This window comes from Silene latifolia, chromosome Y (genome assembly GCF_048544455.1).
Source record: "Silene latifolia isolate original U9 population chromosome Y, ASM4854445v1, whole genome shotgun sequence".
NCBI lineage: Eukaryota > Viridiplantae > Streptophyta > Magnoliopsida > Caryophyllales > Caryophyllaceae > Silene > Silene latifolia.
The window spans coordinates 184,425,018-184,497,106 of NC_133538.1; the positions used below are offsets into that span (position 1 = coordinate 184,425,018).

Sequence of the window (72,089 nt, forward strand, 5' to 3'; positions counted from 1 at the left end):
ACAATGCCTTAACATTCTTTTCTATACCAATATTGTTTAAAGAAGCTTGATTAATGAACTTAGTCGGTTTCATACCTTTGTTGCGTAAGATGACCCAATTATCCCACTATTTTTTGCAATTAAAGATCACTCCGGGAAATTGCGGATCATGCCATTCTGGTACATCTTCCATTTGAACATCCTCCGCAGCCCAGGAGGATTCCGCATCACCTCTTCTCCTCTTTGAAGCACCTTGGGTAGGAGCTCTTCTTGGTGCCATTTTTCTGAAATTTTAAGACAAAAATTCATTTTAAGGCAAACCAAAATCCATCCAAATAGACATAATAGAACAAATTAGTGAACTAATTCATCTTATAAACATTAATAGAACATAATACAATCAATTTCTAGTACAAATAAGACAAAATCAATTTCCCCCAATTTGAGTTAGGGTTTGATACACTTGATTAAAATGGATGAAATTAAAGAGATAAGAGAGGAATACTTACTTGATGATGATAAATGATGAATGAATCTTGCAAAATGATGAAGAAAGTAATGTTTTGTTGTGATTTTGAGTGAAGAAAATGAAGAAAAATGGAGGAAGAAGATAGTAGTACCGTCGGGATTGAATAAACAATATAGAATGATTTCCTTTCTTACCCGTGCTCCAAATAACGCCAAAAAAACATGAAACCACGTCCCCGATCGGGGCGGTCAACCCCGACCAGTCCATCGCCTTTTTGCCTTTGCTTCCGTATTTCACTAATTCCGTCCCGTTTTTTGAAAGTTACGTCCCCAAACGGGGTTTTTGCATGGGGAAGCGTGAATTTTCTCCTTTAAGCCTCTTTTTCTTCATTTTTCACCTATAAATCACAAAACAAAACATCGTCAAGTCTGGTAATTTTTCTAATTCTACGAAAAACAATAAATTGCCGAAAATTAAAAACAAAAATAAATAAAAGCAAATAAAAAGCTTGGGTTGCCTCCTAAGAAGCGCTGGTTTAACGTCCCGCACGACGTAAGAAGCTTCTGTCGGTTTAAGCTTTCTTAAGTAGAGGATGAACGGTTACTTCCTCTATCACTCCAACGATCACATTCTCATGGTAGACCTTCAAACGATGGCCAATTACTTTGAATTTTTCGCCCTTGGTAGTCATCACTTCAACGGAACCGAATGTGATACCCAGGATATTTAAGGACTCTGTTGACCGACCCTGTTGACCAAGAAAGACCTTAGGGAGGAATGGGTGAGGGACTAAGATTGGAACATGAATCTTATAGGATTGATTACTCGACCTAACAGAGGCTACTTGGCCGAGTATCGTCTATACTCGACCGAGTAGAGCCTACTCGGCCGAGTACTCCAGTACTCGACCGAGTATGGCTGATGTTGATGTGTTAATATAAAACACAAGTTCGCAAGATTCATTTCATTTCTCATTTTCTCGACAGTTCTTCTTTCTCTAACCTTAGTCTGCCACTCTCTCCTATCACCCCTATCTCCATACTGTCTCATATATATAGCCTACATCTCCACCATGGGAAAGACGGGATTCGCTTAGGAAGGCTGTGTGCGTGGTCGTCGTCCGTGTCATCGTTGATTCGCATTATTAGGTAAGTCTCTGCCTTGTGTCTTCTAGTAGGTTATTGAGGATAGTTGTATAATAGGGGTGGCTATCGTTGTAGGATGCATATTGGAGTCTTGCTTGGCTGTGTGTGGATGTCTTTCATGATTTGTGGCGAGGTAGGGTTTTCCTACTCAGTTTACTGATAATTTATTTAAGACTGTGATTCTATTTGTTTCATAATTGTTGTTAACTACTGATCATTGGAGGATGGGTGTTGTGGTGACGATGTTGTTGTGGTTGTGTTGTGACGGTTGGGGTGTTGTGATAGCTGTGATGTGGTGGTGTGTGTGTTTGTGGTGGAGTCACTTGCGGGAGTGGCTTCACACCCTAGTTTTCCCTCCGTGGAACCCGTCACGGGAGGGGATGTGCACATTAAGGGACAGGGATTGTTAGTCGCTCGTTGAGGAGCTGGACTTGGTGGGGATGGGCTGCGGTCCCCCACTGACGGAGTGGATTACCTGTTGCGATGGGTAATCTGGCAAGGCTACACACTCCGGTGTGTAGTCGGTTACTGTGGAGAATGATCAGCTGGTTACATTGTTTGCTTGTCTTATATTGATTAGTCAGTACTGACCCCGTGTTGCTATTTTTTTGTATCTGCTGTGATCCATTCGGGGATGGTGAGCAAATGGCTGGGCAGGTACTGTTGGTTTGTAGCTGCTGGGCTTGGAGGGGTCGAGTCATCACTCTACCGGTTTAGGAGTGCAGCACCACGAGTTATAGTAGTTTATATCAGTATATGTAATTAGATTTGTATCGAGTTGTAAAGAGTACGGTAATGTGTTGTTAATATTATTAATGTTCTTTTATTGTCTATTTGATCTACTACCTCGGGTAACCGAGATGGTAAAACCTCCATATACTGGGATGGTCCTTGGTAAAGCATCCTAGTGTACGGGGGTGTTACAAAGTGGTATCAAAGCCGACAATTTTGGAACCTGAACCAATGAATCTAATGAATGTAGGGTGTCAACTAAAATGAACCTGGTGTATGTGCGTTGGGAGCCCCAGCGGATGCTAGATTTTGGGTGAGTAGGCGCCCTCATTTCAAAATCATGGCCCCATCGTGCTTAAGCCAGACACGGGAAAAAGGGTAGCTAGTAAGAGTCGTTGCTTGATGATGGTTGTTGTGTGCATCTGTGGTTAGAATAATGTGTATCAATGTGCGTGGAAAAGCCTAGAATCGGTGAAGGGGTTTGCTGAAATGTGTGACAAAGGGTAAGTCAAATAATTTGTTTGACAATGGCTGCGTTATGTGATGATTGTCGTCTTGTAAACGTTTAGTTTAAGTTGAGTACAATATGATCAGTGGAATGTGTAATAATGTGGTATATGAGTTAAACTTTATGGGTGCAGTAGTTAATTGTTATATATGCATAAGGGTGACAAGTAAGTTGTTCTTATAGCAAAGTAAGGAATGTAAGTAGAAATGATGATCGAATTGGTAATGGATGTGCAAAAATTCGTGTTGATGCGTGTTTATGTGGTAGAAGTAAGCTCTAACAGTGACGAGCCGTTTGCACGGAACTCCGAACTATGTTATTTGTTTTGCAGGAACATTAAAATTCAGATTTCATCTCAGCTCTTAGACACTCGACCGAATAGAAATTCGTACTCGACCGAGTAGACCACACTCGGCCGAGTATGAAGGTGCTCAACCGAGTGCTCATTTTGTGGAAATTAAAATCGCTGCTGTTCTTGAAAACTCGACCGAGTATGTAGAATACTCGACCGAGTAGTCGACACTCGGCCGAGTATACCCAGTACTCGGCCGAGTACTGCTTCATCGGGACTCATCCGGGTTATACAAAAACCCTATTTTCGTCCCTTCTTTTCTTATTTACGCCTCCCATCTCTTCTTCTTCTCCTCTCTAAAACTCCATACTTCTCCTTCCTCAAGCTCTTTGGGTAAATTCTTGGTGGTCAACTTGTTCTTACTTGCCACAAATCAATTCAAGGTAAGGTTTTAACTCAAATTCTTCCTTTGTTTTCAAAGTTATGGTATGATTTTGTCAATTTTTCGAAATTCCATCATGAGTTACTGAAATTAAGTCTTCTTCTTGTTTTTCCTTGGATTTAATTGTATATAACCCTCGACTATACCGTTACCAAAGCAATTTCGGGGTTAAAATTGGATTTTTGAGTTTTAGGGTTTGCTAAAATTAAAATACCTTATCTTTTGTTCGATTACCGTTCGGTTTCAAGCTTCTGGATGACGGTAACGATGTTTTAAGTAAAGTATTTGTTTTTTTGATGAGAAAATTTGTAATAAAAGTTCGTCTCAAAATTGTATACAATTGAAAAATAGTCCATCTTTTGCAATATTGTTAGTGTGTCAATTCCCTTGTTAAAGCTTGTCTCTTTGTAGTATGGTGAAAACCAGAGGTCTAACAAACAAGAGGACCCGTCCAAATGTTCAACTTGAGACGGGTTAGTCTAGCAATGAGCCCACGGTTCCACCGGTGGAGGCATATCCATCGGTAGATTTCTCTGATTTCACGCAGCGCAAGGCATTCGTAGCCTTGATGAAAAGTCATTTCCGACCTACTCGGTGTGTGAACCCCGAGATTTTAGAGACCTTGGGGATATATTAAGGGAGACATATTTCATATATTTAAGATTTTGGGAAATGAGGGGTTATATCATTTAAGGAAGAAGTCCTACCCCCACCTGACCTTAGAGTACTTGAGCTCTTACGAGTATGATGCGAAGGGGAAGACCGTCTCCTTCCTCCTCATAAATGAGGATCACGAGTTGAATTTGGATGAGTTTGTAGGCCATCTAGGTTTGGAAGAGGAGGGGATGGGATACCTTAGTGATGTGGCCAAGAACAGTGGTGCCTCTCTCTATCTTTCTTTCTTGACTGATCGACCTGCCCCTAGTGCCAGTGCTATGCTGGTCAATGATGTGCAGCATGTTTCCTTCGTATGTTCCTGAGGATGATGACTTGTTTGTTGTATGCGAGAGATGATGTGAGCAAGCTTAATTCTCATGAGGTCATGTTGCTTATGTCTTACCTTAACCTGCACCGTAGGAAGCCGTTATATTATAGTGCGCCGGGATAGTGTGCTCTAGTCTGGAGCGCATGGCACAGTCTGAGACCCGACATATTGCTTGCGGGGCCATAATGACCCGCCTAGCTCAGCGTCTGGTTGATTTTAAGGCCCCACCTCTAGAGGGGGATGAGTATGTTGAGACCGTTCCTACCATGGACGCTCAGTATTGGCGTCAGAACAGATGGATGACGGGTCTTTTGCCTGGAGGGTGAGGGGATCTATGTGGATGGTACTTCTTGACCTTGCCCATCTCCCTGTTCTCGACCACTTGGCCGAGTGGCAACCTTGCGCTATACCTAGATCTGAGCCCCAGGCCTATCTGATTGATCCTACCATTCTTTTGGATCTACCTGAGCCTGTCATGGTACCTGAGGGACAGCAGGCACCTCCCCCACCGCGTGAGCGCTGTAGAGTTAGGCAGTCTAGGGCAGACCCGGTCGAACCTGAGCTCTCTTACTCTGCCCCTGACTTCTACTCTCACCAGTACTCGCCTTACCCCACGGTGCATGACCCTAGGATGCAGCCGAGTGACTTGACTGAGCGGATCTCTACTACCTTGGTGCTTCGCAACATGCACGAGATGGCCCTTAATCAGGGCATAGGGACTCAGTTGGCACAACCTGTTTGGTGGAGAGGACCTGGAGTGAACACGGGAATCTTCCACAACTACGGAGTTGATCCCGGTTTTTGGAGGCCACCTGAGGTGACCGAGTTTGGCAGTCTCGCGGGACCGTGAGGAGCCAACTACGGCAGCCAGCTAGGAGGGGACTACTCAACTGCAGCAGGTTTTCCGGGAGTAGGTAGCTCGGGTGCAGGTACTTCTGGTGGAGGTGGTGATGAGAATATGGAGGAGGGTCCTAGCTATTGATCCTTTTGTTGTATTTCCTGGATTTGTTTCTTTCGTGTTGGATGTTTATTTTCCGGATTTATTTCTTACTGTTGGATGACTGTACTCGGCCATAAGGCCGTTACTTATTTAGCTTATTGTGTAATGACTCGTTTGATTTGGTTATGTCTAGTAGTGTGGTGGTAAGTTTGGTTGCAGGTGAATTCGAGGATGCATTGTGTTAAAGTGCCTCAGATAGCTCTCTGCCTGTTTAAACTCGACCGAGTAAAGCTTACTCGGCCGAGTATACTATTATACTCGACCGAGTAGCCACCCATACTCGGCCGAATGTTACTATTACAGGAACCTTTTGTGTTTGATATTCCCGAACCATCAGATCTATCTGAATATTGGTGTGCCAAAGTGTGTGGGTGCCTCATAGTGCCACTTAGCGTAACCAATTGTCCAAGAATGGACTACGATCATGTTACATATATGTATGTGCTTAGATAATATGTCAAAATATGAATATTTCGTCACATTGCCATGCTCAACATGAAGGCTCTTATCTTGTTCAAGGTGCTGCAATTCGGTATATAAACATATATATACATGATGTGTGAATGATGACGTAATGGCAAGAAAGTGCCGTAGCTGTCATAAGTCTTATACGTATACATGCTTGGTTATTTAATGCAATCTTCCGTGGTGTCAGTAATTGGTTACAATTATAGTAGGTCCAACTGGATGAGTGAAACTTAATGGTCACACTACTACAAATCCAGGCAACTACAACGCCCCTTTAACAACGCTTATTCACGAAAATCACAATAGACGTTGTAGAATTTATGGCGCGAATTTTACTAAAATTAATTACAACGGGTATGGTTATATAACCATTGTTATAAGTTTTAACAACGGGTCAAACATGCACAACCGTTGTTAATAATTTGGCGCAAAATTGGCGCAAAGTTAGTGAAAAGTAATCACAACGGTTATTTTTGAAACCCCTTGTTAAAACTTATTTAACAACGGTTTTTGTTTTACAACCGTTGTTAAAACGTTTTAACAACAGTTTTTGTTTAACAACCGTTGTCAATTCTTTCCATACTATAAACCACAAAAACACAGATCAGCTACAGCCACAAAACACAAACCTTAACACAAACACAGACAAACACAAACACAAAACACACACTTTCTCATCGTCTCTTTCTCTCTTTCTTATCGTCGCTTTATCATCTCGCCGTCACTGTTGATTTCATCGTCTCTTACTTTCTCTAATTATCAAGTAAATCTCGCTGTCACTGTTGGTTTCATCGTCTTTCATCGTCATTATTTTTTTTTCTAATTATTTCATTTGCATGTATGTGTTTTTATCGATCATTATGTTATTTCTCTAAGTATTATTCGCTTAATTAGCTAGTAAAACAAATTAAATAAAATAAAACAAAGAAGAAGCAAGATGATAGAGAGGAATGCATAATAAACTTAATATATATATATATATATATATATATATATATATATAAATACATAAATTAAAAAAAAAATTACATTAATAAAAATGCAATTCTTATATTTTCATAGAGAGTCTTATTCTCTTCTATGATATCCGTCCTCTCCTCCTTAGCTATTTGGAGGTTCCGTTCGCCATTGCTATATCGTCATATAGCCGCAATCGCTCGCTCTGTCAAGCCATCTTTTTTGGCGTCCTTCAGTACGGATCGAGCATCCACAAGGTAGCTCTTGAAACTGTCCTCAATGTGGAGCAACCGGCAGATGAAAATGTTGTTGTTCTCGATCATAGTAAGAGTCTTAAGGATGATATCATTCATTTTGTTGATGAAGTTTGGAGTTTGTTTGAAAGATTAATTAGGGTTTTTTTGGAGTTTGTTTTAGCAGTTAGGGTTTGGAGATATATAATGAGATAATGGAATGTTGGTTGAGATAATGCATGTATTTATACTAAGTAATGTGTGGTTTGAGTTGTTTTTTAATTAATATATATTTAGGAAGTTGTGCCATAATCATCATCATATCTCTCTCTGCTGCTTCAAATCTTATTATAACCCTTCTCATTCCATATTGTCCATTCATATGCACAGGGATGGCAGTAATAATGCATGCATCGGAATTATAACGGGCCGTAATTATGCATGCATCTAGTAATATTTAATTTTATTTTTATTTTATTTTTTAAAAACAAACAACAACGGTTATTGAGAAACAACCCGTTGTCTTTAGTTATAACAACGGTTTTGTATATTACAACCCGTTGTTATAACTTTCCCCCCAAAATTGAGTCACACTTTCCACAACGGGTTTTATATTTAAAACTGTTGTTAATAGTTTTAACAACGGGTTCCTTTAGAAAACCAACCGTTGTTAAAACCTTTTACAACGGATGCTTTAACTGTGGGAAATAATCTGTATACTTCCCTTAATTTAGAAGGATTATAACGAGTTTAACAATGATGATCAATGGTCATAAACAAAATACATAAACAAAGTATAAAGGATTTAGAATTAACCTTCGGTCCTAGCAAAATTGGCCTAAGAACAATATCAAAATTGAGATTCGCCTATTAGTTGCACCCAAGCCGATATGAGATATGCCCTTTGATTATGCTAGAAATCAATCTAAAATTTTCTGTAAAATTTAGGTGTTTTTGTGTTCTTGTGATGAGAGAGAGGAGGCAAGGTCAGGAAAAAGCATTAGGGTAGAAATAATTCTCTCCCTTTCTTTTTATACAAACCGAAATTTGGAGTCAATCAGGAAAGAAAAATTCTTCCTAATTTTCGGCCAAGCTGACCGAAATAAGGAGTAAATCCTCCTTATTTTTAGTCTTTCCAAAAATATATAATATGCGTTGAATTGTCATCTAGTGAGGATCGAACTCATGACCTCTTGGTATGTGTACCCTCACTATTACCACTATGACACATTCATCTTGTTGATATTAAATATAACTGATTATATTTAATTACGAATTAACAGATTAATTCGTCCAAGCTAACATTATATACATTTAATTAAATATAACTTATTATATTTAATTTACGAATTGTGTGATTAATTCGTCTCAACTAATATTATTTAATTTTCATTAAATAATTATCTCATCAACACATTGACTAACTTTTTAGTCATATTGGGCATCAATGTGATTATATTTCTATAACCACATTTCTCAAACACATCCTATAGGTGTGACCTTTAGAGACCAGTTGATCACCGCCATCTGTATGATAATAACGTCAAACTTTCTACCAAGCCAACCGTTATTAGGTAAACGTTAATCAACTGATTAAATATACGAAGTATACCCTTGTGAACCTGTAAGAGATTTACAAATTTTATCACACTAATTTGTGGAGGACACAAGCTCCAACAAACTCCCACTTGTCCTCACAAGTGTATGTGCGATAACCGATTCTCATATCCTATAAAATTTCTCCCACTCAATGTAAAACAATTTGCAAATCCGAATTCACAAAGGTCGTATTTTACAAGCGATCAATATCAAGAGTGGTTTCCCCGACTAGAGAGTAACTTAACTGATAAACGAATCAACATTCGAGCATGGCCATGCATTTCAGTTACAACTCCTCGAGTGGCCCTGAGAAATAACTATACCTGATAAGGGTTGGATATTTTCCTCAACTCGAATCCTGAGATGTAACACGAGTATGAAATGACCCGAGAAAAAAATCTACTTAGCCTCCGATTCACGGCAGACCGTGAGAAAGAAACCAAAGTCACCCAAAAGCTGCCTTAATCTCAAAGAGACGATCGATAGTCAAAAGAATCGACTCTAGAAACACAATGGATGTCCTATCCACGACCTGGCACCGAATGTTTATTAAACATTTAGGACTCCATTACGTTGTCACAAAAAGTTGACCTACGAGGTATCGTCATAATCTCGTATCTGTGATCGATCAGTCAACCGTTTGACTTATGGCTCGTTGAACCCACCATCAATCGACTGCACAATATAATAGCCGGAGTTATCAGCTCACATTATCGATTACGGACCAAAACAAATTATAATGTAATTTAGTTCACTTTGTGGCGTTCAATGTGTTCAGTACAATCCACATGAAAAACAAAATATTATATATAAAACGATGAAGTTATAAACAGTATATGAAAAAGATAATGTATCAAATCCATAATCAAGTACTACAACTCAGGAACATGTTTAATTCCCATGAAATTTACATGCCCTACATGCTTATCATAATTCAACGGTTTGGTGAGAGGATCCGCGATGTTATCATCCGTCGCAATCTTGTCAATCACTATCTCTTCTTGCTCCACGTAATCACGGATCAGGTGAGCCTTCCGAAGTACATGTCCAGATTTGTTGCTAGACTTTGGCTCCTTAGCCTGGAAGATGGCACCTCTATTGTCACAATAGATGGTGATCGGGTCATTCGAACTAGGAACTACCGAAAGCCCTTGTAAGAATTGACGCATCCATATCGCTTCCTTTTTGCCTCCGAGCGGCATAGTACTCGATTCGAGTAGTAGAATCGCTACAACACTCTGTTTGGAACTCTTCCGGTGACCGCAGCACCATTAAAAGTGAAGACGAACCCGGACTGAGATTTTGAATCATCTCGATCCGTTTGGAAGCTAGCATCTGCGTAACCGGTTGCGCATAGCTTAGTATCGCCTCCATAAGTCAATACCTAATCCTTAGTCCTCCGTAGGTACTTGAGGATATTTTTTACTGCTATCCAGTGTGTTTCACCTGGAGTCTTTTGGTACCGACTCGTCATACTCAATGCATATGCCACGCCCGGGCGTGTGCATATCATGGCATACATGATCGATCCTATTACAGATGCATAAGGAACACGACTCATGCGCTCAATCCCTTCGGGCGGCGTCGTGGGTGATCGAGACTTGCTCAATCGCATCCCGGCCCGTCATAGGAAGGTTCCCTTCTTGGAGTTGGTCATTTGAACCTCTCAAGAACCTTATCCAAATAAGACTCGACTAAGTGATAACGTCCGTCGTTATCTATCTCGGTGAGATACGGATTCCCAAAATACGCCGTGCCTCACCCGGATCTTTTCATCCGGAAATGGTTCTTCAACCATTCTTTAACCGACGATAGGAGAGGAATGTCATTCCCAATCAAGAGTATGTCATCGACATACAATATCAAGAATACAATCTTGCTCCCACTCGACTTGATGTATAAGCATGGTTCTTTGACCGATCGAGTGAAACCATACTCTTTTATCACTTGGTCGAAACGATGATTCCAACTCCGAGAAGCTTGCTTAAGTCCATAAATGGAACGCTTAAGCTTGCATACTTTCTTAGGATGTTTAGGATCTATGAAACCTTCGGGTTGCACCATGTACAACTCTTCCTCCAAATAACCGTTTAAGAAGGCGGTTTTCACATCCATTTGCCAAGTCTCATAATCATGAAATGCGGCAATCGCTAAGATTATCCGAATGGAACGTAACATGACTACAGGTGCAAAAATCTAATCATAATGCAATCCTTGCACTTGAGTGAAACCTTTTGCCACAAGTCGTGCCTTATAGATATCTGGTTGCGCGTCTACAGAACGCTTTATTTTGTAAAGCCATTTGCACTGTAGAGGTTTTACCTTATTAGGTAAATCAACTAGATCCCATACGTTATTCTCACACATGGAGTCCATCTCGGATTGCATGGCTTCGAGCCATAGCTTTGAGTCAGAACAGGCCATAGCACCTTTATAGGTTACGGGTTCATTACTTTCTAGAAGTAAAACATCATTCTCCTCGACCATACCAATGTATCTGTCCGGAGGATGAGAGTCTCTACCCGACCTCCTAGGTTCCTTAGGAATATTAATCGTATCATCAGTTGGAGGTACAGCTTCCTCCATCTGTTCCTCGGTTGTTGGTTCTGGAATCTCCGACAGCTCGAAGGTTCTATTACTCGACTTGTTCTCGAGAAATTCTTTCTCTAAGAATGTCGCACTAGCCGCAACAAAAGCTCGATGTTCGGTAGGCGAATAGAAGTAATGACTAAATGTTCCTTTTGGATAACCTATAAAGTATGTCTTAACCGATCGCGGGCCGAGCTTATCCTCATGTCTCCACTTGACATAAGCCTCGCAACCCCAAACCCGAATAAAGGACAAGTTAGGGACCGTTCCCTTCCACATTTCATATGGAGTCTTGTCGACAGCTTTAGACGGACTTCGGTTAAGTATAAGAGCGGCTGACAAAAGAGCATAACCCCATAATGAATCAGGCACTACCGTGTGACTCATCATGGATCGAACCATATCAAGTAAGGTTCGATTTTTCCGTTCGGACACACCATTCAATTGAGGTGTTCAAGGTGGAGTTAACTGCAAAACGATTCCACAGTCTTTCAGGTGTAGATCAAACTCATTTGAAAGATATTCGCCACCCCGATCTGAACGAAGTGCTTTAATCATTCTACCCAGTTGGTTCTGTACCCTATTTTGGTATTCCTTGAATTTCTCAAAGGACTCACTTTTATGCTTCATTAAGTAGACATATCCGTATCTACTCAAATCGTCCGTGAAAGTGATAAAATATCTATAGCCATCTCTAGCGATAATTGACATAGGTCCACATACATCCGTATGTATGAGTCCTAATAGGTCACTAGCGCGCATTCCAACACCTTTGAAGGAAATTCGAGTCATCTTGCCAATGAGACATGATTCACACGTGCCATATGTAGAAAATCCGAATGCGGGAATAGTCCCATTATCGACGAGTTTCTTCACGCGTTTCTCATTTATGTGTCCCATTCGACAATGCCATAGATAGGTTTGATATTTGTCACCAACCTTTAATTTCTTATTATTCATGTGTAATACTTCCGTGGTTTGATCTAAGATATAAATTCCATTCATGGAAACTGCTTTGCCATAAATCATTTCATTAAAAGAGAAAATACAACTATTATCCTTTATTGAAAATGTAAAACCGTCTTTAGCAAGTACGGAAACAGAAATAATATTCTTAGATAAACTGGGTACATAGTAACAGTTATTTAAAGATAACTCAAAACCACTAGGGAGTTGGATTATATATGTTCCCTTCGAGGCAGCAACAACTCGTGCTCCATTCCCGACTCGCAGGTCCACATCACCTTTTTCGAGAGGTATGATGTTCTTTAGGCCCTGCAAATGATTACACAGATGAGAAACACAACCAGTATCTAGTAACCAAGTTCCGAAACTTGCATGGTTAATCTCAATCATATGAATATAAGATGACATAGCAACAGGAATGACACGGCCTGCCTTGATGTCCTCACGGTAGACGGGACAGTTCCTCCTCCAATGTCCAGTCTTGTGACAATGATGGCACTCTATGTCTCCGCCCTTGCTCTTTGCCTTACCATGTGAGCCACTAGTCTCACCAGGTGCACTCTTACCGTTTCCTGGCTTCTTAAACTTTGGCTTACCTACAGCTAGGTCGCCATGAGCCTTGCCCTTACCTTTACCTTTGTTGTAAATCGTGAGAACATCCTGCTTCACGCTCCCACTCAATTTTATATCCTTCTCGGTCTGTACGAGAAGGGAGTGTAGCTCATGAGGACTCCTTTTCAAGTCATTCATATAGTAGTTTGCCCTGAAAAGGGCAAAACCATCGTGAAGAGAATGAAGCATTCGGTAAATGACAATGCTCTCACTAATTTTACAATTCAGTGCCTCCAGTTTCTCGACATTCTCAATCATGTGAAGAATGTGTGGGCTAACCGGTTGGCCCTTCTGGAGTTTCGCATCAAAGAAGCGACAGGTATGCTCATATGTAACGATTCTCGGTGCCTTTGAGAACTCGTTAGTGAGCGTGGTGAAAATCTTGTTTACACCTTGGGCAATGAAGCGTCTCTGCAAATTGGTTTCCATTGCAAAGATGAGTATGTTCTTTATCGCACTTGCTTCCATAACGAAATCACTATAAGCGAGTGACTCGTTGACTCCTGCATTTGGGCCTGGGTTGACCGGTATTGGCTCAGTTAAATACCTGAGCTTACCGTCAGCAGTGGCAGCATTCCGTAGTGCCGCCTCCCAGTTTGCAAAATTGGACCCATCATTCTTCAGTCGAGTGGACTGATTCATTTGGTCCATGAACAGTTTAAGCCAGGACGAACGATCTAGTGTGGCACTATGCATTTGGGATTGCGTTATTTCCAGCCATTTGTTGTAACAGTATTATTGATAATAAACGTGTTCTACACTGCGAAAGAAGAATAAAATAATAAGCATGTGCATCGTTTTTATTTTAAGTCTAATGAACTAATGTCATAACGCGAAGACTCAAAACATTTATACAATTGACCTCCCTCAAGAATTATATAAATGACCCCAAGACTCAATTCTCTGTAAATTGATAAGCTAACCTTTTAGGTAATTCTACCGTTAGAATTCTTGGTCGATAAATTTCTGTAAATACTATCTTTAGTCCATCATAATCACGAGAAACTCTTCGGACTATGATGTTGAGGTAAACTAAGTCAACACAACTACTTACCCAACGTAGAAGGGGTCATATTAGACCTACCGACGAAGAAGGGATTCATAGATGTTTGCCCTTATAAAGACTAATCTCAATTTCCGTTTTAGAGGAAGATCCCATCAACTTTATTTAAATTCATTTTAAGTGAACTATAATCTAGCATGCGAGAATGATTAAACTAAAGTGATGGCTTAAAGACTGTGACATCTGCATGTCCATGAAAACTAACATACAACCTATATGAGTCAATTTTCATGCATTTTAGTAGTAGGTGGTTTGGTTTTAGGCGGAAAATGATGCAATTACTAACATGTGAATGAAACGCAATAATAATGAAAAACGTAAAAAAAAAACAGTAAAAGTCCTAGTGTGGCCTATCCTATCAAAATGAACAATAAATACAAGTTTGGAATCCATCCTTGGACCCGAGAAGCTTGTCTTGATGTTCCATCTTGATCCATGTAGCGGGAGTGAGCTTGAATCTTCATCTTTAGTCTTCTTAGAAATTACAATAAATAAAATTACATAATTGACCTATTTATTACATTCTAATTTCAAAACCCAAAACTAAAATAAGGGAGATTTGAGATCTCATAATTACATAAGAAATCATGTTTCCTTCATTACGAAAACATAATTTGACTAAGGCCACACTAAATATTACAAATTACAACCGATTGCAAAAATAAATACGTAAATAAAATTCATTCATTCGATTCATTCAACAAAATTAAAAGCATCAACTAAAATAAATTAAACATACATAACACAATTCCTTAATTATGTTGATTAATTTATCCAAACCACCTATTTAAATTAAATTAAGTGACAATTCCGCAATTTAATCACATTAATTTCATTCTCAATCCATATTAAATTTGTAATATGAATTCTATCCATCAAAATTTTAAACCGCTTTAAAATAACTCGGTATCTTTAAATTGTGAACCGATTCACAATAACTAATTGGCCAAAATAAAAAAAAATAAAAACCAATTATAATTTGGTCTCGGCTGAAAAATAAACAAAAAAATTTTTATTTTATAATATCAGCTCCACACGGCCAAAAAAAAAAAAAACCCCCCCCTTTTTTTTATACTCGGCAATTAAGAAAAAAAACTTTTCATATCTTTTTTTTTTCTTTCGGTAATATGGCAAAAAAAAACCAAGAAAACAAAATTTTCCTTTTTTTTTCTCGGCTTACCTAAAAAAACAGCAATTTTTTTTTTTTCACGGCAAACCCTAAAAAAAAACGCCCTCCCTCTTTTTTTCTTTCTTTTGCGGCAATATGCCCTAAAACAAGATTTGATGACTAAATTGTTTACCTTTGCTATTAGAACATGATTAGCATATGAAATAATGAACATGATTAATTTATATGCCAAAAACTATATAGCAAAAACAATCTTTTATCATAAACATGATGATTCCATTTAATTTTTAACTTAATCTGCATTAAATCAAAAACTATCAATTCTTCATATGATAATTTTAACTGATTATAAACTATAATATGAAAAATAAAATGGAAAAATATCATCAAACTAAAAGAAAAATAACGGCAGAGACAAAAAAAAATCGGCACAAAAAAAAAAAAATTGCCGAACCAAAAAAAAATCGAAACCCTAAATTTTTTTTTTCGAAATCCTCATTGTTCATATACAAATTTATGAAAATCATAAAGATTAAAAACGTGGCCTAGTGCTCTGATACCACTTGTGTGAAATAATCTGTATACTTCCCTTAATTTAGAAGGATTATAACGAGTTTAACAATGATGATCAATGGTCATAAACAAAATACATAAACAAAGTATAAAGGATTTAGAATTAACCTTCGGTCCTAGCAAAATTGGCCTAAGAACAATATCAAAATTGATATTCGCCTATTAGTTGCACCCAAGACGATATGAGATATGCCCTTTGATTATGCTAGAAATCAATCTAAAATTTTCTGTAAAATTTAGTTGTTTTTGTGTTCTTGTGATGAGAGAGAGGAGGCAAGGTCAAGAAAAAGCATTAGGGTAGAAATAATTCTCTCCCTTTCTTTTTATACAGACCGAAATTTAGAGTCAATTAGGAAAGAAAGATTCTTCCTAATTTTCGGCCAAGCTGACCGAAATAAGGAGTAAATCCTCCTTATTTTTGGTCTTTCCGAAAATATATAATATGTGTTGAATTGTCATCTAGTGAGGATCGAACCCATGACCTCTTGGTATGTGTACCCTCATTATTACCACTATGACACATTCATCTTGTTGATATTAAATATAACTGATTATATTTAATTACGAATTAACAGATTAATTCGTCCAAGCTAACATTATATACATTTAATTAAATATAACTTATTATATTTAATTTACGAATTGACAGTTAATTCGTCTCAACTAATATTATTTAATTTTCATTAAATAATTATCTCATCAACACATTGACTAACTTTTTAGTCATATTGGGCATCAATGTGATTATATTTCTATAACCACATTTCTCAAACACATCCTATAGGTGTGACCTTTAGGGACCAGTTGATCACCGCCATCTGTATGATAATAACGTCAAACTTTCTAGCAAGCCAACCGTTATTAGGTAAACGTTAATCAACTGATTAAATATACGAAGTATACGCTTGTGAACCTGTAAGAGATTTACAAATGTTATCACACTAATTTGTGGAGGACACAAGCTCCAACATTAACAACGTCCATTTTTATATAACAACGGTTTTTAACCGTTGTTATAGCCTGTATCTGTAGTAGTGTCATTACGTCACTAGATAACGGTTAATTGATAGAGTTCCTATTAATCAGTAACAATATATATATATATATATATATATATATATATATATATATATATATGGATTACTTAATTTCCGTCACATTATATGGCTATGGGTCGTAATTGTGTAACGTCATAAATTAAGTTTCGTAGCATGAATCAATGTTAGTCGCAGTTTGTGTGTAATGTCACTATTAGGATATAGGTGTTGATTTTGGGAACGGGGAAGTTGTTAGTAGTGAACTTCGGGGACGAAGTTCCTTTAAGAGGGGAAGAGTAATGTCGCAAAAGCAAATGTTGAAATTATGTCTACAGTATTTGAAATTACATTTATGTTACATGTTATTAAAGTTGCACTTATGTAACCTTGAAGTTGTATCTATGTTACATTTTAAGTTATATGAACGTGCGTTTGAACAACTCTCTATGGACGTGCGGAACGTGTACTTTTGCAGATGTGTATCGTTGCTGGTCGTTCGGATTTGTATCGTTGTTGGTCGATGTGTTGCTTTTAACAAGATGGTGTATAATGAAAAACATGTAGTATGAGATAGGAACATATTTTGTTGTGAATCTGTGATAGGATTATTGCCCTGTATGTTTTGTGTGTGATAGTTGTTGACCGATAATACATGGGAGAATAGTTGTGGTCGTATGGTCGTTTGTCGGAATAATGTGGTGCAGTGGTGGTATCAAGGATGGCCAGAGTTTGTATGTCTTTATGTATGTGGATTGTGTTCATAATACGTAACCTTGCTGTTGGTGTCATGGGGACTGAACTTCGGGGACGAAGTTCTTTTTAAGGGGGGAAGACTGTAATACCCAGGATATTTAAGGACTCTGTTGACCGACCCTGTTGACCAAGAAAGACCTTAGGGAGGAATGGGTGAGGGACTAAGATTGGAACATGAACCTTATAGGATTGATTACTCGACCTAGCAGAGGCTACTCGGCCGAGTGTCGTCTATACTCGACCAAGTAGAGCCTACTCGGCCGAGTACTCCAGTACTCGACCGAGTATGGCTGCTGTTGACGTGTTAATATAAAATGCAAGTTCGCGAGATTCATTTCATTTCTCATTTTCTCGGCAGTTCCTTTTTCTTTAACCCTAGCCTGCCACTCTCTCTTATCACCCCTATCTCCATACACTCTCATATATATAGCCTACATCTCCACCATGGGAAAGATGGGATTCGCTTAGGAAGGTTGCGTGTGTGATCGTCGTCCGTGTCATCGTTGATTCGCATCATTAAGTAAGTCTCTCCCTTGTGTCTTCTAGTAGGTTATTGAGGATAGTTGTATAATAGGGGATGGCTATCGTTGTAGGATGCATATTGGAGTCTTGCTTGGCTGTGTGTGGATGTCTTTCATGATTTGCGACGAGGTAGGGTTTTCCTACTAAGTTTACTGATAATTTATTTAAGACTGTGATTGTATTTGTTTCATAATTGTTGTTAACTACTGATCATTGGAGGATGGGTGTTGTGGTGACGATGTTGTTGTGGTTGTGTTGTGACGGTTTGGGTGTTGTGACAGCTGTGATGCGGTGGTGTATGTGTTTGTGGTGGAGTCACTTGCGGGAGTGGCTTCACACCCTAGTTCGCCCTCCGTGGAACCCGTCACGGGAGGGGATGTGCACATTAAGGGACAGGGATTGTTAGTCGCTCGTTGAGGAGCTGGACTTGGTGGGGATGGGTTGCAGTCCCCCACTGGCAGAGTGGATTACCTGTTGCGATGGGTAATCTAGCAGGGCTACACACTTCGGTGTGTAGTCGGTTACTGTGGATAATGATCAGTTGGTTACATTGTTTGCTTGTCTTATATTGATTAGTCAGTACTGACCCCGTGTTGCTATTTTGTTGTATCTACTGTGATCCATTCGGGGATGGTGAGCAGCTCGCTAGGCAGGTACTGTTGGTTTTTAGTTGCTGGGCTTGGAGGGGTTAAGTCATCACTCTATCGGTTTAGGAGTGCAGCACCACGAGTTATAGTAGTTTATATCAGTATATGTAATTAGATTTGTATCGAGTTGTAAAGAGTACGATAATGTATTGTTAATATTATTAATGTTCTTTTATTGTCTATTTGATCTACTACCTCGGGTAACCGAGATGGTAACACCTCCATATACTGGGATGGTCCTTGGTAAGGCATCCTGGTGTACGGGGGTGTTACACCGAATTTGTTGACATTTGTGACGGTATATGGACCAAACCACCGTGATCGTAACTTTCCCGGAAATAGCTTGTAGCGGGAATTGAATAACACCTTATCACCGATTTGAAATTCTTTGTTCAAGATCTTCTTGTCATGTCATCTCTTTGTTTTCTACTTGTAAAGACGGGAGCTCTCATAAGCTTATAAGCGGAATTCATCAGGCTCATTTAGTTGCAACAACCGCTTTTTTCCACTCAACTTTGGATCCATGTTAAGATCTTTAACCGCCCAATAAGCTTTTTGTTCCAACTCAACGGGGAGATGACATGCTTTTCCATAGACCAACCTATATGGTGAGGTACCAATAGGTGTCTTAGATGCGGTACGGTAGGCCCACAAGGTATCATCGAGCTTCATACTCCAATCCTTTCATGACTTGGCAACAACTTTCTCAAGTATGGACTTGAGCTCCCGACTAGAAACCTCCACTTGGCCACTAGTTTGTGGATGGTAAGCCAAGCCACTTCTATGATAGACCCCATATTTCTCCAATAAGGCATCAAGTTGTTTCTCGCCAAAATGAGTACCACGATCACTAATGACCGCTCTTGGAACACCAAACCTTGAAAATATGATCTTCTTGAATAATTTGATCACGGCACGGGCATCGTTTGTTGGAGTAGCAATTGCCTCTACCCATTTAGAGACATAATCAACGACAACCAAAATATACTGATTCCCTTTTTATGAAGGAAATGGTCCTTGATAATCAATTCCCCAAACATCGAATACCTCAACTTCCAAGATACCATTTAAAGGCATCTGGTGCCTCCTTGATATAGAACCCGTCCTTTGGCAAGCATCGCATGCCATTACGAAATCTTTAGCATCTTGGAACATAGTTGGCCAATAGAAGCCGGATTGCAACACCTTTGCAACGGTCTTGGATGGTCCATGATGACCACCATAAGGAGAAGAATTACATCCTTCTAGCAACCCCTTCACATCCCAATATGGGATACATCTCCGGAATAGCCCGTCGGAGCAATGTTTGAATAGATATGGATCGTCCCATATGAAAGGTTAGGTGGCAACTTCCTTCCAACTAGATAGTTGGCTATGTCGGCATACCAAAGAGTATTGGCTTCCAACTTCATCAAGACATCATCGGCGAAGGAATCATCAATAGGTAATTCAATACCTCCATCATTAAACTTCAAACGGGATAGGTGGTCGGCAACAGCATTTCCGGCCCCCTTCTTATCTTTAATCTCAAGATCAAATTCTTGCAAGAGAAAGATCCATCGTATCAACCTTGGCTTAGTTTCTTGTTTGGCTATGAGGTGCTTTAGTGCGGCATGATCGGTATGAACAATGACTTTTGAACCAATCAAGTAAGAGCTGAATTTGTCTAAGGCATAGACAATGGCAAGTAGCTCTTTCTCCGTGGTGGCATAGTTGATTTGAGCCGCATCCAAGGTTTTTCTAGCATAGTATATAGCATGGAGAACCTTGTCCTTTCTTTTTCCTAGCACGGCACCTACCGCATAGTCACTTGCATCACACATGAGCTCGAATAGCAAGTTCCAATCCGGTGATTGGATGATAGGTGCGGAAATAAAAGCTTTCTTTATCCTATGAAAAGACTCAAGACAATCGTTAGTAAACACAAAGGGAGCATCTTTTAAAAGAAGCTCCGTAAGGGATTTTGCAATCTTAGAAAAATCTTTAATAAAACGGCGGTAGAATCTCGCATGGCCTAAGAAACTCCTTACACTCTTCACATTTACCGGTGGGGGTAGTTGCTCAATAACTTAGACCTTAGCATGGTCCACTTCAATTCCTCTTTCCGAGACAATATGACCAAGTACCACTCCTTCATTCACCATGAAGTGGCACTTTTCCCAATTTAGCACCAAGTCAACCTCTTCACAACGCTTCAACACTTTAGACAAGTTAGCCAAACATGCATCAAAAGAAGAACCATAGACACTAAAATCATCCATAAATACCTCCATAATAGACTCGATAAAGTCGGAAAAGATGCTTATCATACAACGTTGGAAAGTGGCGGGGGCATTACAAAGACCAAAAGGCATTCTACGGTAAGCAAAAGTACCATAGTGACATGTAAATATGGTCTTCTCTTGGTCATCCGGGTGAATGGGTATTTGAAAGAACCCGGAATAACCATCTAGATAGCAAAAATACTTGTGACATGCTAACCGCTCCAACATTTGGTCAATAAAAGGCAATGGGTAGTGGTCTTTCTTGGTGGCAAAATTTAGCCTCTTATAGTCAATACACATTATCCAACCCGTCACAATTCTAGTTGGAATTAGTTCATTTTTATCATTTTTTACTACGGTGGTTCCTCCTTTCTTAAGAACCACTTGGACCGGACTCACCCATTTAGAATCGGAAATTGCATAAATAATTCCCGCATCCAACAATTTAATCACTTCCTTTTTTTCCACTTCTTGCATATTAGGATTTAGTCGTCTTTGACCTTGGACACATGGTTTATGATCTTCCTCAAGATAGATTCTATGCATTCAAAATTCGGGGCTTATGCCCTTTAAATCATCAAGTTTGTATCCAATGACTTTCTTGTGAGACTTTAAAACATGAAGCAATTTAGACAATTGACTCTCACTCAATTTAGCACTAACAATTACCGGACACATCTCCTCATCATCTAGAAAAGCATACCTCAAATTGGAGGGGAGGGGTTTAAGTTCGGGTTTTTGTACCTCAAGGTCTTGAGGTGTAGAAACCAAACCTATAAAGTGTGAGTTTTCCTCCAATGATAGCTCTTCTCCATCCAATTCATGCTCCAAAGCATCTATCTCCTCAATTCCAATCTCATCATCACCTGCAAATGATTCCAATAGCAAGAGTGCCTCCAAATGATCTTTAGACAAAGATCGAGGTGTAGAGTCTTCCATGACAATGCCAACAATATCCAAAACATCAATAGAATAACAACTCTTCTATCATAGGACTCTTCATGGAACTATTCAAATTGTATGTGACCTTATCGTCACCCACTTCCAATGTGATTTTACCATTCTTAACATCAATTACCGCACCCGCGATTTGTAAAAAGGGTCTTCCCAAAATGATTGGGATTTGGGCATCTTCGGTCATGTTAAGAACAAGAAAATCAACCGGAATGAAAAACTTACCAACCTTCACGGGAACATTCTCCAAAACTCCCAAAGGGCGTTTGATAGAACGATCTGCCATTTGGAATGTGACACTAGTACATTTTAAGACTCCCATATTAAGCTTAGCACAAAGTGTAAGAAATTACACTCACACTAGCGCCTAAATCACATAAAACTTTATCAAATTGATAGGTGCCAATTGTGCATGGAATGGAAAAACTACTAGGATCTTTTAACTTAGGAGGGGACTTGTTTTGCTAAAGAGCACTCACCTCGGCGGTGAAGGCTATTGTTTCAACTTCGTCAAAAGTCCTCTTCTTAGTTAAAATGTCTTTCATGAACTTAGTATAAGACAGAATTTGGGTGATTAATTCGGTAAAAGGAACGGTTACCTGGAGATTCTTCACAACTTCCATGAACTTACCGAATTGAGAATTCTTTTGATGCTTTGCCAATCTATGAGGGAAAGGCACTTTGACTTTTTCCGGCACTTTTGTTTCAATATCCTTCTTTGGAGGAGCATCCTCCACATCTTTCACTTTTTCAACCACAAGTGGATCATCCACCTTCTTTGGCATATCCTCACCTTTCTTACCATTAGGAGAAATCTCCAACTCAACAAGTACCTCCTCATCTTCCTTGTGCATAGGTGGCTCATCATATTTCGTACCACTTCTCAAGGTGATGTCATTGAGGGTAGCATGTGGTTGCTCACCTTGAGGTGGCAATTGACCCGTTTTTCTTTGAGAGCTAGAAGCGGCTAGTTGAGCCATTTGTTGCTCTAGCATCTTGATTGCGGCATTTTGAGCTTGGTCATTCTTTTGGATTTGAGCCAAAAATTCCTTTTGCATTTGTACCATAAAAGCTTCAAGTTTTCCCCCTCCTTGGTTATTTTGTTGGCCATTTTGTGGTGGTGGACATTGATTTTGTTGGTAATTTTGTTGAGGTGGCCTTTGTTGTTGGTTTTGACTTTGATAGCCCGCTGGGGTATTATACTTTTGTTGTTGTGGAACGTAAGAATTTTGTTGTTGTGGTTAGGGTTGAGGTTGAGGTTGAGGGTTAAGCACATTATTACTTTTATAAGACATATTCGGGTGAAATCTTGAATTCGGGTTATAAGTATTTGAAAATGTACCCGGTGGATATGAATTTTGTCTAAAAGTTTGATAAGCGCATACCTCCTCCATAGTAGCTTGGAAATGAGCGGCATAATGACCCGCACCCCCGTAACCTTCATAAACAATGATTTGACTAGTAGAGGACACGACATTGAGTTGTTGAAGAGAATCCCTAGCATCTCGTTCTGCCAATTGTTGTTGGAGTAGGGCAATTTGAGCTAACAGGACGGGATTGTCGGAGGATTCTTCTTTACCTTTGAGTGGCACACTTCGGGAATTGACATATTGCGCGTCATGGATCGCCATAGATTCAATTTTGGCATGAGCAATATCGGTGTCAATTTGATCAAACCACCCATTGTTGGTGGAATCAAGAATCCTTCGGGACTCAGCACAACATCCATTGTAGAATGTTATAGCTAGGAACCAAGAATCCAACCCATGATGTGGGAATTGCCTTTGAAACTCCTTGTACCTCTCCCAAGCTTCATATAAGCTCTCAAGAGCTTGTTGACGGAATCCGGTGATTTGGCTCCTCAAGGTTTGAGTTTTCTCCGGTGGAAAATTTTTTTGATAGAACGCAAGAGCCAATGTCTCCGAATTTGTGATCCCCATGGCGGTGCAATCAAGGCTATTGATCCATAGTTTCGCCTTGTCCTTCAAAGAGAAAGGGAAAAGTATTTCCCTTATTTAGGCTTGAGTGACGCCCGTTTGCCGAATCATGGAGCAATAATCGCAAAAGTTTTTCACATGCAAATTGGGATCCTCCAAAGGACTTCCCCCAAATTGCTTCCCCTCCACAAGGCTAATGAAAGCCGGTTTGATCTCGAATTCCAGCGTGGTAATTTGAGTAGTTGTATTACCGGCCGGAAGCATAGCCGCGGTGGGCTTTGAGTGATCGGAAAATTTCACCATCTTTTTAGTTGGAGATGGTGGTGGTGGTGGTGTAGATGATGAACTAGAAACATCCTCCTCTTCAAGAGCTTTAAGATCATCTAAGTAATACTTTCTTGCACTTTCAACTTGTACGAATGAATCGGCTTCTTTTACTTCTTTCCAAAAACGTCGTCCTCTTCGAAAGGTTTTATCGGGCTCGGAATCCGGTGAAAGCAAATCTCCACTATGAAAAGACCTGGGCATAAGACAACAATCTCTAGAAAGTGATAAGTAACGGTCTCAAGGAACAAGTGTTCCTTAAGACAAAATAAAAAAAAGATCGAAATCGACAAATCTAAACGCAATAAATCCGTGCTCCCCGGCAACGGCGCCAAAATTTGATAGGCTAAGTCGCACACCTAACAAAGATAATTTCCCTAGACACAAATTAATGTAGTAATAGGGGTCGAACATAAGGAGACGGGAATTGCGCTATGAAATGCAATCAAAAGATTTCTATCAAGGTCGATTATGATTGGTTTTGTTTGGTTTGTTTTGATGATTAGAAAATAAAATGATATAACAAAATATGATTAAAGGAGTCTAGGAGAGTCGGGTTACACATGCAAATGTAAATATATATTCATGATAACTCGGTAATAATAACATTGTCAATTGTTTAGGCTTAAAGACACCCACCTCACGATATTAGTGTCAACCATAGACCGGGTCCTAGAGAAACTCTCGTTTATGACTAGGTCGTCCTACTACACATGCTTAGTCTAATAAAATTCCGTGCCTCTCGACTTATAGAACGAATTAACAAACTTAATCAATGAATAAGGCCTTTAAACAAAGATTAAACGTGACGATACAAACATGTGATAGAAACAATTAGATAATATTATATCAACCTAATTTATCATTTTACATATATTAGTTATTGCATGGCTTCCTTAATCCCTAGAGTAAGGAAAATTAGCTACTCATGTTGAAATGTAAACTACAAACTATGTTGTAAGAAATGCTAGATATGGTTATAGAAATGATATAAACTAAGTGATGAATCATAAAATGTAATATTAAACTATGTGATATAATTGAAATACTAATGACGAGACTATGTGATAACTAATAATGAAAACGTAACCTAAATAAACTAGAATTAGAATTACCGAAATAGAAATGGAACTTGCAAGGAAGAACAATTGAGAACCAAATGCTTGAATAAATTAGAACCAAATGTTTAACAAGTATAAAATGCTTAACAATATTAAAACTAAAATGAAACTAAGAGAGAATTTTGTGCTTAAGGCTAATAGAGAGTGAAATAGTGCATGAAAGACGTATGAAGATATCCCTAATGACGGATTAAGGCCCTTATTTATAATAAAATAGGGGCATAACGTAAAATTGCAAGAGGGGGTCAACCCCGATCAGGGTTGCCAGCCCCGATCAGGGTTGCCAGCCCCGATCGGGGCCATGGGTTTCCGGCTATTCTTCTTCATTTCTTGGTTAAATGCTCCAAGGAATCCCATGCAACGTAAATAAGCCTCCTTAATCACCCGGTTAAATGTGATATTTAGCATCCAAAGAGTATCCTAAGAATGCTAATTGACTTAGTCTTTTCCACATGAATTTCGACTTCTCATTGGGCTCTTTGTATGATCATTTATATTTATCAATCCATTGCTCCATACTTTCTTCCTTGGGCTTGGAAACACATCTTCCATGGTCATGCTTGGTCCATCTTGCTTTCACTTAGCTTAGTGAACTTGGTGCTTGCTAATGTGATTGAAAAAAGCCTCTAAATACTTAGATTCCTACAAAATGTAACAAATACAAACAATACATTTTCCAAACAATACAGATATAGAAATTGCAATCTTTGATGTCGATCAAGCCAAAATTCAGGCCTAAATTTAAAGGTCGTTAGTGTAAATCGGAACCTCAATTTGACCATTACCATTTTCCAACTGCTAGTAAAATATCCTTATCAATAGCGGATTGATAAGCTGAAGGAAGAAGAAAGTGAAGAAGTAGGAGTAGCCGATCCATAAGCTGAAAGAAGGAGAAAGTAAAGGAGGAAGAAAGAGGAAAGAGAAGCTCAGAGAAAGCAAGAAAGATGTAGAAAAGGTTAGAAGCAAGAAATAATAAAGAAAGAAAGAAAACAAGAAAAGGCATAGTTCTTTTGCTGTTCATCACGCGGGGTGGCACAAGAAACACTGTCCTACTGTTCATCTATTATGGAAGTTCTCACATTTATACAGGGTATAGAAGTGGTCACATTGGTACTGTCACAAATTTATGACCGTCACAAGAGAGACTAACATAATAAGGTGAGCATCAGTCTAAAACCGAACTGGACCGGACCGAAAACCGAAAAAATTAATTTGGTGGACCGAAGACCGGACTTAAAAAAATTAAGCTTGAACCGGACAAGTTCAAGATCTAATGCACATAAAAAATTGATAATAAAAAAAGGATTAATTGATAGGAATACTCCGAACTATAGGTGTGCTTCTTAAAATACTTCATACCCTATTTTAACTACCAATAAAACCAATTAATGCCTCCCTCCACTTTGAATAGAATTGGTTATTTTGCTAACCTGTTACAGCAGGTTGTTTTTTTTTTGTGCCCCATTTTTCTCTCCTTTGTGAGTTTTCATCTTCTTCCTTTTAGCCTTCATCTTCTTTCTTTACCCCTTCTTTCCTCTTTCACCATTCTTCATCTTCTTCTTTTACCCAATTTTTACAAGTTTTATATCTCTCTTCCATTTCAACTGTAATTTATCTCACCTAGATTTGTAACTTAAATTTGTACATTTCTCCAATATTTAATCATTGATTTAGGCAGTAGTCATAAAATAAGAATAAAAAAACAAAATAATACTACAAAGAAACATTATAATTTACCTATAATCATAAAATTAACTTTTTTCAAACTAATACGAAGTATTCATCATCATACTCACATATCACAATCTAAAGAACAATACAAATCAAAGATATTCATCATCAACTTTCCAATTAAGTTGAATATGTATTTGATTAATACCCATCAATGATAATGGAAGAGAGGGTATTAACAAAGAAACTAAACTTTTACCATTCTTCGTGTCATGCTCACACCACCATCGACGATTGACGGCGAGTCTCGGTACCTACTATCATCTCGTCCAAAAAGTGGTTATATATGGTTCTATTTTCACTGATAATAACAATTAACAATGGAGAACGTATTCCCACAAAATCCTTGCTACATGTTTGTAGATCTAATTATAATTAAATTAAGAATTTGGAACTAAAATTTACCCAAAAATGAAAATAAAAATACAATTTCCGTGCCGATGAGTGCGTGGGGGCATCAATGGTTGTGGCGAGGGCGACTTGAAGTGGTACGCAGTGGAGAGAGGTTGTCCGCGGGTTTGCATGCAATTGGTGAGCCGGTTTCCGCTGAGATGGACGATTGGTGGTTGTGACAATACGGGTGGGGTTAGTGGTGATAGAAAGTGGTGTGAGGTGGGGCTAGATCAATAATGGAGTTGTTGTGTTTGTTGGAGAAGGAAAGAGTTTTAATGGTGATTATGAAGAAGTTAACACAGAAATTAAAAAAAGGGGGTTAAATGGTAAAAAAGTTATTCACCTAGCTAGCAGGTAGTCGGCCACATATTGTAATTAAAGCGAAGGAGAACATTAGTTGGTTTTATTGGTAGTTAAAATAAAGTTTATAGTACTTTGAGCAGTATCCCTATAGTTCAGAGTAATCTTATCAATTAATCCTAAAAAAAATAAGTTTTTTTTTAATTAATAAAAAAACTTTCATTCAATGTTAAATGACCCATAAATTTCAAAACTCATGTGTCAATATAAATTGCAATTATTGAATGCAAATTGCAATTTTTAGTGACTTGATAACACAAATAAGCTTACCAATTTTGGGCAACATACATTTCTAGAAGCCTTAAACCATGAGATACCAAAAGTTGGGATTGGCACGGTGATAGATACACTACCCCCTGAAAGGGGGGGTGTAACACCCTCATACCCCAACTGCCTTACCAGGACCACTTAAAGCATGGAAGTGCTACCATCTCGGTTACCCGAGACAATATATATCAAATAGACAATAAAGGAACATACTTAAATAAATAAGTTTAAAGTGATACAAGTCCAAAACCCAAAACTGATCAAAGCAGCGCAGGAACGTACTTAAATGCTTATAGAGAAAGAAAGTATGAGAGAGAGTGAGTGAAAAAGCTCTGAAATTCTATCCTAAATTTCTGTACCAGCGCAGCCATGGCAGTTATGACATTTTTAGAAAATTCGTTTTCACCATTAGTAAATTCTCATACTCAAGCTACTACAGCTTCATCATCTAAACAAAAAACACAAAAAAATTCTACGTAATCTTCTATTCCTAATAAAACTACAACAACCCAAAAGAATTCCTTGAATAAGGGGCCGATTTCAGGTGAGGGTCTGAAGACCAAATCGGTCAATGCTATTACTGGAATCCCAGTTCTGAATTTAGGGGAGAATGAAGTTCCACAGTCATTAGTGAAGACGCCGGTTGGTGGCTGGAGTGTAAGACAAGGGGGAAAGAATGTTCTGGTTATGGACACCATTGAGGAAGAAGTGGAGCAACCAGAAATCCTCCAGTTTACAGTGGATGACGTTCAGCCTTAGGTAGATTTTTGGAAGCTCTCTGTTTATTGTTATATTTTGGAAGCAAATCCACCATGGGATGTGATTGAAGGATTTGTTTACAGAGTATGGGGGGATTTTAATATTAACAGGGTTTCGTTTTTGGATAATGGTATTTTTCTGGTTCGATTTAAAACAGCTGAAGATAGGGAAGCTTTGTTGAATTCAGGATACTATCTGTTTGATAACAAACCTATTGTCATTAAACCCTGGGTCCCTGAGGTGGAACTGATTAAGGAGAAAGTGGAAATTGTCCCTGTTTGGGTGAAATTGTACGGTATTCCATTGAAATTATGGGGAGGATGTCTTCCTAGAATTGCAAGACTGGTGGGGAAGTATGTTAAAAAGGACCTAGCTACTGAGGATAGGGTACGTTTAAGTTTTACGAGGGTCTTAGTTGAACTGGGCTTTGATCAGACATTACCTGAGCAGGTGTGCTTCCAGGATGAGACAGGAAAGAAAATTAATGTGCGGATTGAATATGAGTGGAAACCTATCACCTGTTCAGAATGTCAAGGCTTGGGCCATGAGAGTGCTTCTTGTAGGAAGAAAGCTAAGAAACCTGTTGGGGAAATGGGTAAGAAGCAGCAGCAGAAGAAGGTTTGGAGGCCTGTGGTAAAGCCAGTGGAGCAACCTGATGAAACTCTACTGGTTACTTCTGAGGGGTTCCCTCCTCTGTCTGCTGTGCAGGCCACCCCAGCAAAGCAGATTATGAGGCTAAGCAGGCAGGATGGTCCTATTGGAGGAAGGGCAGTGGGTAAGTCTGATGCTTTCTCCTTCATAGATGCAATTAATGGTTTGACTACTCCTAAGAGGAGAGTAGTCCAGAGTGGAAAAAACACTCCTAACCCAACCCCAAATCCAAATGCATAGTCTAGGGTTTTGGAATGTAAGAGGATTGAATGACTTGAATAAACAAAAAGTAGTTAAATGGTTTATGCATAATAATGGAGTTGGCTTGTTTGGACTCTTAGAAACAAAAAATAAAACCTAGTAATCTTTTAAATAAACCTACTACTCTATGTGATGGTTGGAGTGTCTCTACTAACTGTAGTTGGCATAAGGGGGGAGAATTTGGATTATGTGGAAACCGAGCTGCTTTGACATCCAGTTTTTGAATTATGGTCCTCAGTTCATTCATATGATAGTGACTTCAACTGTTGACTCTACTCAGTTTTATTTGACTGTGATTTATGCTTTTAATGGTCTAACTGAAAGAGTGGATTTATGGAAGTTTTTGAAATCTACTGCTGATAACTGTGATCTCCCTTGGCTATGGATGGGAGATTTCAATACTGTTTTATCTCCTGTTGAAAGGTTAGGTGGGACAACTTCTGCTGCAGAGATGGAGCACTTTTAGGAGTGTGTTTCTTTATGTGGAATGGAAGACATTCAGGCTACTGGTGCCCTATTCACCTGGTCTAATAAGCAAGAATCTCAGGATAGAGTATACAGCAGACTTGATAGAGAATTGGGTAATCAGCAATGGCTTGATAAGTTTGGTGACTTCATAGCTCATTTTCATCCTGAAGGAATTTTTGACCACTGTCCTTGTACCATTGTTAATAGGAAAGTGGAGATGAGTGGTAGAAGAAGTTTTAAATATTTTAATATGTGGGGTTTATCTGAGCATTTTCTGGGATGTGTGGACAGTGTTTGGAGAAGGACATATGATGGTACACCTATGTTCAAAGTTATCAAGAAGTTGAAAGCTTTAAAACCAGTCCTAAAGCAGTTGAACAAACATTGTTTTTCAGATATTGAAAACAGTACTAATATTACTAGCTCCCTATTGGAAAATATCCAGAACAAACTGGTGGATAACCCGGGCAATTTGGAGTTGATGCAGCAGGAAATGGAAGTGGCTCATGAGCTGAGGGAGCTTACTGTGGCTAGGGATAGCTTTCTTACTCAGAAGGTAAAGCTCCAGTGGTCCCTAGCAGGTGACATTAACTCTATATATTTTCATAATGCTATAAAGAGAAGAATTATGCTTAATAAGGTTCTCCTAATTGAAGATAAGAATGGTATTAGTTGTACTGATGGGTCACAAATACAAGGAGCTTTCTTCGACTATTATATGGAGCTGCTAGGCACACATAATGATACTGCTGATGTTGATTTTCATGTGGTAAGGAAAGGGAAATGCTGCTCTCCTGAGCACTGTACTATCTTAAGTAAAGCTTTGTCTGCTGATGAGGTTAAACAATGCTTATTCAGTATCCCTAAGGAGAAATCTCCTAGTCCTGATGGGTTTACTAGTCAATTTTATAAAGATGCATGGAGTATTATTGGGGAGGAGATCTGTGCTGCTGTGATGAACTTCTTTGAAACTGGGAAACTACTTACTCAGATTAACTCCACTATTATCACACTCATTCCAAAGATAGATAGACCTACTAGTGTGAAGCACTTCAGGCCTATCTCCTGTTGTAATGTCATTTAAAAGGTCATCTCTAAGCTACTTTGTAACAGACTTGCACTTGTGTTGACTGATGTGATTAGTCGAAATCAAGGAGCATTTGTGAAAGGGAGAAGTATACTTGAAAACATTTTGGTCTGCCAAGATTTGGTCAGATTGTACAACAGAGCTAATGTGTCTTCTAGATGTATGTTCAAGTTAGATCTACAGAAGGCTTATGATACAATTGAGTGGCAATTCCTTGAGCAAATGTTGGCTTCTTTGAGGTTTCTTGCAAAGTTTAGTCACTTACTGATGACTTGTGTCTCCACCTCCTTTTTTTCATTAAGCTTGAATGGGGCTCAGTTTGGATATTTTAATGGGAAGAGAGGATTGAGGCAAGGTGATCCTGTGTCTCCTTTGCTTTTCACCATTTGTATGGAATACTTGACCAGGATACTAGATTTTGCCACACAGAAATGGTACTTCAGATTTCATCCACTTTGTGGGGGGTTAAGATTGAATCATTTGCTGTTTGCAGATGATCTTCTGATGTTCTGTAAGGGAGATGCTAGATCTATCATGCTTCTTTTAAGGGATTATGCAACTTTCTCAGCTTCCTCAGGATTGAAAATTAATACTACTAAGTCTGAGGTGGTCTTTAAAGGGGTGGCTGATGCAGTCAGGCAGGATATACTCCTAGTTTCAGGCTTTACATAGGGAGACCTGCCTTTGAAATACCTTGGGGTTCCTATTCAATCTAGCAGGTTGACTATCCATGATTGTAATGTGTTGATGGATAAGATAGTGCATAAAATTAGGGGCATTGGTGCTAGGAAGCTAAGTTATGCTGGTAGACTGACATTGATTAATTCAGTGTTGAATACCTTACATAATTACTGGTCTTCTATCTTTTTGATTCCTTAATTGGTTATTAAATGAATTGAGGCCCTGTACAGGAACTACTTATGGGATGGGGGAGTTGAACACAACATAGCTCCTTTGGTTGCTTGGCAGAAGGCTTGTACTAGTAAGAAGTGTGGAGGTTTGGGTATTAAAGAGGCAGGAATTCTAAATAAAGCTACTGTAGGAAATCTGGTGCACTGGATTCACATGAAAGCTGATAGGCTTTGGGTACAGTGGGTGGATCATATCTATATACATGGTCAAGACTGGCAAAATTATCATCCTCCTCTGGATTCAAACTGGAACTGGAGGAATGTTTGTAAGGTGAAGGACTTATTTGTTGCAGGGTATCATAATAATCATTGGATTGCAGATCCAAAAGGTTATTCTATCAAGTCTGGTTATTCGTGGTTGCAGGGAGTGCACCCTCCTGTCAACTGGTACCAGGTTGTCTGGGATAGCTGGTGTCTACCTAAACATTCTTTTATGGGTTGGTTAATCAAGCTAGAAGCTCTTAACACCAGGGAAAAACTATTCAGGATTGGAGTTAGTGACACTGATAGCTTTGTCATCTGTGAGCAGTGGACTGAGTCTCATAAGCACCTGTTTAAAGAATGTGCTTTTAGTGCAAGAATCATTACTGGACTTGAGGAGTGGTTACAAGTACAGTTAGATGGAAATACTTCTTACTCATCCAGATTACAGCAGCAGGTCTGCCATTTGGTGATGATGGCATGTTGGTATAATATCTGGATTGAAAGAAACAGATGTATGATTGAATTCAGTATATGTAAGCCGGATAAAGTAGTGAATGAGGTGAAAAAACTAGTTCATATGCGAGTGCAGGGACTGGTTAAAGGGCAGGTTAGTCAGGTGGATGCAGAGTGGCTGAAGCAGTTAGATATAGTTATCTCTAATTGAGTATGCTTGTAATGGAAATTGTAGTGACTGAATTTTGATTAATAGTAATACAAACTCACATTTTACCAAAAAAAAAAAAACTGATAAAAGAAAATACAATTGTTTCTCAAAACTGTCAAAACCAAATGAAATAAACTAAGTTCATGACACTGTGGAAGACTCTAGTGACTCATGTGATGACTCCATCCCAGCTATCCCTTGCGCAAGCCATCTCATACCTGCTCAATAACGGCTCACCATCCCCGAATAGATCACCACATTTTTTAAAACAATTAAACGGGGTCAGTACTGATTACACAAACGATACAACAAAAGCAATACAACAATCCAATCCAACCAAACCAATCTCCATCAAATCACCACACACCTGACTACACACTAAAATGTGTAGTCCTGCCAGAATACTCATCACAATAAGTATTTCACACCGCCAGTGGGGGATCGAAGACGTTCCTACCTAAGCCCCTCTCATCTCATCCAAGCGATAAACCCAAGTTCCTAAATGTGCACATCCCTTCTGTGGTGGGTTCCACAGAAGGCGAATCAAGGGCGTTAAGCCACTCTCGCAAGTGACTCCACTCAGCCGAGGACGCACCTCGTAAACCACGGACAGTTATACAACAACCACATTATACTATCAACAATCACTAACTCCAAATCCAATACCAATATGATATACAACAACAACAACAACAATTAATCAATCAATTATCAACAATGCCATGTAAACAATACTGAGTAGGGAAACCCTACCTGGAATAGCAATCACACGACCGTCACAGCAGCTAATCAATATCGTTCCCCTACGAATCCTCTTCCTATAACACATATGCATACAATTACCACCTAATCAATACAATCCTCCCAAAACCTCCAAATCTACCCAATTAGGGTTTTAAACAAACTTAACAAATCATTATAAAAATTATACAAGAAGCTTACCCTCGACACGACGATCACAACGGCGTAAAGAACAAGATAATCCGACGATCCTAGCGTTGGGATTTGTTAACAACGCGAAGACAACGAACTACGTAACTCCTCTTTTTCTTTGAAAGGTTTTAGAAAGGTTAAAAAGTGATTAGGAAGAATGACGAAAGCCTTTTATATTAATCGCGCGTTATTAACAAAACCGGCTAAAACAACCCGTAATACGCACTTACTCGATCGAGTAAGTGACTTACTCGATCGAGTGCCCCTTAATCGATTGAGTATCACACTTACTCGATCGAGTACCCATCAGGTCAGCTACTGTTTTGCGTAAAAAGATACTTACTCCATAGAGTAAGCCCTACTCGATAGAGTACCCATAGACATAGAAAACCGTAGTATTACAGTCTTCCCTCCTTAAAAAGAACTTCGTCCCCGAAGTTCAACCCATACACAAAAACAAAACATACTATCTCCACTCCGACACAACAACATAACCAAAACTCAAAACAAAACTCTCAACCAACACCCAAACTGACTCAAAGCAACTACTAACTGTACTAAAACCAACATAAAACATACAAAAACCTTATGCGACCATCTCCTACCTCCCTAAAAGAAACATGGTTACGTCCTTGTAACCCTATATACCTGATCAAAAAGAGAGGGATACCGCTCCCTCATAGACTCCTCCGCCTCCCAAGTAGCTTCCTCAACCTCATGGTTAGACCAAAGAACCTTAAGCAACACCATTTTCCCATGTCTAGTTTTCCGAACCTTGCAATCAAGAATCTGTTTTGGCACCTCAAGATAAGACAAGGACTCATCCAACTCTATGTTCTCTACCTCTAACACATGTGAAAGATCGCTCACATACTTCCGTAACTGAGACACATGAAACACATTATGCACTCTATCCAAAGCCGCTGGCAACGCTAACCGGTAAGCAACCTTACCCACACAATCCAAAATCTCATATGGTCCGATAAACTTCTGGCTCAGCTTCCCTTTCTTACCAAACCTCATGACTCCACGCATAGGAGACACTTTAAAAAGAACCTTGTCCCCAACCTAAAACTCTATGTCACGACGGTGTAAATCTGCATAACTCTTTTGTCGATTCTGGGTCGCTTTCATCTTTTGTCTGATCAGCTTACCCTATTCGACCATCTCCTGTACCATCTGTGGTCCTAAAACCACTGCCTCAGCTCTATCATCCCAATAAATCGGACTCCTATACCTCCTCCCATACAAAGCCTTAAACGGTGCCATCCCAATACTCGTGTGATAGCTGTTGTTATAAGAAAACTCAATAAGATCCAACCTATCCTCCAAGCTACCACCAAAATCCATCACACAAGCTCGCATCATATCCTCCAAAGTCTTGATGGTCCTCTTTGTCTGTCCATCTGTCGCGGGATGAAATGCAGTACTCATCTTTAAAGTAGTTCCCATCAACTCCTGCAACTCTTTCAAAAACCGTGATATAAACCTCGCATCTATATCTGACACTATATCCTTAGGCTCCTCATGCAAACGAACCACATGCTTCCTATAAGCCAAAGCTAGCTCTATCTTGGTCCAAGTATCTTTCATCGGCACAAAGTGAGCTGACATGGTCAACCGATCAACTATTACCCATATCATGTTGTTACCCTGTTGACTCGGCAAACCCACTAAAAAATCCATAGAGAGACTCCCATTTCCACTCAGGCACCTCGAGAGACTGAATCTTACTTTGTGGTCATTGCTGCTCTCCCTTAATCCTCTGACATGTCAAACATCGAGCCACGAACTCAGTTGTTTCCTTTTTCATCCCAGGCCACCAAAAAGTCTTCTTCAAATCTTTATACAACTTGTCACCGCCTGGATGTACTGAATATGGTGTGCAATGAGCCTCTGTCATTATCACCTTTTTTAACTCCTCATCATTAGGAACACACCACCTGCCATGAAATCTCACACTGCCATCTGTATGAATAGAGAACCTAGACACTGTCCCTTTCTCTACTCCAGCTCTCCACTCCTCAGTCTTAGGATCCAAAGTCTGTTTCATGCGAATATCATCATAAAGATCTGGCTCCACTGTCAAGTCTACTCTAGCATCCCCTTTCTGTATCATATGTATCCCCATCTTCCCCACCTCATCTCTCAACCTCATCAAAGACATAGATGTACATAGCGAATGCACACTCTTCCTGCTCAGCGCATCTGCAACCATGTTCGCCTTCCCTTCATGGTATATAGTATCCATGTCATAATCCTGTGGGATTTATCTGTATGCATCCCTTTAAATTTAAGGATTATAACGAATAATAAAGTGATGATTACGAGTCATGAAACTAAAATTGCATAAACAAAAGCATAAAGGATTAAGAAACAACCTTCGGTCCTAGCAAATTCGGCCTAAGAACAATATCGGAATGATATTCGCCTATTAGTTGCACCCAAGTTGATATGAGAAATGCTCTTAACTTGTTTGCTAGAATCGATCCACCAAAAATTAACTGATTAATTAGGTTTTTGTGTTTTTTAGATGAGAGGCAAAGAAAATGAGTTAGAATGAAATTAGGTTAGAAAATTCACCACTCATCCCTCTTAAACCATGTATGAGGTAGATTAGGGTAAATTTTTCTTTCTAATTTATTCGGCCCAAATCCCGAAATAGCAAGGAGTATAATCTCCTTATTTTCGGTTATTCCAAAATGTAAAAATGTGTTAAATATAAATTGTCATCTAGTGAGGATCGAACCCATGATCTCTTGGTTTGAGTACCCTCACTATTACCACTATGACACATTCATCTTGTTGATATTAAATATAACCGATTACATTTAATTACGAATTAACATATTAATTCGTCCAAGCTAACATTACATACATTTAATTAAATATAACGTATTATATTCAATTTACGAATTGACAGTTAATTCGTCTCAACTAATATTATTTAATCTTCATTAAATAATTGTCTCATCAACACATTGAATAACTGTTTAGTCATATAAGGCATCAATGTGATTATATTTCTATAACCACATCTCTCAAACACATCCTATAGGTGTGACCTTTAGGGACCAGTTGATCACCGCCATCTATATGATAATAACGTCAAACTTTCTAGCAAGCCAACCGTTATTAGGTAATCGTTAATCAACTGATTAAAATACGAAGTATACCCTTGTGAACCTGTAAGAGATTTACAAATGTTATCACACTAATTTGTGGAGGACACAAGCTCCAATAAACTCCCACTTGTCCTCACAAGTGTATGTGCGATAACCGATTCTCATATCCTAAAATTTCTCCCACTCAATGTAAAACAATTTGCAAATTCCGTATTCACAAAGGTCCTATTTTACAAGTGATCTGCATCAAGAGTGGTTTCCCCGACTAGAGAGTAACTTAACTGATAAACGAATCAACATTCGAGCATGGCCATGCATTTCAGTTACAACTCCTCGAGTGGCCTTGAAAAATAACTATACCTGATAAGGGTTGGATATTTTCCTCAACTCAAATCCTGCAGATGTAAGCACAGTATGAAATGACCCAGAAAAAATCTACTTAGCCTCCATTTACGGCAGACCGTGAGAAAGAAACCAAAGTCACCCAAAAACTGCCTTAATCTCAAGAGACAGTCGATAGTCAAAAGAATCGACTCTAGGAACACAATGGACGTCCAATCCACGACCCGGCACCGAATGTTTTTAAACATTTAGGACTCCATTACGTAGTCACAAAAATTTGTCCTACGAGGTATCGTTATAATCTCGTATTTGTGAACGATCAGTCAACCGTTTCACTTATGGCTCGTTGAACCCACCATCAATCGACTGCACAATATAATAGCCAGAGTTATCAGCTCTTGGAGGCGATTACGGACCAAAACTAATATAATGTAATTCAGTTCACTTTGTGGCATTCAATGTTTTCAGTACAATCCACATGAAAAACAAAATATTATATATTAAAACGATGAAGTTATAAATAGTATATGAAACGATAATGTATCAAATTCATAATCAACTACTACAACTCAGGAACACGTTTAATTCCCATGGAAATGACGTGCCCTACATGCTTATCATAATTCAACGGTTTAGTGAGAGGACCCGTGATGTTATTATCCGTCGCAATCTTGTCTATCACTATCTCCTCTTGCTCCACATAATCACGGATCAGGTGAGCTTTCTGATGTACATGTCTAGACTTGTTGCTAGACTTTGGCTCCTTAGCCTGGAAGATGGCACCTCTATTGTCACAATAGATGGTGATCGGGTCATTCGAACTAGGAACTATCGTAAGTCCTTGTAAGAATTGACGCATCCATATCGCTTCCTTAGCTGCTTCCGAAGCGGCATAGTACTCGGATTCAGTAGTAGAATCTGCTACAACACTCTGTTTGGAACTCTTCCAATCGACCGCAAAGACACCATTAAGAGTGAAGACGAACCCGGACTGAGATTTTGAATCATCTCGATCCGTTTGGAAGCTAGCATCTGCGTAATCGATTGCGCATAGCTTAGTATCGCCTCCATAAGTCAATACCATATCCTTAGTCCTCCGTAGGTACTTGAGGATATTTTTACCAGCTATCCAGTGTGTTTCACCTGGATTATTTTGGTACCGACTCGTCATACTCAATGCATATGCCACGTCTGGACGTGTGCATATCATGGCATACATGATTGATCCTATTGCAAATGCATAAGGAACACGGCTCATGCGCTCAATCCCTTCAGGCATCGTGGGTGACTGAGACTTGCTCAACGGCATCCCAGACGTCATTGGAAGGTTCCTCTTCTTGGAGTTAGTCATGCTGAACTTCTCAAGAATCTTATCTAAATAAGACTCCTGACTAAGTGATAACATCCATCGTGATCTATCTCGATAGATACGGATTCCCAAAATGCGTTGTGCCTCACCCAGATCTTTCATCTGGAAATGGTTCTTCAACCATCCTTTAACCGAAGATAGGAGAGGAATGCCATTCCCAATCAAGAGTATGTCATCGACATACAATATTAAGAATACAATCTTTCTCCCACTCGACTTGATGTATAAGCATGGTTCCTCGACCGATCGAGTGAAACCATACTCTTTTATCACCTGGTCGAAACGATGATTCCAACTCCGAGAAGCTTGCTTAAGTCTATAAATGGAACGTGATACGTGCCTAATGTATAGTCTTTTTAGCCTATTTTATGCACGTATTTCTATGCTTTTATCGTGGTTTTATGCTACGAAATGCCCCGAATATGCTACTTTGGGTTATTTTGTCTTATTTGCAGGAATGAGCCATAAAGTAGTGAAATCAAGCCTTTTACCGCTCGTTTTGCATGCATTTGGAGAAAGAGTAGATTTGAAGTGGAAATGTCGCTGCATTGGAGTGCATGAAGTTGTACTTAAGGCGTTAAAGTCAATCTAGTAGCTGTGTTGAAGAGTATGTTCGATTGAGTGTTCAAACAGGTCGATCGAAAGGAAGCTGCTACTGGAATGCTCGATCGAACAGCCTCCGTGTATGTTCGATCGAAGGAGCTTCTAACGGAGATGTTCGATCGAACAGTCTCGCTGTCTGTTCGATCGAGAAGAATTAACGCAAGGAAGCTCGATCGAGAGCCCATTGTCACTCGATCGAGAAGGCTTATGTCGAGACTTTATTTATGTTATGTTATATTTATTTTATCTTAGATAATAAGTTCTCTGATTATAAATAAGAGATTACCTAGACCTAAGAGAACATCAAATATAATTCACATTACTCAAGTATCACGTTACAACGTTTTGGGCGGCGTTCTTCGCTTCTCCGTCGGATCCCTTTGTAACTTCTTCTCTTCTCTTAGACTTTAATTCTATTTAGTTTTATTCTCAATTCCCTTCTTATTGCCCTTAATTTCTCTCTTTGTTATTTATTTCTCTTATGCTAGTAGATCTCATTAATTCCCTTATTATGCCTCTTGATCTAGTTTATTCGTATATGACTGTTATTGTTAATTCGTTGGCCATGAGTAGCTAATTTTCATTATGCTAAGACTATAGGGGATCCATAATTATGAAGGGAGAGTAATTGATTTATTGGGTTAATCTTTGGTATTTTTTGTTGGTTAAATGCTGCAGTTAATTGTATCCGTCTGGTTGAGTCGACGCAATTAGACCTATAATTCTTAGTGATCCTCGACCTGGACCGAAAGGTTGGAAAAGGCGAGACTAGTAGCGAACAATAGAGTATTGCAGTGAGGGCGAAAGTTAAGCTGTTTACACTTTAGGGTGAATTAAGGACCGAAAGGTGGCGTTCGTTACCCCTTAAACCGTATTTGCATTGACCTGAGACCTAGATTACTTGACCGAATGATTATGGTGAACCGTTTGTTTTAGCTGTTTTCTCTATATCTGTTTAATCCCTTTCTCTTATTCTCTTTTCCTTACTCTTATTAGTTTAGAAAATCACATTTAAAAACCCCCATTTCTGTGACATCCTGACAGACTGAGTTAAACAGATAATTAGCAAAATAGCCTCCCTGTGGATATCGACCCGACTTCCCTAGCTATATTAGTTAGAGCCAGTTGGTATTTTTGATAGGTATACGACTGCCGTGTCAAATTTTGGCGCCGTTGCCGGGGAGGCGACGCTTTTATCTGTTTTAATTTTGTCTGTTTTTCGCCTCAAGGGAAGACTGAGTACCTTGAGGCCGTTCTAATCTTTTTCTTCAGTGCTGTTTTGATAGGTCTACAGGTCTATTAGTCAGTTTTTAGAGAAATATTATCGAAGGGAAGGCTTGAGTACCTTCGATTCTTTGCCAAGATGACGTTCGTTTCCCGACTTATTGCTCAGTTTGAAGCTCAAACTGAAAAATCTGCCAATTGGGAGAGGAAAGATTCTTGGGGTTGTGGTAATTACTATGATGTCGCTCCTCGACCACAACCGTTGCTGCAACAAGGCTATCAACAGCCTTGTTATTTGTCTCCACCGCAACCAACCCCTTCACCTGCTAGGAATGATGAGGTGGAAGAACTGAAGTCAACAATAAATGCACTTGCACTACAGTGTCATAATTTTAGTGCGGAATTTGATAGCCGTATAAAGAAGCTACAGACTCAACTGAATCAAATAGCTGCCGAGCAAGCATATGGGCAACAGGAAATGGTATATGCTGTTTATGCCGAGGGCATCTCGTCTTATGAGGTACCCAATTCGCCTATTAGCGCCGATATTGAAAATACAAGGGTCAATTCCATTGTTCCAGAAGCTTATTGCGTCAATTAAAGAGCTGATATAAGTAAAGAGCTCGATCGAGACCCTGCCAGCACTCGATCGAGAGAATATGGAGGGAATGTGTTCGATCGACACATTGCTGGAGGTCGATCGAACGAAGCTGGAAGGGATCACCACGATCGAACAGGACTCGGATAATGTTCGATCGATCACCGCTGGGAAGGAGAACCTCGATCGAACACGATCACAAAGTCTGCATTCGATCGAGCACGGCTGAAGAACAAAATCTGGATCGAAGCAGTCTCTATGATATTCGATCGAGCAATATGAGTGAAGAAAGCTCTCGATTGAGTCTTGTGATACCTCGATCGAATTGCCTTGCTATGGACAAGACGATACGTCAATAATGCCTATTTCTAATGACGATAAAAAGTAACATATAGTCAACTCCTATTCTGTTCAAGTTCCTTATCCACAACAATTGCTACCACACCGTGCATTCCTGGACCGTATCCGAGATCTCAATGTCGCTGATCACTACAAAGCGATGATTGCCCAGGTACCCTCGTATTCTGAATTTATTGGTCAAATTAATTGGTCTAAGAGGGATATTAGTGATGTTAAGACGGTAATGAATGTTGCTATGACTGAAGAGTGCAGCGCACTTCTTCGAAATGGGACCTTGCCCAAAATGTCTGACCCGGGTCATTTTTCTATACCATGTTCAATAGGGACCCATTCAATTGATAGTGCTTTATGTGACCTAGGAGCTAGTATTAGCGTTTTACCTTTGTCTCTTGCCTTGAAATTTGGGTTGACTAAGTTCACACGCGCTAAAACGATTGTTGCCTAGTGACCATTCTTATGTTCGGGTCAAAGGAGCTCTACATGATGTACCTGTTAGGATCGGGAATTTCTTTATTCCAGTAGATTTTATTGTCTTAAATATACCCGAGGACCGTAACATTCCCGTTATTTTGGGAAGACCATTTTTGTGCACTGCTGGCGTAATTATCGATGTCGGGGTTGGGACACTTACCTTTCAGGTCGGAGGGGAGGACTTGGTTTTTACTAAGTCTGATGACCCTAGGGAACCCATGCACATCACGCCATGTGAGGATGTCCCTCATGAAGAGTTCTTTGATATACCGTCCGATAGTCCTTCCGAGTCACATATTTCATTTCTTTGTTGTAACACCCTCGCCCATTTCGGGAGCGAATTAGAGGAACATTGTTTTGTTTCTCTTTTTACAGGTCTTGACAAGTTCACAGACCCGAGAGGAGAGATGGGTGCTCTTAGCATGAAGCCTGGAACTGCCTGGATAGACGACCCAGGAGGAGGTGTTGATAAGGCTACACCGTCTAGGAAGAAGCTGCGTGATGAGATGATAGATTGGGACCCGGATGCTGTGGGAAGCTGTTGTTCTTACATTGCCAAGCTGTGGAGGCCGGATGTCCGTCTGACGATTGCTGAAGCTACCGCGTCCAGTCAGAGGCCTAGTAGTAGGTCGATGATTTGTGCTGTTGGATAATATGAAAAAGGGTCGTGCGGGACCTCATAAACCAGCGCTCTCCGGGAGGCAGCCCGGACTATTTTATTGAACTTTTGTTGAACTATTTATTTCTCTTTAGCTTTTTGTTGAACTTTAGACGCTGTTTTACGAACTCCTTATGCTTTTCTAGCTTTAAATGCGTGTTTTGCAGGTCAAAGTACTTGATCGAATGGTTTTGTGCTTGATCGAGCACTTTTTTTTGAGGCAGTTTTCACTCGATCGAGTGATATTGTCCTCGATCGACCAAAACCTAAATCATGCTTACTCGATCGAGTGGTTTTCTACTCGATCGAGTCCTTCCAAGCACCAGTTCACTCGATCGAGCTGTTCCAAGTGCTCGATCGAGTAGTTTTGACTCCCAGCTGATGTTTTCCGTCTATGGAGCTACTGTTTGACTTTCCTTGACCTCCCATGTTCATGGTCGGTTTGGGGAGGTCCCTCTATATGACGTTTTGTAAGTTTTCCGACTCCATTTATCCTCTTCTCTTCAGTTTGCATTTCTTTCCCTATTTTTGGTACAATTAGGGCATTGTACGGTTTGGTTTGGGGAGGTATGCATCCATATCTGTGTCTGCATGTTTCTTGCATTTTTGCTTGCACGTTTATTTATTCTCGCATGCATTGTTGTTTTAATTAATTCAAAAAATCATATAAAAATCATAAAATTCAAAAAAATTTCAAAAATTTCATGTTTAAATTGAGTCGGAACGTTTGAACATTGACGCTACTTTGAATCCTTACTTGAGCCCTGCATATTCTTGACATTTAGTTGGCATGATTATGTGCATAATCTACGAGTTTTTGTTTCTCTCTTATCTGAACGAATAGACTTGATTCATTATGTCGACAAGCTACATTACATTCTGAGGTTAGAGCTTTATAAACTGGTGACATTCATGACCGGTTTCATTTAGGATGTGAGTAGTGCTCTCTTTAAGGCATGTAACATTAATTTGCATAAGCATGAGTCTAGTCTTCTTAATACCTGTATGCATTCGGTCTGTGGATGGTGACACATGTTAGGAGAGGTAGTTCCTTTATTTCATCTCACTCGTGAGCCTCACATAGCCAAATTGCCTTTTTGTCCTATTAACTACTTTCTATAATACTTCCTACCCTAGCCGAGCTAGTAACGAGTAGTTGTTGGAATGTGCTATTGCAATAGGGTTATTTTATCTGATTTCAGAGGATGGTGGAAGAATCAAAGGGAATGAAATAAAAGAATTGTTGAGAAAAATGAAACGAAAAATGAAAGAAAAAAAAAACGAAACAAGAAAAGAAAAAAAAAGAGAGAAAAAAAATCGTTTGTGAAAAGAAACTGGTTATGATTTTCACTCCCTAGTCTTATCTATATCTTATGGGGAGTTGACGATTCTTGGTGTTTTGTGAGTTTAGTGCATGATTTTGCACCGTTTCATCTTGCTATATTGAGTACGAAGTTGGGATGCAGTTTATATTTGGATTCGTTGTTGCTAGCCTGGCTATTAACCCCACATATCCAAATTCATTTTAGCCCCTTCTTACCCATTACCTCACTTACCCTAATGTAAGTCCTCGGCATGTGTCTTGGTCATTAGTATGGTTGGAATGCATATGTACGGTTGTAGAGACTTTATTCATGTTAACTGCATGCATGTTCTTATAGGTCGAGTTAGGTGAGTGTCTTACTTCTTCCTATCTTTCACATATATACTCACCTTGTGCCTAATTTTGAGTGACGAGCGACCCGTGAGAATCCGATATCTTTTGAATCTTGCAAGGTCGACGGTCCAGTAAGTTTAAAACATTGATTTAACTCGTTTGTACTTCTCATTTGCCACTTTGTCATTTTGTTGCATTAAATTGGTTTTCGTGGGTGATTTGTAGCTGATGCGTTGGTCCCATTCCACTGTTGTTTCTTAGTTGCATTCATATTTGCTTGGGGACAAGAAAAGGTTTGGTTTGGGGAGACTTGATACGTACCTAATGTATAGTCTTTTTAGCCTATTTTATGCACGTATTTCTATACTTTTATCGTGGTTTTATGCTACGAAATGCCCCGAATATGCTACTTTGGGTTATTTTGTCTTATTTGCAGGAATGAGCCATAAAGTAGTGAAATCAAGCCTTTTACCGCTCGTTTTGCATGCATTTGGAGAAAGAGTAGATTTGAAGTGGAAATGTCCCTGCATTGGAGTGCGTGAAGTTGTACTTAAGGCGTTAAAGTCAATCTAGTAGCTGCGTTGAAGAGTATGTTCGATTGAGTGTTCAAAAAGGTCGATCGAAAGGAAGCTGCTACTGGAATGCTCGATCGAACAGCCTCCGTGTCTGTTCGATCGAAGGAGCTTCTAACGGAGATGTTCGATCGAACAGTCTCGCTGTCTGTTCGATCGAGAAGAATTAACGCAAGGAAGCTCGATCGAGAGCCCATTGTCACTCGATCGAGAAGGCTTATGTTGAGACTTTATTTATGTTATGTTATATTTATTTTATCTTAGATAATAAGTTCTCTGATTATAAATAAGATATTACCTAGACCTAAGAGAACATCAAATATAATTCCTGTTACTCAGTATCACGTTACAACGTTTTGGGCGGCGTTCTTCGCTTCTCCGTCGGATCCCTTTGTAACTTCTTCTCTTCTCTTAGACTTTAATTCTATTTAGTTTTATTCTCAATTCCCTTCTTATTGCCCTTAATTTCTCTACTGTTATTTATTTCTCTTATGCTAGTAGATCTCATTAATTCCCTTATTATGCCTCTTGATCTAGTTTATTCGTATATGACTGTTATTGTTAATTCATTGGCCATGAGTAGCTAATTTTCATTATGCTAAGACTATAGGGGATCCATAATTATGAAGGGAGAGTAATTGATTTATTGGGTTAATGCTGGTATTGTTTTTGTTGGTTAAATGCTGCAGTTAATTGTATCCGTCTGGTTGAGTCGACGCAATTAGACCTATAATTCTTAGTGATCCTCGACCTGGACCGAAAGGTTGGAAAAGGCGAGACTAGTAGCGAACAATAGAGTATTGCAGTGAGGGCGAAAGTTAAGCTGTTTACACTTTAGGGTGAATTAAGGACCGAAAGGTGACGTTCGTTACCCCTTAGACCGTATTTGCATTGACCTGAGACCTAGATTACTTGACCGGATGATTATGGTGAACCGTTTGTCTTAGCTGTTTTCTCTATATCTGTTTAATCCTTTTCTCTTATTCTCTTTTCCTTACTCTTATTAGTTTAGAAAATCACATTTAAAAACCCCTATTTCTGTGACATCCTGACAGACTGAGTTAAACAGATAATTAGCAAAATAGCCTCCCTGTGGAGATCGACCCGACTTCCCTAGCTATATTAGTTAGAGCCAGTTGGTATTTTTGATAGGTATACGACTGCCGTGTCAGAACGCTTAAGCTTGCATACTTTCTTAGGATGTTCAGGATCTATGAAACCTTCAGGTTGCACCATGTACAACTCTTCCTCCAAATAACCGTTTAAGAAGGCGGTTTTCACATCCATTTCCCAAATTTCATAATCATGAAAAGCGGCAATCGCTAAGATTATCCGAATGGAACGTAGCATGACTACAGGAGCAAAAATCTCATCATAATGCAATCGGTGCACTTGAGTGAAACCTTTTGCCACTAGTCGTGCCTTATAGGTATCTGGTTGCGCGTCTACAGAACGCTTTATTTTGTAAAGCCATTTGCACTGTAGAGGTTTTACCTTATTAGGTAAATCAACTAGATCTCATACGTCATTCTCATACATGGAGTCCATCTCGGATTGCATGGCTTCGAGCCATAGCTTTGAGTCGGAACAGGCCATAGCACCTTTATAGGTAGCGGGTTCATTACTCTCTAGGAGTAAAACGTCATTCTCCTCGACCATACCAATGTATCTGTCCGGAGGATGAGAGTCTCTACCAGACCTCCTAGGTTCCTCAGGAATACTAACCGTAACATCAGTTGGAGGAACAACTTCCTCCTTCTGTTCCTCGGTTGTTGGTTCTGGAATCTCCGACAGCTCGAAGGTTCTATTACTCGTCTTGTTCTCGAGAAATTCTTTCTCTAAGAATGTCCCACTAACCGCAACAAAAACTCGATGTTCGGTGGCGAATAGAAGTAATGACCAAATGTTCCTTTTGGATAATCTATAAAGTATGTCTTGACCGATCGCGGGCCGAGCTTATCCTCGTGTCTCCACTTGACATAAGCCTCGCAACCCCAAACCCGAATAAAGGACAAGTTAGGGACCGTTCCCTTCCACATTTCATATGGAGTCTTGTCGACAGCTTTAGTCGGACTTCGGTTAAGTATAAGAGCAGCTGACAAAAGAGCAAAACCCCAGAATGAATCAGGCTTTACCGTGTGACTTATCATGGATCGAACCATATCAAGTAAGGTTCGATTTCTCCGTTCGGACACACCATTCAATTGAGGTGTTACAGGTGGAGTTAACTGCAAAACGATTCCACAGTCTTTCAGGTGTTGATCAAACTCATTTGAAAGATATTCGCCACCCCGATCTGAACAGAGTGCTTTAACCTTTCTACCCAGTTGGTTCTGTAACCTGTTCTGGTATTCTTTGAATTTCTCAAAGGACTCACTTTTATGCTTCATTAAGTAGACATATCCGTATCTACTTAAATCGTCCGTGAAAGTGATAAAATATCTATAGCCATCTTTAGCGGTAATTGACATAGGTCCACAAACATCAGTATGTATGAGTCCTAATAGGTCACTGATGCGCATTCCAACACCTTTGAAGGAAATTCGAGTCATCTTGCCAATGAGACATGATTCACACGTGCCATATGTAGAAAAATCGAATGCGGGAATAGTCCCATTATCGATGAGTTTCTTCACGCGTTTCTCATTTATGTGTCCCATTCGACAATGCCATAGATAGGTTTGATCTTTGTCACCAACCTTTATTTTCTTATTATTCACGTGTAATACTTCTGTGGTTTGGTCTAAGATGTAAATTCCATTCAAGGAAACTGCTTTGCCATAAATCATTTCATTGAAAGAGAAAATACAGCTATTATCCTTTATTGAAAATGCAAAACCGTCTTTAGCAAGTACGGAAACTGAAATAATGTTCTTAGACAAACTGGGTACATAGTAACAGTTATATAAAAATAACTCAAAACCACTAGGGAGTTGGATTACATATGTTCCTTCGAGACAAAAAGCAACTCTTGCTCCATTCCCGACTCGCAGGTCCACATCACCTTTTTCGAGAGGTATGATGTTCTTTAGGCCCTGCAAATGATTACACAGATGAGAACCACAACCAGTATCAAGTACCCAAATTCCGAAACTTTCATGATTAATCTCAATCATATGAATATAAGATGACATATGATGCGTGTCTTTTATATGATGTTTTACATCCCATTTTACACGCATTTCAGACCTCATTCATGTAGTTTATGCTGCATTTCTCCCTATTTCCGCCTACTTCCGTATTTTGTACATTATTGCAGAAATGTGAAGAATCCAACGGAAATCGAGCTAAATCCGTCCCCGAGTATCCTGCATTGCATATGACGTGAAGTATTCACCCGAGGAACGAGCTTGGTGCGCAATTCAAGGCCCAAAAGACAAGTCCACGAGTTTATAGAAGTCTAGTAGCAGCTTAATCAGTCGATCGACCACCTCCATCAGTCGATCGACCAACCATCGGGTTCGAAGCTCTTTGTTTCTTTGAAGACGGTCGATAGACCGATCCTATCGATCGATCGACCCAATGCTATTCCAGACGAGAATTAAAAGACTGAGGAAGCGCAAGCCCATGATGCTAGGTTTAGGAAATAATAAGTTACGTTAATTGCTATATAACGTAACCTAGAAACATTGAGTTAGGCATCTAGTTTTTATTCAGAAATTCATCAGTTTTACATTAGCTTTAATAGTTAGAGTTTGGGATATCGTTTGCATCAGATTTTATTCATACTTCTAATCATTCCGTTCTTTGTTCTCTGCGATTTTCGGTATCCTCTGCCCTAATTTTAGTTTTTCTTTATTTCTTCATTAGTATAGAATTGCTAGTTAGGTTCCCAAAGCCAATATTATTTGTCTATGTTAATTGTTTACTTTATCGTTTCAAGCATGAATTCATTAGTTAGTTTCATCATCGTTATTATTGTTTTTACCCTTAGCATGAGTAGCTAGATTATTTGTGCTAGGATGTAGGCGAATTTTAGCGTAGGCGGCAAAGTATTGAACACGGACTGAATTCGCGCGTCAGTCGATCGACTGACATTCTCGGTCGATCGACTGACCTCGTGAGGTTACCCTTCGTTTTAATTGATTTTAATGTTGTATTTAACGAATCGAATGCATCCGACCAGTTAGATGCTTAATTTATGACTGACCCATTAGATCGAAAGATAGGGAAAGTTGTTTGACCACCAATTAAGATGACTAAACTGTGCTGAGGTCAAAAGATAGGTATAGTTTAGACCGTTAGTCACTCTTCAGGACGAGAGTCAGTATTAGTGACATTAGGGACCTATAGCGAGATCGAAAGATGCTATCTGTTAAGAGTGGACCGAGAGGACCTCTTGTTTCCCGCCTCACTTGTGTTTGATTCAGACCGACTTAGTATGCTGCCGCCGAAGCTTTAATGAACCGACCATCCTAGTACCCCTTCTTTATCTGTTTAAGCCATCTTTTTAGTTTACTGTTTTTATTTACTCTTAGCTTTAGACCAAATCAACTCAACCCCCATACTTGTTACCTTGGACTGAATTTAGACAACTAGAATTTACATCTGCCTCTCTGTGGTTCGACCCGACTGCCACTAGCTATAGTTGTAGTTGGAAATTATAAATCTTATTTTTGACACCTCACGACGGGTATCAACATACCAACAGGAACGATGTGGCCTGCTTTGATGTCCTCACGGTAGACGGGACAGTTCCTCCTCCAATGTTCAGTCTTGTGACAATGGTGGCACTCAATGTCACCGCCCTTGCTCTTTGCCTTGCCCTGTGAGCCACTAGTCTCACCGGGCACACTCTTACCGTTTCCTGGCTTTTTAAACTTTGGCTTACCTACAGCTAGGTCGCCATGAGCCTTGCCCTTACCTTTACCCTTCTTGTAAATCATGAGAACATCCTGTTTCATTCTCCCACTCAATTTCATATCCTTCTCGGTCTGTACGAGAAGGGAGTGTAGCTCATGAGGACTCTTTTTCAAGTCATTCATGTAGTAGTTCGCCCTGAAAAGGGCAAAACCATCGTGAAGAGAATGAAGCATTCGGTCTATGACAATGCTCTCACTGATTTTACAATCAAGTGCCTCCAGCTTCTCGACATTCTCAATCATGTGAAGAATGTGTGGGCTAACCGGTTTGCCCTTCTGGAGTTTCGCATCAAAGAAGCGACAGGTATGCTCATAAGTAACGATTCTCGGTGCCTTTGAGAACTCGTTAGTGAGCGTGGTGAAAATATTATTTGCACCCTGAGCAATGAAGCGTCTCTGCAAATTGGTTTCCATTGCAAAGATGAGTACGTTCTTTATCGCACCCGCTTCTATAACGAAGTCACTATAAGCAATTGACTCGTTGACTCCTGCATTGGGGCCTGGGTTGACCGGTATTGGCTCAGTTAAGTACTTGAGCTTACCGTCGCAATGGCGCATTCCGTAGTGCCGCCTCCCGATCCGCAAAGTTGGACCCATCATTCTTGATCGCGTGGGTGATTCATGTGGTCCATGAAAGCTTTCAGCCAGGACTCGCGTCCAAGTGTGGCACTAGGCATTGGGATTGCGTTATTTCCAGCCATTTAGTTGTAACAGTATTATCAAAATATACGTGTTCTACACTGCGAGAAGAAGAATAAAAAAAATAATCATGTGCATCGTTTATGATTTTTAAGTCTAATGAACTATTGTTATAACGCGAAGACTCAAAACATTTATACAATTGACCTCCCTCAAGAATTATATAAATGATCCCAAAACTCAATTATCTGCAAATTGATAAGCTAACCTTTTAGCTAATTCTACCGTTAGAATTCTTGGTCGATAAATTTCTGTAAATACTATCTTTAGTCCATCATAATCACGAGAAACTCTTCGGACTATGATGTTGAGGTAAACTAAGTTAACACAACTACTTACCCAACGTAGAAGGGGTCATATTATGCCTACCGACGAAGAAGGGATTCATAATTGTTTGCCCTTATAAAGACTAGTCTCAATTTCCGTTTTAGAGGAAGATCCCATCAACTTTATTTTAATTCATTTTAAGTGAACTAATATCTAGCATGCGAGAATGAATAAACTAAGGTGATGGCTTTATAAAGTATGTGACATCTGTATGTCCAAGAAAACTAACATGCAATCTATATGAGTCAATTTTCATGCATTTTAGTAGTAGGTGGTTTGGTTTTAGGCGGAATATGATGCATAAACTATCATGTGAATGAAAAGCAATATGAATGAAAACGTAAAACAATAAAAGTCCTAGTGTGGCCTATCCTATCAAAATGAACATTAAATACAAGTTTGGAATCCATCCTTGGACCCGAGAAGCTTGTCTTGATGTTCCATCTTGATCCATGTAGCGGGAGTGAGCTCCAATCTCCATCTTTAGTCTTCTTTTGAAAAATACAATAAATAAAATTTACATAATAAACCTATTTATGACATTCTAATTTCAAAACCCAAAACTAAAGAAAAAAATAAAGGAAATTCGAGATCTCATAATTACATAAAAATTATGTTTCCTTCATTACGAAAACATAATAATTAACTAAGGCCACACTATTACAAATTACAACCGATTGCAAAAAAAAACGTAAATTAAACCATTCAATCGATTCATTCAACTAAAATAAAATGCATCAACTAAAATAAATTAAACATGCAAGACATAATTCTTTAATTATGTAGATTAATTTTCCAAACCACCTATTTAAAAACAAAATAAGTGACAATTCCTCAATTAATCACATTAATTTCAATCTTAATTCATATTAAACTTGTAATATGAATTTAATCCATCAATATTTTAAATTGCTTTAAAATAATTAGGTATCTCAAAATTGTGAACCGTTTCACAACAATTAATCATACATTGTAAAGGTAATGTATAATTAATATTGGCCAAAACAAACAAAAACAAAATCCTTTTTTTATATGTCTCGGCTAAACCAAGGGAAAAAAAACAAGCCCTTTTTTTTCGGCAAAAACAACAAGAACTAAAAAAACAGCCCGTTTCTCATATTGTTCACGGTTTTTATCTGTAAAAAAACGAAACAAGACAAAAAAAAAATTTTTTTTAAGACTGTCCTCTGTGAACAGTAACGTGACGTGAACAGTAACAGGAAAAAAAATTTCTTTTCTCGGATGCTTTTCAAATCGGCATAAACAAAAACAGCCGCAAAAAAACTTTAATCGGTTTTTCAGGAAAACCCGAAAGAAAAAAAACAGAATTTTTTTTTTTTTAATAATACTGTTCATCCGTGAACAGTAACAGAAACAGAAGAAAAAAAAAATTCCACGGCTAAAAAAAATTCCAGCCGATTATATATATTTTTCGCAAACCCTAATTATTGTTTACAAACAATTTTATGAAAATCATCAAAATTAAAATTCGTGGCCTTGGCTCTGATACCACTTGTGGGATTTATCTGTATGCATCCCTTTAAATTTAAGGATTATAACGAATAATAAAGTGATGATTACGAGTCATAAAACTAAAATTGCATAAACAATAGCATAAAGGATTAAGAAACAACCTTCGGTCCTAGCAAATTCGGCCTAAGAACAATATCGGAATGATATTCGCCTATTAGTTGCACCCAAGACGATATGAGAAATACCCTTAACTTGTTTGCTAGAATCGATCCACCAAAAATTAACTGATTAATTAGGTTTTTGTGTTTTTTAGATGAGAGGCAAAGAAAATGAGTTAGAATGAAATTAGGTTAGAAAATTCACCACTCATCCCTCTTAAACCGTGTATGAATTAGATTAGGGTAGATTTTTCTTTCTAATTTATTCGGCCCAAATCCTGAAATAGCAAGGAGTATAATCTCCTTATTTTCGGTTATTCCAAAATGTAAAAATGTGTTAAATATAAATTGTCATCTAGTGACGATCGAACCCATGACCTCTTGGTTTGAGTACCCTCACTATTACCACTATGACACATTCATCTTGTTGATATTAAATATAACCGATTACATTTAATTACGAATTAACATATTAATTCGTCCAAGCTAACATTACATACATTTAATTAAATATAACGTATTATATTCAATTTACGAATTGTGATTAATTGTCTCAACTAATATTATTTAATCTTCATTAAATAATTGTCTCATCAACACATTGACTAACTGTTTAGTCATATAAGGCATCAATGTGATTATATTTCTATAACCACATCTCTCAAACATATCCTATAGGTGTGACCTTTAGGGACCAGTTGATCACCGCCATCTGTATGATAATAACGTCAAACTTTCTAGCAAGCCAACCGTTATTAGGTAATCGTTAATCAACTGATTAAAATACGAAGTATACCCTTGTGAACCTGTAAGAGATTTACAAATGTTATCACACTAATTTGTGGAGGACACAAGCTCCAACAAATCCCCTATCAGCTCCATCCACCTCCTCTGTCTCATGTTTAGCTCCTTTTGAGTGAAGGTGTACTTAAGACACTTATGTTCTGAAAACACTTTAAAGGTCGCCCCATAAAGATAGTGCCTCCAAATCTTGACAGGAAACACAACTGCACCCAACTCCAAATCATGTGTCGGATAATTCTCCTCATAAGGTTTCAATTGCCTAGAAGCATAGGCAATTACTTTCCCGTTCTTCATCAACACACATCCCAAACCATTCTTTGAGGCATCCGTATATACCTCAAAGTTCTCACACCCTTCAGGCAATGCTAAAACTGGAGTTGTGGTCAAACGCTTCTTTAGTGTTTGGAACGCCGTCTCACAACTTTCATCCCAATGAAACCTGTTCTCTTTCCTCATCAACGCTGTCATAAGTCTGGCTATCTTGGAAAAGTATTTCACAAACCGACGGTAGTAACCTGCCAAACCCAAGAAACTCCTGATCTCTGCCACATTTTTCGGTGCTTCCCACCGAGTGACTGCCTCTATCTTTGCCGGATCCACAACTACACCCTTCTTTGAAATCACATGCCCCAGAAAGGCGACCTCCTCGAGCCAGAACTCACACTTAGACAACTTTGCATATAGCTAATTTTCACGCAATGTCTGCAACACCAACTTCAAATGCTCTTCATGCTCCTCCTTAGTCTTAGAATAGACTAAGATATCATCAATAAAGACCGCCACAAACCGATCCAGAAACTGACTGAAGACCCGGTTCATCAAATCCATAAACACTGCAGGTGCATTAGATAACCCAAACGGCATCACAACATACGCATAGTGACCATACCTCAATGTAAAAGCTGTCTTCGGTATGTCCTCATCCCGAATCTTCACCTGATGGTAACGCGACCTCAAATCAATCTTAAAAAAGACCGCTGCCCCATTCAACTGATCAAACAAATCATCTATCCTTGGCAAAGGATACTTGTTTTTCACTGTAACCCTGTTCAGCTCTCTGTAATCGATGCAATATCTCAAACTCCCATCTTTCTTTTTCACAAACATAACCGGTGCTCCCCATGTTGATACACTAGGTCTAATGTATCCTCTATCAATCAAATCATCCAGCTGTTTCTTCAGCTCCTCCAACTCCTTAGGACCCATGCGGTACGGGGCCTTAGAGATTGGTCCCGTCCCTGGTTTCAACTCCACGCTGAAATCTATCTCTCTCTCCGGTGGTAAACCTGTTATCTCCCCTAGAAAGACATCTGAAAACTCTCCCACCACCGGTATCTGATCAACTGTCGAACTCACCATACTATGGTCTCTTACATGGCATAAGATCAATGGACACCCATTCCTTAGATAAGACTTCAATGTCACTGCTGCAATCAACTTGCCTTTGGGTTTGACAACAAACCCACGATAAGACACACTAACTCCCTTAGGACCTCTCAAAGAGACTCTCTTTTGCTGACAGTCTATTCTAGCTTTGTACTTAGCTAACCAGTCCATACCAACTATCATCTCAAAACCATCCAAAGGAAACACTAACAAGTCCACTGGTAGGTCAACCTGCCCAATTATCATAGATACACCCTTATACAACCTCCCACAATATACAGACTCGCCCGACAGTATAAAGACTTCCTCTTTTACAGACTCAAACTCTCTCAAACCCAAAAGTTTAGCATGACTCGATGATACAAAAAACTGTGATGCCCCCGAATCAAACAGAACAAAGGTAAAGACTTCATTAACAAGAAAAGTATCCGTGATTACGTGAGCATCATCCTCAGCTGCTTTCTTCGCCATCATGAACAGCTTACCACTAGTCCTCTATCCACCTCCCTGGACAGTACTAGCAGAAGTAGACGGCTTAGCAGCCAACCCTTGATTGTTGTTCGCCGTTGGTCTCTGATATGAATTACCGCCATTGCGGTTAGCCCCACCGTTGTTGCTGTTCTGACCACCCTGATTATTCCACGACCCAGTCGGCCTGTTACTAACATAGCTCTGAGATGGACCCTGAGAAAACTCCCTTGCGATGGTCTCTGAAAACCCCTGCCCACAGCACTGGTACACTCATGTCTCTTGTGGCCCACACCGCCACAGTTAAAGCAAGATAAACCCCAGCTACTACTACCACCACCACGGCCACACCCATAAGCAGCTCCACCACTGAACCCCGACTCCGAAGAGTAAGCTCTCACCTTGTTATGGCCGCCCCTCTTGTAACTAGACTGACCACCACCCTCACTCTGTGCCTTCCTCTTCTCAGAAGCTCTCTCCCTATTCTCCTTAGCCATCTCTACCAACCTCTCGGCTCTCCCGGCACGCTCATATACCTCCTTAACATCAGTAAGGACTCCTACCGGCAGCTTCTCCATAATCTTGGGTGTCAAACCTTTCTTAAACCTCAACACCGAGTTCTCCTGATTCAGCCCCATATCCTCTGCATACCTAGACTTCTCGTTGAACTTGTGATAATACTCAGCCACTGTCATATCAAAAGTCATTTTGAAGTCATTAAACTCCTCTCTCAACTTACTACGCATATGCTCCGGCACAAACTCACGTCTCATAGCCCTCTTAAACTCACCCCAAGGTATAGCAGACATCCCCTGTTTCACATATAGGTCCAAAGCACTCTCTTTAACCTTATCCACCACTCTCCAGTCGCATCCCTCAAGTAGAACGCAGCTTGTTCCACTCTAAAATCCTAAGGCAATGAACCACATTAAGTATATTTTCCATCTCTTTGTGCCAATTATCAAGCAATATTGGCGCACCTGTGCTAATGTACTCTCTTGGGTTAAACCTTGCAATGTTTATACTTATCTTAGCGAAATCCACACCCGCCTCTTTGTCTTTCCCGAACTTCTTTAGAACATCAGTGAGAGCATCTTGGTGCTCTAGCATCTTAACTATCTCATCGATACTCATGTTCTCAGCCCTAGCATACAGTGCATTCCTCTTTGGCGGAATCTTGAAACTATATAAGAGGAAAGGTAAACATAAACACATACCCCATATCTCAAACACGTATATGACCTGTCCAGAACCTACTCGATCGAGTAACATAACCCACTCGATCAAGTTGAGGCCACTCGATCGAGTTGCCCATATACTCGATCGAGTGCCTCGACTCCAGAACCTGACCAGAATGTATCCAAAACCCCACTCGATCGAGCCATATACTTACTTGCTCGAGCTGACCCCACTCAATCGATTGCCCCTACCTACTCGATGGACTGCACAAAAACAGTACATTGTCCAAAAACGAAAAACACCCCACTCGATCGAGTCACACCCACTCGATCGAGTCACTCTCCTACTCGATCGAGTGCCCCCCACTATATCGAGTCATGCTGACTCGTATACTACCCGCATACTTTTTCAACACTTTCCCAACCAACAACTATACGTATATATATAAAAGCAATAAACATACGAGTATGCGTAACAAACAACACCCTATTTCACATGTTTCTAACAACCCACATTATAAATCATTCATCATGCAAATTCCATTATTCTATCAATATACATATTCATATTTCTTATCACCTTTCACCACAACATCCTCCATCCTCCACATGCATTCATCCACCAATTCACAGAACACCTTGCTATATAGACATGTAACATACGAGATAAACACATAACGATCACGAGACACACCCCATAGTGACCGGTTCAAAGTTGTAGGGCGAGATCGCGACTTTAGAACGTCTCCCAAGTCTTTGCATTAGCTCCTAACAACTCCTACGCGGGTTCATTTTATTTTGACTCCCTAAGTTCATTAGGTTCATTCGTTACAGGTTCCAAAATCGTCGCTCGGATACCACTTTGTAACACCCCCATACCTCAAGTGCCTTATCAGGACCACTTAAAGCATGAAAGTGCTACCATCTCGGTTACCGAGGCAATGTATATCAAATAGACAATAAAGAAACGTACTTAAATAAATAAGTTTAAAGTAATACAAGTCCAAATCCCAAAACTGATAAAAGCAAATATAACGGTTTCTCAAAACTGTCAAACCAAATGAAATAAACTAAGTTCATGACACAGCGGAAGACTCTAGTGACTCATGTGATGACTCCATCCCAGCTATCCCTCGCGCAAGCCATCTCACACCAGCTCAATAACTGCTCACCATCCCCGAATGGATCACCACAGTTTTCAAAATAATTAAACGGGGCCAATACTGATTACACAAACGATACAACAAAAGCAATACAACAATCCAATCCAACCAAACCAATCTCCATCAAATAACCACACACTTGACTACACACTAAAGTGTGTAGTCCTGCCAGAATACACATTGCAACAAGTATTCCACACCGTTAGTGGGGGACCGCAACCGTTCCCACCTAAGCCCCGCTCATCTCATCCGAGCGATAAACCCAAGTTCCTAAATGTGCACATCCCTTCTGTGGCGGGTTCCACAGAAGGCGAATCAAGGGCGTGAAGCCACTCCCGCAAGTGACTCCGCTCAGCCGAGGACGCACCTCACAAACCACAGACAGTTATACAATAACCACATTATACTATCAACAATCACCAACTCCAAATCCAATACCGATATGATATAAAACAACAAAAATCAATCAATCAATTATCAACAATGCCATGTACACAATACTGAGTAGGGAAACCCTACCTGGAATAGCAATCATACGACCGTCACAGCAGCTAATCAATACCGTTCCTCTACGAATCCTCTTCCTATAACTCATATGCATACAATTACCACCTAATCAATACAATCCTCCCAAAACCCCCAATCTACCCAATTAGGGTTTTTAAACAAACTTAACAAATCATTATAAAAATTATACAAGAAGCTTACCCTCGACACGACGATCACAACGACGTAAAGAGAAAGATAATCCGACGATCCTAGCCTTGGTATTTGTTAACAACGCAAAGACAACGAACTGCGTAACTCCTCTTTTTCTTTGAAAGGTTTTAGAAAGGTTAAAAAGTGATTAGGAAGAATGACGGAAGCCTTTTATATTAATCTCGTGTTATTAACAAAACCCGGCTAAAACAACCCGTAATACGCACTTACTCGATCGAGTAAGTGACTTAATAGATCGAGTGCCCCTTACTCGATCGAGTGTCACACTTAATCGATCGAGTACTCATCAAGTCAGCTACTGTTTTACGTAAAAAGATACTTACTCGACAGAGTAAGCCCCACTTGATAGAGTACCCATAGACATAGAAAACCGTAGTATTACAAAGGGAGTGCAATGATAGGTTTTTGGAACATTAGGGGGTTAAACAGTCCTACCAAACAGAAATATATCAAGTGGTTTTTGCATGATCATAATGTAGGGTTGTTTGGCCTCCTTGAGACGAAGGTAAAACCTTCTCTAAATTCTGTGAGACATAATATTTGTGATGGGTGGTGTATATTTACCAATACTCAGTGGCATAAAGGAGGTAGGGTGTGGCTTATATGGAAACCCAACTTGTATCAGATTCACTTTATTGAGTACAATGCTCAGTTCATTCATGTGAAGGTGGATGAGCTGGCTACTAGGGAGTCTTTCCATCTAACCATGATTTATGCTTTCAATGGGGTTCAGGAGAGGAAAGAACTATGGGCTAGATTATGTCATTTCCAGGATACTATGTTTGGTCCTTGGCTCATTTGTGGGGACTTTAACACAGTTCCTAGACCCAGTGAAAGGTTAAGGAGACAGTCAATTGAGGAGGAAATGGATGACTTCCAGTTGTGTACTGACTATTGTAATATTGTGGATATGCCTGCCATGGGTTCATACTTTACATGGAACAATAAACATGAGGCTAACACAAGAGTGTTTAGTAGGTTGGATAGGGCCTTAGTGAATCATGAATGGTTAATTCAGAGGCCTGATTGTTATGCTTATTTTCATGTTGAGGGATATTTTGATCATACCCCATGCCTTATCCAGAGAACCTGCTCTACTATGCACACCAAAAGATCCTTTAAATACTTTAACATGTGGAGTGGTACTGCGCAGTTTATACCCTGTGTGCATCAAGTTTGGAATCAAAATATTCTTGGCACCCCTATGTTCCAGTTTGTGAGAAAGTTAAAGCTGCTTAAGCATCATTTAAAAAAGTTGAATAGTGATTTGTATGCGATGTTGAAAATAATACTGTTAGAGCTTGGAAGCATTTGGAGTTTGTTCAAGAGCAGTTGAGAGCTGATCCTACTAATGTTGATTTACTGGGCATTGAGTTAGTTTCTATGAAGGATTATCATGAGCTCCAAAAAGCTTGTGATAGCTTCTTAATCCAAAAATCTAAGGCTACTTGGCTCTCTGAGGGAGATAGTAATACCAAACACTTTCATAGCTATATGAAAGGGAGGCAAGCATAAAACATGGGGCTAAGGATTGCTGATGCACATGGTGACTGGCTTTCTGAACCTCTTAAAATTCAGAAGGCTTTCCTGGATTTTTACCGGACACTGTTGGGGGAAACAACTGATATGAAATCTGTTAATGCTCAGGTTGTTCAGAGAGGCCTAGTTTGTACTTCTGAAATGCAAGCTACTCTGCTTTCTCCAGTGACCCCTGAAGAGATTAGGAAGATTGTGTTTGACATTCCTATACACAAGGCTCCTGGGCCTGATGGGTTCTCCAGTGCCTTTTATAGGGATACTTGGCCTGTGGTGTAACACCTCGGCCCAAACCGGGTCGGGAGCGGTTACTTATGATAGCTCACCAGGATGTGTACATGGCCCACAGATCAATACAGATCCTTTATAGCGCATTTTGTCCTCACTCATGCGCATCCCGGAAACCTTCCCAGGAGGTCACCCATCCTAAGACTACTCCCAGTCAAGCACGCTTAACTTTGGAGTTCTTTTGCATGGATGACCATAAAAGAAAGTATACTTTGTTGATATGAGTAGTACTTTCAATCCCTTTAAGCACTAGTCATTTAAGCCTATCAATGGACCTTTTCAATTACCGTGGGGTGTTACAATCATCCACTTGAATAACGCAACGTCCTCGTTGCGCCTAGGAGCATAACCGCTAACCCAGAATCCTCCCCCGCTAGGTGGGTGATCACAATGGAGCGTATAACAACTGCCTCCTATCACCACACGGTCGCAGGGTTGCTCTGATACCACTTGTAACACCTTGGCCCAAACCGGGTCGGGAGCGGTTACTTATGATAGATGATCACCAGGCTGTTTACATGGCCCACAGATCAACACAGATCCTTTATAGCGCATTTTGTCCTCACTCATGCGCATCCCGGGAACCTTCCCAGGAGGTCACTCATCCTAAGACTACTCCCAGTCAAGCACGCTTAACTTTGGAGTTCTTTTGCATGGATGACCATAAAAGAAAGTGCACTTTATTTATATGAGTAGTACTTTCAATCCCTTTAAGCACTAGTCATTTAAGCCTATCAATGGACCTTTTCAATTACCGTGGGGTGTTATAATCACTCACTTGAATAACGCAACGTCCTCGTTGCGCCTAGGAGCATAACCGCTAACCCAGAATCCTCCCCCGCTAGGTGGGTGATCACAATAGAGCGTATAACAACTGCCTCCAGGAGCGTATAACAACTGCCTCCTATCACCACACGGTCGCAGGGTTGCTGTGATACCACTTGTAACGCCTTGTCCCAAACCGGGTCGGGAGCGGTTACTTATGATAGCTCACCAGGCTGTGTACATGGACAACAGATCAACACAGATCCTTTATAGCGCATTTTGTCCTCACTCATGCGCATCCCGGGAACCTTCCCAGGAGGTCACTCATCCTAAGACTACTCCCAGTAAAGCACGCTTAACTTTGGAGTTCTTTTGCATGGATGACCATAAAATAAAGTGCACTTTGTTTATATGAATAGTACTTTCAATCCCTTTAAGCACTAGTCATTTAAGCGTATCAATGGACCTTTTCAATTACCGTGGGGTGTTACATGTGGAGGGTGAGGACTTATGTAAGGTGGTTCAGGATTTCTTCACTCATGGTAGGCTCCTTAAACAAGTGAACCATACCTTTGTCACTCTTATACCTAAAGTGGATCTACCACAAAATGTTACCCAGTTTAGACTAATCTCTTGTTGTAATATCCTCTACAAAATCATTTCTAAACTGTTATGCAATAGACTTGCTGTTGTTTTGCCCCACATTATTAGTCCTACACAGGGGGTTTTTATGAAGGGGGGAAATATCATAGAAAATATTTTAGTGTGTCAGGATGTTATAAGATTGTATAAAAGGGCTTCTGTTTCACCTAGATATCTCCTCAAGGTGGATCTTAAGAATGCATATGACTCACTCAATTGGAAATTCCTTGATCAGATGTTGGATGCTTTATGTTTTCCTTATCATTTTAAACAATTGATAATGGAATGTGTGACCACTATATCTTATTCCTTTGTTTTAAATGGGGAACCTTTTGGGATGTTCCAGGGAAAAAAAGGACTGAGGCAGGGTGGCCCTCTTCCCCCACTCTTGTTTACTATTGCAATGGAGTATCTTACAAGAATCTTGCAATTCACAACTAAATCTCTGGACTTTAAGTTTCATTCTTTATGTGGGAGATTGGGATTGCACCATATGATGTTTGCTGATGATTTGTTGCTTTTTTCTAGAGGTGATAAGCAGTCTATTATGGTCTTGCTTAGATCTTTTGCTACTTTCTCTACTTCTTCTGGTCTTCAAATGAATTCTCAAAAATCAAATATTTATTTTAATGGGGCTCAAAGAGCAGTTAAGGATCAGATCATTCACATGTCTGGCTGCAGTGAGGGGCAACTTCCCTTTCGATATCTTGGAGTACCTATTGTTGCTGGTATGCTGGGGAAAGCAGATTGTCAAATTTTGATTGAGAAGATCATTGAGGATTAGATCTTTTGGAGCTAGAAAACTTTCATATGCTGGCAGATTGATCATGGTCCAGTCTGTGCTCACCTCTCTTTTTCCTTACTGGGCCAACATTTTTCTTGTTCCTAAAGGTGTGTTAAGGAAAACTGACAGTATCTGTCGTAATTATCTTTGGGTTGGTACTAGCAACTATATTAGAACTCCTCTTGTGAGCTGGGAGCAAGTTTGTACCCCAAAGAGTGAGGGTGGCTTAGGCATCAAACATAGCTTCACTTGGAATATGGCCACTGTTGGTAAATTGGTAGGGTGGATATACAGCAAACCTCATAGTCTTTGGGTTAAATGGGTGCATCAAATTTATATGAAAGGTAGCAGTTGGTCTGACCATATTCCTAAAGCAAATATGAGTGGGAATTGGAAGGCCATATGTAAGGTGAGGGATATTCTTCAGGATGGTTATGCTAATGGCAGTTGGCTTGATGATCAAAAGGGCTATAGTGTCAAGTCTGGGTATGAATGGCTCCGCACAAAGAGCAGAAGGTGGGTTGGGCTAAGCTGGTTTGGAATAGTTGGTCTCTACCCAAGCACGGTTTCATGAATTGGCTTATCTTTAAGCAGGCCCTCAATGTCAAAGATAAATTGTTTAGGCATGGTGTCACTACTAATCCTTAGTGTTGCATTTGCTGTGCAGTTCCAGAGACTGTAGTTCACCTGTTCCAGCAGTGCAAATACACACAATTGGTGCTGATTGATATATGTTACTGGTTGCATATCTCATATCCAGAGGGTAATGGTATTGTCTGGATAGGGAGAAGAAAATGGACTGTTGTACAGAAAAGTTCCTGTTTGGCAGCTTTTATGGTTGTCTACTACGAGGTGTGGCATCAAAGGAACGCAACAAGATTGGAAGGGATGGTTTGCAGGCCTAAAGTTCTGAGCAAGAAGGTCCAGTCTATAATCAGATGCAGACTTAGGTTACTGAATGTAGAGACTCTCTCTTTAAGAAATAGGGATTGGATCAACTCACTTGTTTAGTCTATGCTTTTGTTGATCTTTTGTTTAAGTTATCCTTGTAACACATTTTGAGCTTAATGAGAAGTACTTACATTTCACCAAAAAAAAGCTTACCAATTTTCACGACTCTACAACTATTCAGACTTGTGGAGTTTTACTAATTTTGTGTTATCATATTGACTATAATGCATCATCTACGTTAATTACACATAAAATTTGTAATCTCCTTTACTGCTAAGAGAATAAAATTCTCAAGTAGTTTTACCGCCTAACATACATTACTCTTTGATGGGTCTCTCTAAGTTAGGCTGTCCATTTTTACTAAATCAATTTTGCATTTGCATCAATTTTAACGTATGCTTTGAATCAATTTGAATCCTATACATGGAAACAAATATATGGTTTGACTCTCAAATTATGCAATCTTATACATGGAAACAAATATTTGCTTTGCCTCTCAAATTATGCAGTCTTTACAATATTATCCCCGAAATCTGCAATCACAATCAATTACCTCTAAGGGTTTGCTTGGGATGGGAGTAATTATTAAGGGAGTAATGAGAGCTAAAATATGAAGAAATGGGAGAAGATTAGTGATTTGTGGTGGTTGTGGAGGGTGGAAAGAGGAGGTGGGGGAGGAACTATTACCTCTATATGGAGGTAATAATTACTTGGAGGGGGAGGTGGGTAACAATTACTCCCCTAATAAAGGGAGTATTACACTATATTTCCCCATTTCTATCCATTTCTATCTCCAACTCCCATCCATAACCTCCATTTTTTAGTTCATTTTAGCTCTATTACTCCCTTAATAATTACTCTCATCCCAAACAAGCCCTAATATATTATGCAATCTTTCATATCAATTCATCAGATTAACCCCCCTTATGTTACTACTAAGATAATAAAACTCTTAGTAATTTTTCCGCCAAAGAAAAATAATTCTTAGATGGACCACTATCACTGGGAATGGGAATGAACTTACTAACAAAGTAACAGCCCACTATATTTGACTTCATTTTTTATTTTTAATAGTAACGTATAATAATAATTATAGTCTACAAAAATAACGTAATTTAAATGTCTTTTGATGATAGTCAACTTTCTTTTCTACCTTTTACTAATATTATATTTAGTACATTATAACATTAAATTTAATTTTCGGTTAATTTATGCAAATAATTTTATTAAGAGGGCCTCTTTATAAATTAAATCTGAAAAATACCGTGCTATAGCACGGTGTCTATACTAGTTCCAAACTAAAAATATAAATATGACTCTAATTTAAAATTATTTAACTAAAAGAGGGGAGAGCTTATTACTTTTTTTCAAAACTTTTGATAATTAAATTTAAAAAAAGATGATTAATTAATATACAAAAAATCTTAAATGTCATTAATTTTCTATAATACTTCTCAGTTCCATTCAGTTGTTTATGTATTCCGTTTTGTACCGCTCCATTTGATTGCTTACGTTTTTATTTTTGGACAAGTTATGAGCTTATGAATAACCAAACTGCCCTTACTTTATAGGTAGGAGATTGAGAAAGTGGAAGATAGTGGAAGGGTAAATCTAACAATTGATAATACGACAATTTCATATGAATACCAATATGACAATTGAAATTATAACTTGCTAATAAATTGACAACAAGGCCGTTTCTAAAATGCGAGGGCTGTGCGAAATTCTATAAAAGGGCCTTGATTAAATATTAATCCATCAATAAAAAAATACGGAGTATTAATAAATGAGTTGATATGTTTCTAAATGTTATATTCCTATGTTCTTCTTTCTCTTTTCTCACGAGTCACGAGTTAACAAATCTTCTTCTATTTTCTCCATAGAAATCTTAAAAGTACATTAAATAGACTAGGTATTTGTATTTTAGTAAGAGTAAGAAATTATCTGCATTCATTACAAAGCAGCAATGTTAAACCTTATGACTTTAATCAAGACGTAATCATTATTTTTAATCTTTAATTCATAAAAAATTAATCACTAAATTTATATTTTTTTTTATAATAACAAAATTTTAAAAAGCAAACTCGTGCAATTTGCGCAAATTTAAGACTAGTGAGCCATAAACTAAGCTGCCTCATTACGTAGTCAATTTGACCATATCCATATATAGCTATTCATATTAAAATATTTAAATCAGAGCCAGAATTTTTAGTGAAATAAATAGGACAAATTTTCATTTCAGACCGACGAGCCATATGTGCTATTTTATGGTTATATGTGACCATTTCAACAGGGCCGGTCCTAAGAATTGTGAGGCCCTAGGCAAAATAGAAGAAATGGGCCCTTTAAAATTTGTCAGTAATTATTGCGTAAGACTATCTTACACTATGAGACGATCTCATTATGTAAAAAAGATAGCTTATTTATTAGTAATGAATAAATAACTTTGTAAAAAATATGGACCGCGAGACTGTTTTATTATAGAATTTGTAAAAAAATAATAAGAAATCATAAAAAGTGCACAATATTTATTGATTTTATATTTATTTTGTTTGGTTACTATTGCCTACCATTGTCTAATAAAAATTCAACAACTCAGTTAACACTTAGACATTCAACAATCCAATAAACGCCGCACAATCAAGGCATCAACGCAAAAACGCTCACAACAATACAAATTTATAATCGGGAATTAAAATTAACAAAAATTGAAGAAAAAAATAGGATGTAGAACACCGACACCATGAAAATCCATGATGGAGGCCGATGGGTAGTAACTACACAGTCTATTAAAATAGGATGTAGAACACCGACACCATTAAAATTTTGTTAGTTTACAATTTTTTCTAATTTTGAAAGATGAAAGTATTGATTTTTTGAAGAACCTTATAAATTTTGGAAGAAAAATTGATATTGGTTTTGGAATTTGGAGAGATAAAGGGTAATTGGTATGGAATAGGACTATATGAGTCAAAATAGGAAACTTGCGTCACTTTTCTTTTTTTACTTTCCATTCTTTCCCTTTTCTTGCCCGGGTTGGGTTATTCTGAGTTACGGCGTTTGAGGGTTTTTTTTTTTTTTTTTCACTTCTCACAATGGACCCCTACTACACTTGGGCCCTTGTCACTTAACCCATCAAACAGGCCTTAGGACCGGCCCTGCATTTCAAAACGGTGACATTTTTCCTTAAAAAAACGAAAAAATAATCACATATAACCCATCTGAAGTTTTTAAAGGAAAATGATCACCATCTAAAAGGAGACCTACTAAATATAATAGTTTAGTCCAAAAGTGAATTACTCAGTAAGAAAGTTTCTTGCATAAAACTGAAGCTGAGGTTTGTGTTGTACCAAACCAAAGCAAATTTTTTGCCTTTATTTTTGTTTATGCTCCACCTCAACCGACTGAAAAGACGGATTTTTGGAATGAATTGCAGAATTTTGTCCTTAATTTTGATTTGCCTTTTTTATTACTAGGAGATCTTAACGAGATTAAAAGTCCTAGTGAAAAAGAAGGGGGTGCAATGGTCACCAATGCGCGTTGCGTGAGATTAACTAAGTTTTTATGTAATACTAATTGTGTTGATCTCCCTTTTTCCGGTAATTTTTTTACTTGGAGAAAAAAAGAAAACTGGTTCTGAAAATGTTTTCGAAATTCTTGATAGAGCTTTAGCCTCTCCTAGTTGGATTAGTTGTTATCCAAACATGCAGTTTGTACATCATGCTTTTACTAACTCCGATCATTGTCCTATCTCTTTGAAGTTTCATGATCAAGTTCATAAGAAAGCCCCCTCCTTTTCGTTTTGAACTCATGTGGACTCTCCGAAATGATTTTAGTAAAATGGTCAAAAGTTGTTGGCAATATCAGTTTCGAGGATCGTATATGTTCCGTCTTTCTCAAAAATGCAAATTTTTAAAACAAAAGGCCAAGAAATGGAATCAGTCTACATTTGGTAATATTTTTAGACAACTTTCAATTGCTGAAAAAAAGTTAGAAAATATTCAAAAACAACTAGGCTCTTCTCATATTACCCATTTAGAAAACGCACAATTGAGATGGCTGAAAAAGTGTGATGCACTTCTTGACTATAAACGTGTCTATTGGCAACAAAAATCTCGTATAACCAAAGCGAATTTTGGAGATAACAATACCAAGTTTTTTCAAAGTTATGTCACGATTATATGTAGTAGAAATTGTAACACCCCCGCACCAAGGTGTCTTACCAAGGATGTAACACCCGCGGATTTCCTATTTTGACACTTAAAATTTATTAAACCGTTTGATTTCTTTGTTTTATACTTTTGCATTATTTAATTTAATTAATTTCATATCAAACACGATTTTTATAAACGAATTATATAAAAGCTCATTTTTATAAAAACACGTATTATTAAATTATATTTTGGGGCATGATTTTTATAAGAATGTATTTATTCATATTTTTGGTCGGACAATAATAGTGACAATAATAATGACTGTAATAATAATCCCCGTCTTAACTCCCGTCTAGCTATAGACCGTCACATTTCACTTTGTACATGCTTTAATCCGGACCAACCAGAAATCGACAATACGCTCACCTACCTTCTTACACCCTGCCTCTAAATATCTCCTTACATATTATTATAATTCATTTACTATTATTATTATTATTATTAATATATAATATTATATGTACTATTATTATTATTATTATTATTATATACCACTAATTGACAGTCACTTACCTACCCGTCCCCACCCCCTCACTTCTTTCCTTTCTTCTTCTGCAAACAGCGAACAACAACAACATATACGCAGCAGCAGCAGCAACAAGCAACTACTCCATTTCCGTCATCCTCATCCCCCATTTTCTCCCTTATTTCTCAACCAAACTTCACCATTTTTATACCATTAGCTTCCTCTCCCCGTCCTCATTCTTTTAAGGTAAGAAAGCTTTGATTTTGTTGAATTTTCGAAATGGGCATCTTATTACAAACTCGGTTTTGTGACCCATGTTACTAGTCTTTCCTCCTTTTTAGTTTAAGACTGAAGATAGGCTCGTGTTATGGACGTTTTTACTCGGGAATTCGAAGAGTTAAGGTAACGGTGATAGGTTACTCGACAATGAGTCGATATTCCATCCCCTTCAACTCGGTTTTATACTCATTCGTCTTAAAGTTTTAATCTTTATGTGTTTTCTCATGTATGGAATTAATTGTGTTTAACTTGTGGTCATTTTAATTGGTGATTAGTCGTTCCCATGGCTTAATTGTCCCGGTTTTGTCACCTCCGAAACCCGAGTATCGCTTGTTGTCATTTCGAGTAACCGTATGCTTTCCTTGCTGTTTTCTGGGCTCATTAATGGCAGAAATCTAATGGCGTCATCCTTGTTTAAGTCGTACTCACTCCGTCTCAAATTTGTCTTTGGGTTGTTTGTCTGAAATCACTTATCTACTAGACTTTCCGCCCCTATTTATCGTCCCTTTTATTGATTTCGTCCCCTGTTTTGGGGACCGTGTGTGTGTGGATGGTAACGGGCGGTTGGGCTGCAGTATGGGGTTGAGCAGGCGGTTTTATGGGCCTTCTGTGGGGTCTCGTGAGGCCGTGTCTAGCCGGGATTCGAGGTCGATTATGGGCTGCGCAGCCAGTCCTCAAATCGTGGGGTTGAGTGGTTGGCGCTAGTTAATTTATTTGAAACTTTCGAATTTCCGTCTCGTGTCTTTATAAAACGCAATTCGTTAAATTCGTTTATTTAAACATTTATCTTTTTGTGGACAGCGGGCCGCCCACGGGGGCGCTTGGTGAAGGGCTCGAAAACAAGCGTTTGCATTTTGTATGGAGTCGCCACCAATTTTTATGGGAAATTGGAACCGTTCGAATACCTCGTGTCATGTCAAGACACAAAGTAGTGACATGAACACTAAGCAATCGTTACCCGTAGCATTCTATGTCTAGAATGACTCTCGTGGATGCCAATGAACACGGGTGCTCACGGAGATCTGGAGTAAGGGGTGAGGGTACGTATTAGGAAGCTCTTTTGATCGAACACCTAATCCCGCCCGCCTCGATAGCGGCCTCTACTAATGATTAGGGAAGTTATTCGTACTTGATATATCGTCGGCTATATGCATGCAATGCAACATCCATAGATTAATCCTAGCATCTGAGAATTAGACTAAGTCGGTTGACATGTAATTAGCAAACAATTGGGTCGAAGTTGAGATTTAATGCTCATTTACATGTGAAGACATACAAATGATAAAAAATACAATAATAATAAATATGAATTACAATAATTACATTGGAATAGGCGATTTATGTCGAAAATACCTTTAAAACGGATAATTTGGGAAAAGAAATAAGAAAATAAAACGAAGAAATACGAACGAGTCAGAAGGTGATAATACAGATATTAGTTGATTAATACGTAGCTAATTAAACTAGGTCAAGGCAGAAAAGGAGTTCAGAGGCAGAATTCATCCTGGAACAGGCGCAACAGAAACTGCGCCCTTTGGAAGAGGCGCAGCGATTCTTGCGTCTGTTCAAGGGTGAGTCTCGCCGTGAAGCCGAAGCGCAAACCGTTAATGTTAATTGGTAAATTAATGGATTGATTACGATATTAGACTCGGATGAAAGTGATTAATGAATTATTTACATATGATTGAGGTCATAAAACAGTAAAACATGGATGAGGCGGAAATAAGACGGATTAATTATGTGAAGGGTCGATGTTAATGAATGATTAATTAAACTAACTAACTAAACGAATTATTAACTAAACATGATGAATTGACGACGGATTAATGAACAAACAGATGAACATATATCAACAATGAATCCCAGAAACTCAATATGAACGAATTGAATCTCTAAAACTCGAATTGAATTTAATGACGAAAACCCGCAAATATTGATTATTAGGGATTTGAGTCGGATTTATGACGATTTAAACATGTTAATGATGATGGTTAATATACATATAAATTATTAAACTATCATGTGAACGAATTAACAGACGAACAAAACAAAAGAAATTAATTTGATACGAATTACAGAGGACGGAGGAAGAAGAAAAGAAGCAGAGGCTGGCGGCCTCACGAAGAGGCGCGCAGCAGTCTGCGCTCCTTCGAAGAGGCGCAGCGGTTGCTGCGTCTTTTCTCGACGTCTGTCTACTGGAAATCCGCAAAAAAGGTTTTAAAGACGGTTTTAGAAATCGGTTTTAATGGGGTACTTTCGACATAAACCTTACAATTGTTATACAATAATAAAATACAATAAATAAAAGAGAGATTAATACACCCTCAGACTTACATGTTGACGGAACGAGAAGAACTAAGAAGATCGATTAGTGAATGCTCGACGCGAATGCAAGGAAAGAGTGCCCTCGTAAGAGGAAAACGATTTAACAAGATTGATTAATTAGATTGATTGAGTGTAGTGGTCAAATTGGTCGGTCATGCAACGGAGAGGCTGGTACCCGGAAAGATCCGAGCTTACGTGGTCGGAAGTCCAAGCACGTAGCCGCCGATTAGTAAGAACGAAGTCTAGAATGCAAAGGGAGAAGAGAAGGGCGGACACTCGCGTGAGAAATATGAGGAACGAAAGCTCCTATTTATACTAATCACGTGAAGGAATAGGGTTTCGGAGACTCTTTGGAAGTGAATCTCGGAAAGATATAAAAAGATACGTAAATCATGCAAAGAAGGGCCTGGGAAGAGGCGCGAGCCCATCGCGTCTCTTGGAAGAGGCGCGCAGACTGCTGCGTCTATTCCCGAGGAGGTTTCCTCCGCTTAAGAAAGATTTCCGTGTTTAAGTTATGGTAGGACGGAAATAAATCGATTATCTTTAATATCTTATGTAAATATTACGGGATATTATTTGCCAAAAGATAAAATTTGAGAAATATGGAATAGAAATATCCGGAACATTCCGAACATTCGACTCGGGATTTAACAAACTATCGAGAAAATGGAGACGGTTTTTGACCCGGACTCGAATGTACTCTAATTATGCCAAAACGACCGTATCGGCACGTAGATGACAACTAAGAGGTTGACATTAATATTTGAGCAATCACTTGACGATAATCTTACGAACTGTCACTAATCGTTCCGCGTACCAAACATGCGGCCCAATCATCACCGGGTGGTTTGCGAGAGGTGCGGAAACGAGGTGTCTACAGAGCCCCCACTTTGACCGAGGCTTGGACAAGGCGAAAGTCAAAGTATAGCCATCAGGTCAATCGAAGATTACAACTTGACGACTATGGCGACGCGAGGTGGCTCAAAGGGTCGAGCGAGGACCGTCGTCGGGAACATTTTAGAGTCCGACTATCGGGAGGGTCGTTTAAAGTCCATTAGACTACGTAAGGAGGCTCGCCAGCCATAAGAGGAGACCATACCTGAGATTTAATCGAACTTCGCGGGGAACAAGAGATATTGAAAACAGCAGGACGTCGGTAGAAAGCTGGCTGGGGATCCGCTGCGTCGGTCTCAAGCGAACTTTGGCGAAATTTGGAGGTTGAATCTGCTTGCGTTGGTCTCAAGCGAACTCTGGTTGGGGAACATACCGACGACTAGGAACATCTTGATCGTCGTAGGGGAAACCTTGAGTGAGCGATCGCAAAATACTATGGCTGGGGGATGGACGACCAGGAACATCTTGATCGTCGTAGAAAGAAAGTCTTGAGTGAGCGAGATCGCAAAATACTACCGCTATTTGGACATAAAAAATGAGCAATACTGCGAAATACTGCTGCGCGGGATAAAATGAATTCGGACAATACTGCAAAATATTGTCGCGCTGGATAAAACGTGGGCCGGAACGAAAGGAAATCGTCGAAACGGACCAAAATGATAAAACGTCATCGAGGAAGAGGCGCACCAAAGATGGGCCCACGAATAACGAACTCATAACGGACTTTTGAAAATCCGCA

General features: G+C 39.2%; 3 protein-coding genes and 1 non-coding gene across 4 annotated transcripts; all 4 read left to right on the forward strand.

The window, feature by feature from the left end:
- Nucleotides 1-23,679: 23,679 nt before the first annotated feature.
- On the forward strand, nucleotides 23,680-23,787 carry LOC141636345 (small nucleolar RNA R71). The gene has a single exon (XR_012540964.1). It is a non-coding gene; the product is annotated as a small nucleolar RNA R71 (small nucleolar RNA).
- A 6,422-nt stretch (nucleotides 23,788-30,209) lies between these two features.
- On the forward strand, nucleotides 30,210-42,734 carry LOC141629588 (uncharacterized). Its single transcript, XM_074442564.1, has 6 exons — nucleotides 30,210-31,246; nucleotides 31,334-31,915; nucleotides 32,189-32,999; nucleotides 41,035-41,172; nucleotides 41,762-41,906; nucleotides 42,457-42,734. The coding sequence occupies exons 1-6, from the start codon at nucleotides 30,210-30,212 to the stop codon at nucleotides 42,732-42,734; spliced, it is 2,991 nt and encodes a 996-aa protein (XP_074298665.1).
- Nucleotides 42,735-58,600: 15,866 nt separating this feature from the next.
- On the forward strand, nucleotides 58,601-59,542 carry LOC141629589 (uncharacterized). Its single transcript, XM_074442565.1, has one exon. The coding sequence runs from the start codon at nucleotides 58,601-58,603 to the stop codon at nucleotides 59,540-59,542; it is 942 nt and encodes a 313-aa protein (XP_074298666.1).
- Nucleotides 59,543-62,264: 2,722 nt separating this feature from the next.
- LOC141629590 (uncharacterized) lies at nucleotides 62,265-63,232 on the forward strand. Its single transcript, XM_074442566.1, has 2 exons — nucleotides 62,265-62,769; nucleotides 62,889-63,232. Exons 1-2 carry the CDS (start codon nucleotides 62,265-62,267, stop codon nucleotides 63,230-63,232), a joined length of 849 nt encoding a protein of 282 aa, XP_074298667.1.
- The last annotated feature ends 8,857 nt before the right edge of the window (nucleotides 63,233-72,089 follow it).

What these genes read in the sequence shown, in the direction of transcription:
- LOC141629588 (XM_074442564.1), top strand. Translation starts at nt 30,210, where the DNA reads ATGGAAGACATTCAGGCTACTGGTGCCCTATTCACCTGGTCTAATAAG. An exon ending in AGGGACTGGTTAAAGGGCAG is followed by an intron (nt 33,000 to 41,034) that starts GTTAGTCAGGTG and finishes CTTGCACTACAG; the next exon opens with TGTCATAATTTTAGTGCGGA. An exon ending in AGGGCATCTCGTCTTATGAG is followed by an intron (nt 41,173 to 41,761) that starts GTACCCAATTCG and finishes ATGATTGCCCAG; the next exon opens with GTACCCTCGTATTCTGAATT.
- LOC141629589 (XM_074442565.1), top strand. Translation starts at nt 58,601, where the DNA reads ATGATAGGTTTTTGGAACATTAGGGGGTTAAACAGTCCTACCAAACAG.
- LOC141629590 (XM_074442566.1), top strand. Translation starts at nt 62,265, where the DNA reads ATGGTCCAGTCTGTGCTCACCTCTCTTTTTCCTTACTGGGCCAACATT. An exon ending in AAGCTGGTTTGGAATAGTTG is followed by an intron (nt 62,770 to 62,888) that starts GTCTCTACCCAA and finishes TTTGCTGTGCAG; the next exon opens with TTCCAGAGACTGTAGTTCAC.